This window comes from Elaeis guineensis, chromosome 1, assembly GCF_000442705.2.
Source record: "Elaeis guineensis isolate ETL-2024a chromosome 1, EG11, whole genome shotgun sequence".
NCBI lineage: Eukaryota > Viridiplantae > Streptophyta > Magnoliopsida > Arecales > Arecaceae > Elaeis > Elaeis guineensis.
In genome coordinates, this window is record NC_025993.2 from 119,331,382 (window position 1) to 119,403,470 (window position 72,089).

At 37.3% G+C, this 72,089-nt stretch overlaps 4 protein-coding genes across 9 annotated transcripts; 2 read left to right on the forward strand and 2 right to left on the reverse strand.

Annotated features, from left to right (window-relative positions):
• Positions 1-15,684: 15,684 nt before the first annotated feature.
• LOC105032428 (DNA N(6)-methyladenine demethylase ALKBH1A) lies at positions 15,685-29,246 on the forward strand. Of its 2 annotated transcripts, none has more exons than XM_073261215.1 (8): positions 15,685-15,882; positions 15,981-16,138; positions 18,182-18,540; positions 25,268-25,406; positions 25,577-25,643; positions 25,729-25,850; positions 27,447-27,577; positions 27,832-29,246. In XM_073261215.1, exons 1-8 carry the CDS (start codon positions 15,791-15,793, stop codon positions 28,165-28,167), a joined length of 1,404 nt encoding a protein of 467 aa, XP_073117316.1. In that variant the 5' UTR covers positions 15,685-15,790; the 3' UTR covers positions 28,168-29,246. The 2 variants fall into 2 exon arrangements, with proteins under 2 accessions (XP_073117316.1, XP_073117310.1); XM_073261209.1 differs by having other exon boundaries at positions 15,687-15,888.
• Positions 29,247-31,992: 2,746 nt separating this feature from the next.
• On the reverse strand, positions 31,993-51,552 carry LOC105032430 (uncharacterized). Of its 3 annotated transcripts, none has more exons than XM_073261225.1 (7): positions 51,305-51,552; positions 51,165-51,205; positions 49,076-49,133; positions 37,265-37,358; positions 32,802-32,886; positions 32,660-32,746; positions 31,993-32,272 (listed from the first exon to the last, which is right to left on the reverse strand). In XM_073261225.1, the coding sequence occupies exons 1-7, from the start codon at positions 51,411-51,413 to the stop codon at positions 32,156-32,158; spliced, it is 591 nt and encodes a 196-aa protein (XP_073117326.1). In that variant the 5' UTR covers positions 51,414-51,552; the 3' UTR covers positions 31,993-32,155. The 3 variants fall into 3 exon arrangements, with proteins under 3 accessions (XP_073117326.1, XP_010905180.1, XP_010905181.1); XM_010906878.4 differs by having other exon boundaries at positions 32,660-32,725; positions 51,305-51,547; XM_010906879.4 differs by lacking the exon at positions 32,660-32,746 and having other exon boundaries at positions 51,305-51,547.
• Positions 51,553-53,422: 1,870 nt separating this feature from the next.
• Positions 53,423-57,798, reverse strand: LOC105032431 (ribonucleoside-diphosphate reductase small chain). Of its 3 annotated transcripts, none has more exons than XM_010906880.4 (2): positions 56,607-57,798; positions 53,423-54,376 (listed from the first exon to the last, which is right to left on the reverse strand). In XM_010906880.4, exon 1 carries the CDS (start codon positions 57,673-57,675, stop codon positions 56,650-56,652), a length of 1,026 nt encoding a protein of 341 aa, XP_010905182.1. In that variant the 5' UTR covers positions 57,676-57,798; the 3' UTR covers positions 53,423-54,376; positions 56,607-56,649. The 3 variants fall into 3 exon arrangements, with proteins under 3 accessions (XP_010905182.1, XP_029116851.1, XP_010905184.1); XM_029261018.2 differs by lacking the exon at positions 53,423-54,376 and adding an exon at positions 55,044-55,398; XM_010906882.4 differs by lacking the exon at positions 53,423-54,376 and adding an exon at positions 55,448-55,600.
• A 3,705-nt stretch (positions 57,799-61,503) lies between these two features.
• LOC140856549 (uncharacterized) lies at positions 61,504-62,155 on the forward strand. Its single transcript, XM_073254144.1, has 2 exons — positions 61,504-61,543; positions 61,647-62,155. The coding sequence occupies exons 1-2, from the start codon at positions 61,504-61,506 to the stop codon at positions 62,153-62,155; spliced, it is 549 nt and encodes a 182-aa protein (XP_073110245.1).
• The last annotated feature ends 9,934 nt before the right edge of the window (positions 62,156-72,089 follow it).

The window sequence follows — 72,089 nt, forward strand, 5'->3', positions numbered from 1 at the left end:
TGGAGGTTGGTTTGTGGACTGTCCCTCGGCTAGTGAAGCACCAACTTGAGTTATCATAGATCTTTAACTCTTTGATGGTTAAATCAAAGTAGGACTAAAGCATCAAGCTCTGATACCACTTGTTGCCCAGCTATGCAACCCAAGAGGAGGAGTGAATTAGGTTTTTAAAATTTTAAAGTTAATTTAGAACCATAAGAATTAAGTAATAATAAGCAAGTTATATGTAGTAAGTGATTTAAGCAAAGTGTAGAAATGAGATGCAAGAATGCAAAAAATAAAGAAATTTAGATAGAAAGCAAGTAAGCACATCATAAATAATCAAGGTTTATAGTGGTTCGGTGCCAACCTTGCACCTACATCCACTCTCCAAGCTCCTACTTGAGAATTTAAATCTACTAAAACGTATTCAACAAGAATACAACGTCGGTACCTCCGATTCTAGCTATCCCAAGCTAGAACACTTATTTTTCGAGTACAAGCCAACTCAATACAATCTGATTCAAGGTTCGGATCAACCTATCCAAGTTTTGAAATCTTTTCAAAATTAAAACAAGACAGAAACAGAGTATAAGAGTTAATGAAAAAGAAATACGAGTTTAACTCTTTTAATGAGCAAATAAAACTTTAAGTACACTTTACACAATAAGGAAGAAGCTTTTCTAATTTTTCTCAAGATTGTTGAAGACTTGAATGAGCTCTTGAGGGGTTGGTGAACTTGAAATGAAAGCTTCTTTTGCTTGAAGAAGGCTTTTTACTTAGAGCTGAAATGAATGCTTGAATCTCTTCTGTTTTTTCTCCTTTAAGTGTCTTTATATCTTCAATAGATGCTGGAGAGAAATCTAGACAGATTTAGAGCCGTTGGAGAGCTTTAAATGAGCATTAAATACGATCAAAATGAGCTAAAAAACTAGCCGTTACAGAGATTTTTCGTCACAGAGGTCGACTCATAGGGTCGTCCCCTGCACAGGAGTCGACCTCTGTGGCGCAAAACAGAAAGTGACTGTTCTGTATTTTTGACTTGCTCAGACAACAGAAGTCGATCCTGGGGTCGATCCTAGGATCATCCCCTTTGGGTGTGCCAGTCAAAAATAGCGTGTCCATTCAGTCCCTTTTGACAGGGCTAGGGGTCGACCCTAGGGTCATCTCCTTTGGGTGTGCCAGCCAAAAATAGCATGTCGTTCAGCCCCTTTTGACAGGAATTGACCTAGGGGTCGATCTTTTTCTTTAAACTTGATTTTTTTCTCAAAATATATATCCAAAAAATATGAAATTACCTCCAATTGATCACAAATCTTCTGTTCTTGCTCTTGAGACTTTCGAATCAGAACTTAATAAAATTATGATTTTACTCCTGAAATATAATAAATTTTTTTTCAAACCAAAATTATTAGTAACCCACTCAAATATTTTGTAATCATCAAAATCAATTCATGGAGCAACATCATGATATTGTTGGAAGTCTTATTTATTTGACTATTATAAGGCTAGATATTGCATTCTCAGTTAGTCTTGTTAGTCATTTTATGCAAGCTCCAAGGAAGTCACATCTTGATTCAGTAAAAAGAATCTTAAAATATATAAATTCTACTCTTTATTTAAGCTTACTATTTCAGAAGAATTTCTAGCTTATTTTACATAGGTATATAGATGTTGTTCAGTAGAACAACCCAAGAGGGGGGGTGAATTGGGTTGTGAAAACTTTTTCAAATTTAAGATGATGTATACTGTGTAGAAAGTTAAGTAAACAGGATATGCAATTATTAAATGAGCTGAAACTAGTTACAAAAAGAAAAAAAATCACAACCATATAAACACAGCAAATTTATAATGGTCCGATGCATCTCAAGCACCTACATCCACTCTCCAAAAAATCTCTTAAAAATTTTACTATAATCAACCTGATTACAGCGTGTTTGTTTTCACTGAGCTCACAAACAAATCTATTTGATTTTAGCTCAGGTCAACCAATCAAAATCTTTACAAACTTTATCCCAAAGCCCTCCAAACTAACCCTAGTTTGGTACAAGATTAGCCCTTCAAGTTTCAGCCTCAGCTGAGACTGTTACAACAAATTAGAAATGAAAGCAGAACAACAAAAGAAATCCTTGTGGAAGATCAAATTGTTGTTTTTGAAGCTCGATGGTTGGAGACTTGAATGCTAGCAATGAAAGCTCTTTATCCTCTCTTTAATGCTCTGAAAGAATCAAGAGTTAATTGGTGGCGAGTTGGTGAACACTCTTGATTGTAGTAAATGTAGATTTTTTTTTTCTTTTTGGATGATCAGTTCTCCTTCTCTCTTTCCTTAGCTTTCTTTTTATCTCTTGATGATTCCCTCCAATCTCTAAGTGATTTGGACTTGAAACGAGCTGTTTGTGATCATTGGAGGTGGAAAATAACTGTTGGAAGCTTTTTCTGATCGAAAAATTACATCTGAAAAACTATCCATTGGGACTGTCAGACACCATCAAGTCGACTTGGATTGACCTCGAATTGACTCGAACAGTATTTTTCATCAATCCAGCCTTCTATTCGACTGAGAGAGCTGGCTTGGATCACTTTTTGAGCTAGCTCGATAGCTTCCTCCAAAAAATCTGTGTTCTATATTTCTGAGAGAGCCGACTTAGATCTATCCTCGAGCTGGCTCGGCTTACATTTTTCAAAACTAATCTTTTTGCCGACCTAACAGAGCTGGCTTAGATGTTGCTTCGAGCCGGTTTGATCGTCAGAATTCAAAAATAACCTTTCTGTCACTCTGAGAGAGCCAATTTGGATCTATCTCGAGCTGGCTCGACTACATGCCAAGCCAAATTGTTGAAGGCATACCATGCCAGAGCTGGCTCGATTTCTGACAGAGTCGGTTTGACTCTCTTAAACTGATTTTTCTTATTCTGATTTTTTTCCAAATACTTTCTCTTGACTCAAATGATTCTTAAGTGAATTCAGAATCTTTCAATTGCATCATTTCTCTACAAAAAAAATATTCTTTGCCATCTTTGAAAAATATTAGTATCAAAATATGCTCTAATATCTTGTGATCATCAAAATCATTCTTGGGGGCAACAATCTTCTCCTTTGATAATGACAAAATATTAAGCATATAGTATATATGTATAGTATATAGCATAAATTTAATGGCTTTTTACAGTTTAGTATATACCATATGCACAAATAAATTTAGATTTGAGAAAGTTGTGTCTTTACAAAATTTATATGTGTAAAATTTTTATTTACCATTGAAATTTAAGCCATTTACCATTGAAATTTAAGCTCCTCCTCAATAAATACATCTTATGATATGATTTTCAAGATAAAAATTTTTAATGCTCCACCTTAATATGCTCAATTTTATTTTTCTCTCCCTTTTTGTCAATATCAAAAAGCTTATGTGAAAGTCATCAAAAACAATAAGATGTAAGCATGCCAAGTGTATCATAAGTCTTTTGATAGCTTTTCTTCTTCAAGTTGATTTCTAGGCTAGACTTGCTTCTTTAATTTGATGTAATTCTAATTAAAATTTCTAACATAAGGATAATTTAAGGTAACTATTCTTCTTCTTCATCTGGCACTTCTTCAATTATAGGCTCAGAAGGATAAGATGATGAAGAGGAAGAAGCAGAAGTCTTGCTCTGGGTGCAAGCAAAAGGCCCGGGGTGAAGAGGGAGGAAATCAGTGTCCAGCCTAATCGTGGCATTGAAGAGGGGTCTAATAGAGGATGTAGGGATAGGGAAAAGTCTAGTCTAAGTGGAAGAGGATGTCCGAGTCCATAACTAACCCAACTGCACCTCAAATCCCTAAAACCCTATGATAAAAAGCTCTGTACTGCCATGCTATGATATCATAATCTCCTCTGCCCTTCTAAGAACTTTGGTAACCTCAGTTTTTGCTTGACCGACCTCCTCAGCTGTCTCATACTATATTTTCTTTAATATATCAATATTTTGAGACAAGATACTCATCTACTATATGAGAGAATCAAATTGTCCCTCCGAAGAGACTTTCATCTCCTCAAGACTCTAAAAGATGGACTGTCGAAGATCTGAGGGATCAGTCCTCTGATCCATGATAGGTTGGTGATCCACCACTCTCTCTAAGCTCTCAAGTCTCAAAGTGATCCTCAGCAGCTCACCACATAGCTACTCAAACTGAGCCTGAGTCTGCTCCAAAAGTGTGCTGTGACTCTATAAAATCTAAGACTTGAAGTCAGCTAGCATTCTGCCCATGCGATCCATCATCTAATCCATAACCCCTTTAGCAGAAAAAGTGTGAGACATCGTGGGCGTGTGAGGGGAGGCAAGATGATGCTCACCAACTACAGATGCAGGAGTCGGAGCAAGAAGAGGGGATAAAAGAGGAGCAGCTGGAGCAGGTGATGATGGTCCAGCATCGGGTGCAAGGGATGGTGGTCTAGCATAATCTGAGGGAGAAGACCACTCAATAGAATCAAAATCCTCAGGCTGTTCTCTTTCAACTTCAGGCTGATCACCTTCAACTTCTCTAATCCACTCATCTCCCTTTTTGTGGAACATACGATGGAGAGTGGCATGTTGTAGTAGTCAGAATGTTTGAGCAATTTGTAGTCTTCTCCATCCAACTCAATCCCTGCTTCTCTAAATATTAGTGTGAAGACCATTCCATAAGGGAGACATGCCCGACTCTTAGACTTCCCTACTGCATTTTTCATCTGCTTGATAATGAAAAAAGATAGGTTTATAGCAGTGCCCTCTACCATGTGATACATCATGCCCAAATCCCTCAAAGAAATTCAGTCGAATCTTCCTATCCATGGGAAGAAAATTTACCTGATCATGCTGTGGAGAAGCTTGAGTTCCATGGGCAAGAGGTTGGTGTTTTGAATGTCATACTTCTTTGGAAGATTCCTGCCTAGGAGCCTCTCCATTCCATCAAAATCATTCGGCAATTCAACTGATTGGAGTCCAGAGGAAAGCATTTGCAGAAGGTGCCTTAATCTTCGTTGATCCAAAATAATCTCAGCACCCTTCACTACTGATCCAATAGACTCGGTATCCATCCTCAGATTTTTGAAAAACCCTCGAACAAGGTGGGGATAGTTTGGTACCTCTAGTGAACATATTATCTCCCAACCCTGCTATCAAATCCACATCCCAGAACCCTTGCTCGTTCAAAAATTCAAAATTTATTTTCCTTCCAGTTGTAACAATTCTGGATGCCATAGAAACCCAAGTCAGACCAGAGGTCGAGGAGGAGGGGCTGATCGAGCTGAGCCTCTGCGTGACTTCTTCTTAGAATAGATCTTGCTCGGTGCCGCTATCCGGTGCTTCTTGCCTTGGCTGCACGAGATTTGGGAGCCATGACTCAGAGATCCCAAGCATTAGAGTGTCGAATGAGGAGGAAAGATGGGATTTTTGGAGGGATTAGGGTCAGAATCGAGAAAAACTCAGAGTGGGCAAGCTCAGATGAAGAAGGAATAGAATTTTCGGAAAGGCCGACAGTTTTAAAAACTAGGTTCCGACATGTCGAGCTAGCTCAAATCTCTTTTGAAGTCAGCTCGACAGTCGAGTCAGCTCGGCTGCATAGTTAAGCCAGCTCGACCCATAATTTTAAAAAATTTATAAAAATTTAAAATTAATTTAATAAATTTCTCAAAAAATAAAGATCGAGCTAACTATTACAAGAGCAATAAACATACTGAAGTGAATTTTCATTGAAAATGATCACAAATTCCTAATTCACCCCTAATCACATTAAATCTATCTTCATTTAATAGTTTTATGAAGATATCAACTAATTGATTTTCAATTGATACAAATTCAAGTATAATATCATTATTTTGAATATGATCTCTGATAAAATGATGTCTAATTTTAATATGTCTAGTTCTTGAATATTGAATAGAGTTCTTTGTTAGATTTATAGTACTAATATTATCATATTTTAAAAAAATTATTTTACTCAATGTCATAATCCTTGAGTTGTTGCTTAATCATAGAAATTAAGCAGGTAACTTCTGACTGCAACATCTTCGATCTTAGTCGTGGATAATGCTACCGAATTTTACTTCTTACTAAATTATAAGATTAAGTTTAAACCTAGTAATTGACATGTTTCACTAGTGCTTTTTCTATCAATTTCACATCCCCCGTAATTAGCATCTGAAAATCCAATTAGGTCAATTGAAATTGAAGTTTGTTTAGAGTACCATAAGCCTAAGTTTTGAGTCCCCACTAAGTATTTTAAAATTTTTTTGACAGCTAGCATATAAGATTCTTTAGGGTTAGATTGAAATCTAGCATATAAACAAGCACTAAAAAATATATTAGGCCTACTTGCAGTCAAGTAAAGTAGAGAACCAATCATACCTCTGTAGAGCTTTTCATTCACACTCTTACCACTTTTATCTTTGTTAAGTCTGTATGTGGGACTCATTGGTATGCTGATTTTTTTTGCATTCTCCATACCAAACTTCTTAAGAATTTTTCTAACATACTTGGTTTGGTTGATAAGATTCCTTCTTTTATTTGTTTATTTGAAGTCCAAAGAAGAAGATCAGCTCCCCTATCATACTCATCTCAAATTCATCCTGCATTAACTCAGTAAATTCTTGACAAAGATCCTCATTAGTAGCTCCAAAAATGATGTCATCCACATAAGCTTAAACTACAAGAAGATTATTATCTTTTTTTTTTCAAAAATAATGTTGTGTCTATACCACCTCTGCTGAATTTATTTTCTGACAAAAATTTACTAAGTCTTTCATATCATGCCTTAGGTGCTTGTTTTAATTCATATAAAGCTTTATTCAATTTGAAAACATGATTTGAGAATAAATGATCTTCAAATCCAGAGAGTTGTCATACAAAAATTCTTCAGTGATATAACCATTCAAGAAGGTAACTTTCATATTTATTTGAAATAATTTAAAGTTCATGTAGCAAGCAAAAGCAAGTAACAATCTAATAGCTTCTAATCTTGCTATAGGAGCATATGTTTTATCATAGTCAATCCTTCTTCTTGATTATATCTCTTGGCTACTAACCTAGCTTTATTCCTAACTACATTATCATTTTCATCCAATTTATTTCTAAAAATCTATTTGGTTCCAATAATGGAATGGTCAATAGGTCTACTAATTAGTTTTCATAGATTGTCTCTCAAATTGATTCAGCTCCTCTTGCATAACAAGCATCCAATTTAAGTCATTTTCTGCCTCTTCTATGTATTTGGATTCAATTTGAGAGACAAATGTAAAATAATTAAAAGTATCTTTAAAAGAGCATCTAGTTCTTATCCCTTGTGAAGGATCATCTATGATTAAATCTCTTGGATGATTGTGAGCAAACCTCCGCTCTTTGGGTAGATCATTATGCCTTGGAATTACTTCTTGTTCAGCTTTCTTTTCTTGCTCAGCATTTTTTATTTCTTTATCTTCATCTTGGGTGGATCTTTCTTTCAAATTGAACTTTTTCATTTCATCCTCTAGAATTCTTGCATCATCTTCAAGCATATCTTTCTTTCTCAAAGATAAGTCATTAGTTTCATAAAATTGACATGAATAGTTTCTTCAACAATCAAAGTGCATTTATCGAAGACTTTATATGCTTTGCTAGATGTGGAGTATCTAAGAAAGATATCCTCATCCATCTTAGCATTAAATTTACTTAAATTTTTTTTCATTATTATAAATGAAATATTTACAATCAAAATACGAAAGTAGTTAATATTAGATCTTTTTTCTTTCCAAAGCTCATAGGAGATTTTCTTTAAAATAGGATAATTAAAACTCTATTAAGGATGTCACATGTTGTGTTAACAGCTTCAGCCAAAAATATCTGAAAAGATTTTTTTCACACAACATGGTACGAGACATATCTACTTGAGTTCTATTCTTTTTTTTAACTACACCATTTTGTTGCGGAGTTCTGGATGTCGAAAAGTTATGTTGAATTTTATTTTTATTGTAAAAATTTTAAAAAGTTTGTTTTCAAATTCCGTACCATAGTCACTATGAATATAAACTATAGTTGAATTCTTTTCATTCTAAACTTTTTTTAAAACTTTGAAAAGGTAGAAAAAATTTATCATTGTGTGTCAAAAATAAAACCCATATAAATCTTAAAAAGTCATCTACAATCACAAGTCCATATTTCTTACTACCTAGGTTTATGGTCCTAGCTGGTCCAAATAAGTTCATATGAGTTAATTCAAGTGGCCTAGTAGTTGAAACTATATTTTTAGATTTGAAACTCTCCCTAATTTATTTATCTAATTAGCATGCATCACAAATATGATCATATTCGAAATTCAATTTGGATAAATCTTTAACTAAATCATTAGTAGTCAATTTTGAAAGAGTATTTATGTTAGTATGGCCTAGCCTTCTATGCATAGCCAACTAGTTTTTTTTATCTTAGTGTCTTTAATAATAAGACATTAGCCACTCTTCGTTGCTATCTTATCGAGATCAACCAAGTAGATATTACCACATCTATGTCTAATGAATTTGATACTAGCATCAAAGGAACTAGTAACTATGCATGAAGTTACTTTAAAAATTACTTCAAAATCTTTATCACACAATTGACTTATACTAAGCAGATTATATTTTAAATTATCAACTAACAATATATTATCAATATAGGTAAAAAGAGTAATTTGAATTTTACCAATACCAATGATTATTTCTTTGCCCTTGTTGCCAAAGGTGACTACTCTCCATTCCTTTCTCTCAAGGATGAAGAATTGCTCCTTATCATCGGTCATATGCCTTGAACAGCCACTGTCTAAGTGCCATTTACATTTTGATCTATTGGCTGCAAGGTATTCCTGCATAAAATCAAGTAACTTTCTTAGATACTCAATTTTTTTAGATCCTTTAGTATTAGTAGCTATGGTTTTTTTTGGAATTCAAATTTTTTTAATTATTTTTTCATTGATTTTTTTTTAATTGCACGTAAATGTCTTGTGTCCAATTTTTTCACAACTAAAGCATGTTATGTGAGAGGTGCTATAGGTGGATGATGATGCAGAAAAGAAGTTTTTAAGATATTTTTGTTAATTGTTAGGTTTATATCCTAAGCCAGTCTTATCATAAATTCTTTTTTGACTATTTAACATCATTTATAATTTTTCTGAGTTGCAAGTAAATTTTTCTACCAAAGATTTTAATCTATCAACTTCTTTCTTTAAGGTTTCATTTTTTTCTTTAATTTTTTATTATTTTGAATGTTTTTTTTTCATTTTATCATTCTTAACTTTCAGATTTTTATTTTTTAGGCTTATCTTCTTAAAATCTTTCATTAAGTCATAAAAGACATCCTGAAGCTCATCAAATATAAATTTCAAAGAAGATTCAGATACTACCTCATCATCTAATGCCATAAGGCAAAAGTTTGCTTCATTTTAAGTCTCCTCTTCAGAGCAAGACTTATCACTGTCGCTCCATGCTGCTAACATGACTTTCTTCTTAATTCTTTTAAAAGACTTCTTCAAGGTAGGACAGTTAGCCTTGAAGTGTTCCGACTTTTTGCATTCATAACACAAAGGTGGTTTTTTTCTTTCTCTTTCTCTTTGCTCGACTCATCCTTGATCAAGTTTCTCTTCTTGAACCCATGTCTTCTTCTTTTCATAAACTTCTTGAGTTTTTTTGATTACTAGGGCTATGTCCTCATCGTTATCATCTTCGGTGGATTGACTTTCATCTTATTCAACAGTTGTAGACTTCAAGGCAATTGTCTTCTTTTTCTACTCTCCTTTTCAGCATGCTGCTCCATTACTAACTCGTGTATCATTAATGATCCAATCAGCTCCTTGAAAGGTAATTTGTTTAGGTCTTTGACCTCCTGAATTGCAGTCACTTTGGCTTCCCAAGACCTAGGTAAAGATCTGAGAATCTTTCTTACCAACTCACTGTCAGAATATACTTTATCAAGATTTTTCAGCCCATTAATAATAACTATAAACCTAGTGAATATACTAGTAATAAATTTAGATGGATCTATTTTAAATAATTCATACTGATGCACAAGCATGTTGATCTTTGATTTCTTTACCTAATTTGTCCCTTCATATGTGACTTCAAGTCTGTCCCAAATTTTTTTTGCAGAATTGTATATGAAAATTCAGTTGAACTCATTAGCATCAAGGGCACAATAGAGTACATTCATTGCCTTTGTATTTAGTTGAGCAAGCTTTTTGTCTTGCTCATCCCAATCCTTTTTGGGCTTGGATTTTTCAGTGCCATCTATAAGACTATAGGTGTGCAAGGTCCATTGATTATGACACTCCATATGTCATAATCAAGGATATATATGAATATGTGCATACGTGCTTTCCAATATGTGTAATTAGATCTATTGAAGAGCGGTGGTCTATTTGTGGATTGCCCTTCGACAAGCGAATCTCTCACTCGAGTTATCATGATCTTTTTTTCTTGGTCGTGAGATCAATAATTAGCAAAGAATTAAAGGACTGATATCAATTATTGCCCAGCAGGACAACCCAAGAAAGCGGGTGATTAGGTTATTAAATTTTTTCAAATTTAAGATGATGTATGTTGTACAGAAAGTCAAGTAAACATGATATGCAATGATTAAATGAGCTAAAACTAGATGCAAAAAAGAAAAGAGATTACAACCACATAAATATAGTAAATTTATAGTGGTTCGGTGCACCTCAAGCACCTACATCCACTCCCTAAGAGATCTCTTAAAAATTTTTACTATAATTAACCTAATTACAGTGTATTTATTTTCGCTAAGCTCACAAACAAATTCGATTGATTTTAGCTCAGATCAATCAATTAAAATCTTTACAAACCTTATCCCAAGGCTCCCTAAACTAACCCTAGTTTGGTATAAGATTAATCCTTCAAGTTTCAACCCTAGTTGAAACTATTACAGCAAATTAGAAATGAAAGCAGAACAACAAAAGAAATCCTTATGGAAGGTCGGATTGTTGTCGTTGAAGCTTGATGGTTGGAGACTTAAATACTAGCAAATGAAAGCTCTTTGCCCTTTCTTTAATGCTTTGAAAGAATTAAGAGTTAATTGATGGAGAGTTGGTGAACACTCTTGATTGTAGTGAATGTAGATTTTTTTTCTTTTTGGATGATCAGTTCTCCTTCTCAATTTTCTGGACTTTCCTTTGATCTCTTGATGATTTTCTCCAACCTCTAAATGATTTGGACTTGAAACCAACTATTTGTGACTGTTGGAGGTAGAAAATAGCTGTTGAAAAATTTTTTTGATCAAAAAATGCATCGATAAAACTATCTGTTGAGGCTGTCAGATACCATCGAGTCAGCTCGAATTAACCTCGAGTCGGCTTGAATAATATTTTTCACCAATCCAGCCTTCTGTTCGATTGAGAGAACTAGCTCGGATTACTCTTCGAGCTGGCTAGATAGCTTCCTCCAAAAAATTTATATTTTGTATTTCTGAGAGGGTCAGCTCAATCTGTCCTCGAGCTAGCTCGGCTTATATTTTTCAAAACTAATCTTTCTATCGATCTGACAGAGCTGGCTCGGATGTTGCTTCAAGCTAGCTCCATTGTCTGAATCCAAAAATAGCCTTTCTGTCACCCTAAGAGAGCCAGCTCTGATCCACCTTAAGCCGGCTTGGCTGCATGCCAAATCAAATTATTGAAGATGTACCATGTCAGAGCTGGCTCGATTTTTGATAGAGTTAGCTCGACTCCCTTAAACTAATTTTTTTTATTTTGATTTCCTTCCAAATACTTTCTCTTAACTCAAATGATCCTTAATTGAATTCGGAGTCTTTCAATTGTATCTTTTCTCTACAAAAAAATATTCTTTGCCATCTTTGAAAAATATTAGTATCAAAATATGCTCTAATATTTTATGATCATCAAAATCATTCTTGGGAGCAACAATAGATGCAAAATTTGGTAGTGATTTGGATGATCGAAGATCTACTTTCGAGTATGTTTTCTTTTATATTTTAGCTTGTATTCCTTGATGTAGCAAGAAGTAAGATTCAATTTCTTTATCTACTACTAAAACAGAATATAAAGCATCTATTTTTGTTGCTCAAGAATACATTTGCTAATGACGATGGGTCAAGCACATTTATTCTTATATATATAAACCTATTCTTATCCAAGGTGACACCAAAGTACAGTTAAGGTAGCTACAAATCTGACTTATAATGTAAAAACTAAGCACATTGAGGTTGAACATCATTTTATCCATGAAAAGATGCTTGAAGGTATCACTAAGGTCATAGAAGTGAGAAGCAAAGAGAATATTGCCGATATATTCACCAAGACTCTCTCCAAAGAATTATTTGAGCATTTTTAGGCCAAGTTAGGACTCATCTCCAAAAATATGCTTTAAGATGGAGTGTTAAATTGATTTCTAAAGTATATTATTTGAAAAAAAAATATAGTTTGCTATTTAATATTTAGATAGAAGTCAAAAAATCAAGTATATAATAAAGAGTCATTAGTATAAGAGTCATGTAGAAGTCTAACGGTCATCTTTTGGTGTTCGAAGAGTTACATTAAATAGTTAAGAGTTCTAAAAGTCACTTTTATATATTTTAAGGCTGGATTTTTAGGTTTTCTTATGTAATTATAAATATAGGGATAAGAGGTCAATGCAAAACAGAGTACTTAGAGAGAGTTATTGTAGAGAGCTTTACTTATAATCTTTTTATATAATAGAAGCCTTTTTCTTATCCGCAATTTTGTTCTTCTTCTATTTTTAGTATGATCTTGGGCTAGTGTGGACTCTGTGGTCCACTATTTTGAAAAGGGACCGCATGAAATCCACTTTTCTAACACCCTTCCATTCTCTCTCTCTCTCTCTCTCTATTATCTTTTTAGAGACTGGTCGGTTATATAAAAAGTTTCATATGCTATTTAGCAAGTGAGAATTGATAAGATACATGAGGATTGGTGAAATATGTAGGAGTTAGTTGAGTAATAAATTCCATATCAATGTCAATTTGGAACCTAGAACCTTCTTTAAAGACTAATAGTATACCTATTAATGGAAACTTACATATTTCTTCTATATATTGAAATGATCCCTACAATATATGCATTATGTCAACATCAACACTTTCTCTTTCTCTCTCCTCTCTCTCTTTGCTCATTTTCTATCTCTCTTCTATCCATCTTTAAGTTTTATTTCATACTTTATCGAGAATTTTTGCTTGCAACATAGGGCTGACAAAATATGATCCGACCTGCCAACCCGCTCCGTATTCGACCCGCCATAAACAGATTTGGGTTTAGGCTAAATGGATTCGGATCATAAACGGATCGATCCATTTAACCTGTTTAATAAGTGGGTCGGATATGAGTTTTAGATATCTGATCCGTTTAACCCGTTTAATCCGTTTAATATTTAGGATGAATTGAATCAATAACCCATTTAACCTGTTTAACCTGTTTAACCTATTTCTGACCTATTTAATCCGATCTGTTTAATCTGTTTAATCCATTTAAGATCTGTTTAACCTATTTAAAATCTGTTTAACCTATTTTTGATCCATTAACTGGACCTATTTAACCTGTTTAACCCGTTTAACCTAATTTGATCTATTTAATAAATAGGTTAAACAGGTCGGATCAGGTTACTTGTTTAATAAATAGGTCGGATTCAGGTTTGAATTTTTGATCTGTTTAATAAACAGATCGGGTTTAGGTTGACTATTTTCTGATCCGACCCGTTTATGATCGATCCGACCTGTTTGCCACCTCTATGGCAACTTAAAGCCACCTCTCTTTTTATTATTTTCCTCTCTATCCAGCTGCTATATTGCTACTGCCAGAATCCTTGTCTTCAACTTAGGACCACCACTTTTCTCTCCTCTCACTTGCCTCTTTGATCTTTGAATTAGCTTGTTTAAAAGAACTTAGCTATGATTTTTTTTTGGATACCAAGCTATGAATTTTTCAATTATCGATTTTCTCTTTCCATCTCTCTCCCTCTCTTCCTATATTTTTGTATTATTTTTTTTTATTACTATTATGTATGACCTTATTAAGAAATATTTGTACTTCTTTCTTCTCTTCAAATCAACTCACAAACAATATCAATTAGATCGTTGTCTACAAGAAGATGGTACTTACCATTGCTATATCTTTCTCTCAACCACTTGGTTCTCTATTCTCTTTGGTGCAAATCACCTTTATTGCTGCTAGTAAATCAAATTGAAGAGAAGATAGGAGAAGGAAGAGGTGCAAAAGAAAAGAGAGAGAGAGAGTTGCTGGCTTCATCATAATGTTTCTTATAATGGAAAATCTGATCAAAATGGCAAGAGACAATGAACAGGAATAAATCAAAAGCAAACTTTCTTTCTGATGGCGATAGATACAGCATGAATATCAAATCAAAGTAAAGTAAGAGAAGAGAGAGACAAGAATAGAATGAGTACTGAAATATGTTTATATATAGACATCATGAGACATTGCAATTGCCATAAAGTCCAAATGAATGGTTGGATGTATGGATCAATACCCTTGTATATTGCACTAACTTTGGAATTACATCATGAAATTGTGCAAAATACTTAATGTTCTACAACCTCTCGCAACCACAACTGATCCTGAAAGTGGGTGTGATATATTTCTTTTGTATGGCTTATTCGTTGCTATAAAAAATAATAATTAATAAGATATCATAAAATATAATTGGATGTCACATACTTGTATGATATTTTATACCAGTAATATTACTTTTCGATAATTATTTATAAGATGTAAAAGGATATTATATCATTATTAAATGTTCTATTATTTTTTATAACATTTTGTTGATTGTTATAATGTCATGTTATTATTTATAACATCTTGGCTAAGCATAAATAAAATAGAGTAAAAGATAGCATCTTGAAGGAAAAAATATTTTCGTTAGAAAAAAAATAAAAAAAAATTAAGCTATATTAAATCCCTATGATGTTGGAAACCGATGCAGCCCCTCTATTAATTATGCTACGTGGCTCAATCCAATGAAATGGTGCACTCTATCTTAGTTTTTCTCCACCGAAGATAATGGACAAAGAATCTCTCTCTCTCCCTCCCCTCCCTCTCCCTCTTTCTTTTTTATAGGACTGGGCAAATAACCGAAACTCGGAGAAAACCATCCAATCCGATTCGATAAACATCGGTTTCAGTCGGTTGAAAGACTTGAATTGGATTGAATTGGATTTTGATTCATAAAAAATACGATTAATTATGGTCGGTTTAGTTTCTATATTTTTAATCCATATGAAACTGAACACATCCGGTCGATATAGTATTTTCAATACTTAAGCTGTTTGGAGAATTGAAACTTGACAATTATGATATGTTATATACTGATTTATGGATGTTATAAAATTATTATATCCTAGTTTCTATATAAATTGAATGGTGTATTGGTTTATGATGTTTAAAATTAATATTGGATCAATATTGAAGTCCAAACCGACACGACCCATCCGAACTACTGCAAATCATTAACTTCGGTTTCAAATAATTTATATATGATAAACGGCCACAGCAAATTAAATTTTTTTAATCAATTAGATCAATCAGATCAAATTTTTTTTTCAATTCGATCCAATTCAATTGTGTTCAGCCCTACTTTCTTATCACCCCAACTATCTTAACCTGCATTATAGTATAGTATGGAGGCAATTGGCAGAACATGGTGCCAAACTTAGACATGGAACTCGCCGTTACGGCACCAGCTCCCACTAAGTCATAAACTACTGTTACAAGTGCGATTCGTTTTGGGTCGCCGGGTTGCCGCCTCATAGCTTCAAACCGCTCCAGACGTCGAACGGAAAAGCCAGACGGCGCCATGATGTACGGCGCCGAGCCGGCGGACTCGGAGCGGACCGCATTTCGGCGGGCCGAGAAGCGATACAAACTCTACAAGACTCCCAACCCCAAGTCCAGGTCCCTCCCCCTTCCCCTCCGAAACCCTAATCCCTCTGTCCCCAGGGTTCCCAATTCCTAATCTGATTCCAATTCGGTGCATTTGATTGCAGGAAGAAGCTGACGCACAGCCCCACCGATCTATCGGACGTCGTCGATTTCCAGTCTATCCTCGAATCCTTCGAGCGGAGTGGAGATACCCCCCCAGGGGTTTATAGATTCCAATGCCCTGGTTTCAATCGCCCCGTCTTCTGCTTTGCTGATCGACCCGGTATCGATTAGAGTTCCATCTCGATTTGAGATGTTGTTTCGTTTCTTTTGTTTACCTGATTTTATGGTAGATAACTGGCTACCTCTGTTTTCTCATAGAATTTATCATGCATATATTTCTAATTATGATTGGAAACGTTGGCATTTTTCATAGTTGATTTAGATTTCTGTTCTGGTTTATCTAGTGAATTGGTAAAGCTAGTATTTGTGTTGTTTACTGGATCAAGAGGAGGTGAATGCAGTGACTAAATTCGATTGAATACTTGAGCATATTGATTTGTTCATAGCGCTTGCTCCGTGAAGTGCATGTTAGGAGGCCAAGTTAAAGGAAAAAAGTTGAATCCAGTGATAATATTACTAATGCTGGTCTCCTCACTTTTTCTATAGCGTTGTAGCAAAATTTTAAACAATGCTTATCGCATGTGCATGCACTTTTACCTGTTATTTCTCAAACCAATTTTCTTGATCTGTTATGACGTAATGGGCCTTGAGTTTTCATTGTTATTTCGATCATTGTTTATGATTTGTTTGTCCATGGGATCCAAACATTGCTAACCTTGGCTTTAGTAAATTGCCACTATGTCTAAAACAATGTTACCATTTTCTGGTGCTACAATTACTGCCTAGGTTCCTGAATCATCTTATGAGCTTAAAAACTGCAGTATAAAAGCAATGGGAGCAGATATCTTTTGGGAAAAAGTGGAGCTGTCAACCTGTTATATTGAAAACACTATGTTTCTGTGTAAGTTGACTGGAACATAAAATTAGCTTACCTACAAACCCAAGTTACAACAAAAAAAAGGTGGGAGCTTACCAGATGCAGTTTAATTGGAAAATTAAGGTGGTAAAAATGGGAAGGGTAACACAAAACCACTTAATGTCCAATACCAAGTTGCACAGAAGAAAAATTCATAGCCCATCTTGAAGGAGAAAAAGGAAGTTTTTTAAGGAAAATGATTTCCTGACCAATGAAGAAGAAAACAGCATCTGAATATTTAAATAGGAACAAAGATGGAGTAATTCTTTCCTTAAACTCTAGCTTTGTCAGTAGAGTGTGTATCATCCAACCAAATGGAAGCATATGCCTTAAATAGGGTTTGAGCTTGACCTATGACCACAATAAATGCACTACACCAAGGCTATTAACTTTTGGATGGTCTTAGTAGAAGTTTGTCTTGGAAACTTACAATTATTTTAAAGATAGTGAGAACTTGGTCATTATGGATTTTGTATATTATAACTCATCTTGGCAGGAATGCTAAGGAGACAGTAGATTTTATGACAAAAAGAATTCTTCTAATCTCTTTGCCTGTACCCCTTCTCTTGGTTTGTTTCTACTGCATCTCCCTATTTTCTGCTTCATGCCTCCTGTTTCTTCTATTTTACCCATATATAGAATAAATACAAAGACACATAACAAATGAATTGGCTCATGCATAATGTCTCCTATGGAGAGTGGTCATCCTGTAAGCTTTGCTCATTTTTAACAATAGATTTTGGCCTCAATGGATAAGCAGTTGGCATCTATCCATCTCCCCCCCCACCCCCCCGCCCTCTCCCTTTTTTTAGGATTTAAGGATGGTATCTATCTTTGTGTGTTTTCTCCTGTTGATAATATAAAACCACATGGTCATGAATGTTGTGTCTTCTACGATGAAATATTGACCATTACTGTATGATATTCTCATCAAGCCAGCTGAATATATAAATATTATGCGGCTAAAAGTTCTTTAGGGTGATATCAAAGTACCTTCTCTTACAGAAATTTTAACTCAATGGATGCTGATGAAGGATTTTAAAGCTTATGCCTCACATTTCGCAAAAGGCACGATTTTTTTTTTTTTTATAGTAAATTTTTCCTTTTGATTAGTAGTATGTAATATGTCACCGGCAAGCAGAAGGGGCCTCCTGTTATCTTATGTTCTTCCTTTGCATTGACTGAAGAGTTTGCTCTCTCCTAAATTATATTACCTTTTTGCTCTAATTCCGAACACTGCTTAAAGAGTTTTATTTTTTTTTTTTTTATTTTTTTGCTTTGGTGTAGGATTTTATTTTATTCCAAGTGCATTGACTGTTGAAGAACAATGCCACTGGATCAGAGAGACTTTGACAACCTTTCCTCAGCCTCCAAATAGAACTAGTCTAACTGCCATATATGGTCCTATTGTGGACTTATTTGATGCTGCTCAAAGCCAGAAAAGTTTGATTGAAACACAAAGTTTAGGTGCGGATGCTGAACATGAAACAAGTAATGGTGAAAATAGTCTGCATACCCCTAAGTACATATTTTCTGAAGCAACTGACAATGCTCATATGGGGGAGTCATGCAAACCAATTGCAGCATCAATTCTCTTACGAAAACTCCGCTGGAGCACCCTTGGTTTACAATTTGACTGGTCTAAGGTATCCAAGCAATTCATGCTTTTATTTTATTTTATTTTTGGTTGGTCTGAGAGTACGACCATTGAGATAATCTTTCTTTGTTGCATTTTTAGAGTTCAGATATTTTAGGTACTAATTTTATGGTTGTCTGCTATACAAGCAATTTTACAGCTTCATTTAGAATTATTGGTTATTATGTTTGATTCCAATGGATGATGTACACTGTAGAAGTGAAACCCTATTCTAGAGTCAGGTAAATCATGGGAGTAGTAAATGTAGATTCATAAGTAGAAGATTAGATGTAGTCAGTGTAAAATCAAGATGCAAACTTTTTTTGGACTTTACTTTAAACCCCCCCCCCCCCCCCCCCCCCCGCAAAAAAAAATTTTGTATAACCACTGTTTTCTGCCAGCTTTTATTTGCTGTTGCATTATCTTAGATAACATCTTAAACTTTTTATCAGAAAACAGTAGCAAATTCAACAAATTCCTAGCAAAAATATGTATCCAACATATGCATGGAAATTGGCCATTTTTCCCTATCTCGTGTTCCATGACTGATGAACAATCTTTATCCTATTATCTCATTGTTGCTTAGTCTTATCTTGATCATCAGAAATTTCTCTTAGGTATTTTATTAGACATCAAAATATTCAATTTGGACTTCCTTCATTAATTTGTGCACTTGTATGCTCTCTTCCCATTTCCAATGCTCCAATTTTCTGGTAAGGACAGAAATGATAGTTGTAGCAAATGCTATGCAATGTTACTTTGACAAACAACTCGTCATAAAAAAAATTAAACCTATCATGTATATAGATCCAAGCCGCATCGAGGTAATTTTTAGATTTAAAAGAAAAAGGAGACCTGAGCTTTAAGAAATCCTCTCCATTGTCAAAATAACTTATTTAAATTTAGCTTTAATTGAAAAGATGAAGATGATGAAAGCAGGGAAGTTCTCACAGATGAAAAGGAATAGATACAACTAGTAGCTATATTGCCTACTTTCTAGAAGTAATGAACATAAGTGCATTGCCATCAGTAATGAATCCATGGCAAGGACCAAAAGAACGAGGATCCTACCAAGTGTGCATGTGCGGAACTTTGTGCAAATGTCATAATATACTGCCCATGTGCATGTTTGCAAATATTGAAATGATACATGCCCATATCATTATACACATGCATAAGCTATTTTGTATGCACCACATTTTATTTCACAAATTTTGACTAGCATTCCCCTCAACTCGAGATGATTCACATACCAAACTTTGCTGCGAGAAAGATACATTAACTACAAGTTGTATGGCTAATATGTTGATAGGAAGGGACAGTCTATTGGAGGTTGTGTAAATGCAGAAAGAGTGACACCTGAGATGCTGATTCAAAAATATGACTTGTGATGCTATATGAGGATGAATGAAGTCCTGAGCATAAAGATGTAGCTAATGAGGAAAAGCAACAATGATGCGACAAAGGCTCCATGTGTATAAGCAAGCTAAAATGGTGATAAGAGGGGTTGCAAAGATTATGATTGGTCATTATACAGTGTGGTGCAATAGTGAAGGTGACAAGATTGAAATTGCTCATGGTGTTATTTTGATTCTAATAGATAATTTAAGCAGTATGAATGGCAATTGACTTGTATTGAATATTGTCATGAACAATATAAATACCTGATTAGAGTAGCAACATGTTCATGCCATGAAGTTGACTAGTTGATGAAGTCCACCGGCAACTAAGTTGGCTGGTTGACGGTATTGAGAGGACAATGTATACTGTAAAGTCGCATTCAGATATGTCAGATATCTGCAAAAAGATAATGGTGGTAAATAGCTTAAGATGATTTCACCAAAAAAGGGGGAAAAAAAGCTTAAGACGATGAGTCAAGTGTAAGAAGTACAAGACATGAAGGATGTTGTTATCCATGAAATAGGAGTTCTGGGTCATGAAAATACAATGTTCTAAGTCGGGGGCAGTGTTGTTGATGCAGATCAAATATCTAATGAATGAATGTTAATAGGATGAAAAAAAGTGAGGTCCCATGTATTATTAGCTAAGTGAGGCGATTCAATTGTAGTATTGTGACTAAATATGATTGTCTTGACTGAAAAAAGGTATCCTTTATTGACTTGGGAGTGATATCATATGCAAAAGGCCAGTATAATAGAGATCTGGAGTAGAGGAAGGCCGAAGAACAACACAGAAGATATAATGATGCATCAAAGAAGATAGTTTGTACTCTAGGACATCAAGAAGATTTAAGGATGTAAAATGGCAAGTGAAACACAAAAAATAAGAATATGGTAGCAATAGATAAAATAGTTTCAAGGAGATAGAATTATAGTCTCAAAAAAGTTGATGAAAGAAGCTAATACAGCCTCACAGTGAAAGGAATCAAGTGATGCAGAAATAATAGTTGTGCAAAACATGTACTAAAGGTGAAACTGCCGGTTCAGCACAAATGACAGTAATGTGTTAGACAGAAAAGGACCTAATGTTAAATTTGCTTTAGATGGAATAGATTGACTGACTATTAGTAGGAGAACTTCGTTTCTATGAAACCTGATTTTGGCTTTCACACTTTCATTCAGATGTCACTAGGAACTTAAACTCTTTGACAACAATGGGTGGTCATGATGGTAATGTCTTTAGAAATGAGGAACAACAGAATGAACAACACCAAGAATAATAGAATGTAAATAATACAATAGTTCCACTTAGCAACACTTGCTAAGTATATGGCCCTCGTCTATTAAACTTTTGAAAGTAGAAAGCGAGTACATGGTCCTCCCGGAGTTTGAAATTGGCATATATACCCTTTATGTCATGTTACAATTACTTCTATCAGTTTAACCTTAGGTTAGCTAGGTAAATATTGAACTCAACAACTGACTATTTTGACTATATATACAGTTTTCAGTGTTTGGAGATGCATATTTAGATATGCATCTCATGTGTTGTATCGCATACATGTTACCTGTTTTTGTATTTATGTGTATTTATGTGCACATGCACTTGCACATTAGGATATGCAACTAAGCACTTTCTGGACAAGTATGCAAAAACCCTTGAAGGAATGAAATTGTAAATTAATAGGTGATGTTCCTTTCTTTTGATGAATTCATCTAGTTCCAGGGGCATATTTTCAAATTTCAGACTTTCAGAAGGATATACATGCACTTCTTGGGTTTTGAGAGTTGAATAAGCATGTGTTCACTTTTTAGTATTATATGCAAAAATCCTATTTTTATGATCTTGTAGTCTAGTTAGAGTTAGAGGAAATCTTGGAGCCTTCAGAGTAGATAGCTAAAACAAAGAAGAGCTGGGATGTGCATGGAACTATCATCAAGAGTAACACAAGCAAGAGATTTTAAATTTACTTCAAACATATATTTGTTTGTATTGTTTCTCATCTAGTGCCAAGCTCCTGAGTCTCTGGCTTAAGATATGGATCCACTAAAGATCATGAAAGTGGAGAAAATTTGGGGATCAAGGGAGGATAAATGCCGGTGGAAGACAACTGCTCGTTATTTCCACTGCCATCAGTTGGGTGTGCCTGATTGGCCCCAGTGATCTTGCCATATGAGTCCTAATAAGCCACATTCATCTTGATCCAGAGATTAGAATGTGTGCACTTGCTGTTGCCTATCCCTCTAGTTGTGACATTCTACTCTACCACGCCCCTTCTCTTGAATTGGTAGCCATTGTAGAGTACAGCAATAGCCCTGTAAAAACTTTGCCAACTTGAATTCATCTCTCTCTGCTAATCAACTGTATTTCAATATTACACAAACTAAATTCATGAGTTTAAGTTAAATATTTTAGACTCATTGCTGTCCCATGTGGAATGTTTATGGTGCTGATATACATTCAAGTCCTGTTCATAAACAGATCCTTAAATTTAATGCCAATTTGGATGTTGAGCACATATTTGTTGCCTGTACCATGTCTGGTGTTATTCAGGATAACCTTCCTAACAGTACGTTGAGTAAAAGGCTGGCAATCTCTGCTTAGGGTGACGGGAGGCAGCACCATACTACTTTGGAATGTATTCATAGCAAAATATGAGTGTACCCTTCAAGATATGATTACTGGAGTATCTGATATGCTCCTCTATAGAGGCCCAGATAGCCTCTCATAGATGTGCTGCCTCCATGTTATCTAGATTAGAATCTTGATCATCATCCAAATCTTTGTGAACAAATCTATCAAATTCCGGATGATCAAGTGCATCCCTTTGAGCGTTAGTCACCATCTTAGCCTCCCTCAAACTCTGTTGATGCTCTCTGATCATCATTCAAACCTCTACAAGTACATTCAGATATTTCTTAATATCACTAAAGTCATCCACCAAGTGCAGGTTAGGTGACACCACCTCCTCTATTATTTAGCCAACAACAATTGCATATCTAGTGGTGTCAACGCCTCCCCATTTTTCTATGATGCCACCAAATATCTGAGTCCTTTTCCTTTTTATTATCAAGCTTTATTCGATTAGGAAAACATATACACTCCTTATGATTTTAATAGCAAAGTTTCAAACATAAGTTATGATCTATTTGAAATCTTTGTTCTATTTATTGTTACTTATTTTTTTAAAAAATAAATTTCTAAAATTAATTATCCAATTAAGATTAAGAGTAAGACAAATGTTTGCTACATCAACCATCACTATTGCCTCTAAACTACATGGGGATGTCACTTAACTCTTCCCCTCAACTTTATATTCATTATTTTTTAATTTTAAATAAGTATTTAATTAGTCATTATAATTTAATTTGATTATTTTAGATATTTACTACAATATATAATAAAAATCTAGAAATTAGCTTTAAATTGGCTACATTTGTTCCAACTTTTTACATTTAATATTATTGATTATAATTTTTTAATATTCATTGTTCAAAATTGAATAAAAAACATTAAAAAAATTGAAAAATAATAATTCATGCCTTTAAACTACATGAGGATGTATCTGTATTTTTCTCGACTTTATGTTCATGAACATTTTCAAATTTTAAACAATTATTTAATTAATGATTATAATTTAGTTTTAATATTTTTGATAATTGTTAAAATACATAATAAGTACCAAGAAATTAGCTTTAAGTTGACTACATTTGTTCAAACATTTTTAGATTTAATATTTATTGTAATTTTTAAATAGTTTTTATTTATAGATAAAATTAAAAATCATAGGAATTCTAAAAATTTAATTTGCTTAAGGGCAAGGTTCACGGCTCGGTATTGAAACTCATGTCGGTTGCTCAAAAAAAAAAAAAATCAAGCCAAACCAAATCGAACTGGTACCGTACCGGATCAAACCGTCGGTTATCGTGCAGTTCGGGCCGATACTATACCGAACCAACTGGTTCGGTCTATTCAGACCATTTTTCAAAAAATCACCCTGAATCAAACCGGTTTTCCATTTGTACGGTATGATACAGAATATATTGACTGATTTGAGTTGGTACAGAATATCATACTTAAGACTTTCTAGGCATTTGTACATATATTTCATATGTTTTTTCCAATTTGAGTAATAGCATTTTGGTCAGGATAATTTTAACTAAGTTTTAATTTTGTGTGTAAGCTTGGTTGCTAGTGAACATAGATGAAATACATTCAAAACAATCTGAACATGCTGCATTTTCTCTTACAAAAATTATTTTTTATTATTTTAGTAATTAATTTATCTTGGAAATAAAAATTACAGTTTTTTACCTTCATCCTTACCCTATAGCATATCACAATTTCATGCCAAATAAAAAAATTGGCATGATCTGCTCGGTTTTCCTTTATTTTGGTCAAATTAATGAGGAAAAGTTGTTTTTTATTTTTAAATATTAATTTATGTTGAATATTATAATTTTATAAAAAATAATATATTCAGAAAATAAAAATCGCAGTCTTGTGGCTTGATTCTTACCTTACAATATATTATAATTTCATGTCAAATAAAAAATTGCATGATTTCCCAGTTTTCCTTTTATTTTGGTCAAATTAATGGAAAAAAGGAAACCAAAAAAAAAAAAAAAAAACCTCACTTAACTAAAAGCTTCTCAATGCTGAGTAGCCAAACATGGTTGTTGAAATCCCACATTGTGCAGCTCTCCTTCCCTTCCTCTCTTTCTCTTGTTAGTCAACTTGGCCTTCAGTCCTAGCCATTAGGGTGATGCTGTGATGGGCATCACGACAGCCAATTGTGCCTAAAAAGACATCAGGTGTGGGACTCGATTCCACTTTTCTTTGGAAAAAAAAATCAATTCACAAGGCTGAGAGGGGCTCATTGTGATTTCACCTAGGGATCTGGTTTCTGGAGGCCAAAGATGGGAGTCAAGGGCAGATCCATCTCATGAGGCCCTTGAGCTTGAGGGAAGTATCATGGCTTTGGGTAGCTTGCCACTGATAACACCAGCACCACTATGGGACTAGAGCGAGGGACTCAGGTTCCACCCTTGTCCTAGGTCCTGTTTTCTTGCAAGAACAGAACAAGATGGCCGGGACGCCCCCCTGTCTGAGTTTTAAGTTGTTGCTTTCTTTAAATTGTTCTGATTTGCTGCTCCTAATTTTAAAAAACCTGAAATTCTCTCTGTTTAAAGCAGGAACTTAATTATTTCTCCATTATTTTTTGTTTGGCTGCCAACTTCCTGCAAATAGCATCCTCTTGACATTTATTTACATTTATTTCGTTGCATGGTTACCTTCATTATTTAGATATTTTTTGGTTTTTGCTGGTGGTGCAGCGCAACTATGATGCATCTCTCCCGCACAACAAGATACCAGCTGCACTCTGCCTGCTTGCTAAAAGAATGGCTGTACCTGCCATGTCATCAGGGGAAGAGTTTCTGCCAGAAGCTGCAATAGTAAACTATTTTGGTCCAAGTATGCCAGTAATATAACTGAGATCTAGTGCTTATGCTAACTGCTGTTATCTGCGACTACAGTATATTTTGGTAGTTAGTAAAACACAGAATGCCAATTTTAGTATCAAAATGAAAATAGCATCATCTATGAATTCATGAACTAAAGGTCATTTTCTCTTCAATTTGCAGGTGATATGCTTGGTGGTCACCTTGATGACATGGAAGCAGATTGGAGTAAGCCTATAGTGAGCATAAGGTATTGCCATTTTTAATTTGCTGACATTATTAAGTTTTTAATACCATGCTTCAAGAATAGCTTATTTATATGCCTTCTTTTGTAGCCTGGGCTGCAAAGCTATCTTTCTCCTGGGAGGAAAATCTAGGGAGGATAACCCAATAGCCATGTTCCTGCACAGTGGAGACATTGTGCTTATGGCTGGGCAAGCAAGGGAATGCTTCCATGGTCAGTTAAACTATTGTTTCATTTTTGTTTGCTTCTCTTTCTTTGAATTATTATGAAAGTCTTGTTATTCCAATTGTGCAGCCTCAGGACTTGGATAAACTCTCTAAAAGTATATAAGCTTTGAGTAATGTTTCTACAAAAATGAAATCATGACGGTTGGCATGGATTGTGTTGGTCACTTGGCCAAGCTGTCATGTCAAATAAAGATGTTTGGCAAAAACCATGCTAGAGCTAAGATACTACTGTTTATGACAGTTTAATGGATAGTTCTTGTCTTTTTCTATTCACTTTAGCATGTTATTGAAGTTTTGTGAACCATCTTGTGCTATTATCTGATGATATGAGAAAAATTTCACACCAATTCATATAAACGTTATTTAGCATAGTACATCTTTAACAAGATATAGACTTATTGTGATTTTTTCTCTATACTGAGAGAGACAATTGAAGTGCATCTCACAAAATTGAAGTGTATGTATTATTCCTCACTACCAAGTCCAGAAACTGAGGGCAAAATTGGACTTGAGAGAAGAGGCACCATTCCTGGATGGATGTGGAGTTGCAGAGAATGTGCCAAATTGAAGCGTGTATGGAGGTGCTCGTTCCCATATCATTAGGCTGAAAACAAATTTGGAAAACAAAGGGAGAAGCAGAAATCCTGGATGGACTTGGATTACACTGTATATTGTATTTACTAGTAGCCAAAGTTGAAAAGATTGTTCTCTGTTGTCTCCTCTCTTGCATTCATCTGATGCTGTAGCTTGCACTAATTAATGGCAAAAAAAAAAATTAAGAAGATTGTTTTCTTGGTCGCATCATCTTTTGCAATAATCTATCACTGTAGTTTGCATTTAATAGTAGAAAAATTTTCTATGATTCTTTTTCGATTGTCCCCCTTCTTGCATTAGTTTCGCACATTTAATGAACCTTCAAACTGCAATGGGTTCTCCTATAAATGAAAATTTCTAAAATTCCACCACTAGTAGATATGTTCTTTTAACAGTGTATTGTTGTTTGGCATTTTCATGGCCACATTTCTTGTTGGACAATAGACGTGTAAAGCTGTCAGAACCCTCATACATTGCACCTTGTGCTGCATACCTGCAGCAGCCATAGTCTGAACATCATGACTTTTTTTGGGAGTGGAAACCAGAATTCACTGCATTCCAGGCACTGGCTCAGGCATAGAGAGAACCCATATTGTTTCTTTAGAATACACGTCTGATTGCTAGTTTTGTGCTGGTGTTTGTGGTATTTTTCATGAAATGCTGGATTTCATTCTTAAAAAGATTATAGAGGCAGGGAATCTCTAAAAAGAAAGCATTCCGATATTCCCTCAGGCTCCAGTCATAACTTTATTGCTTTCTGATGAACAACTAAGAAATGTATCTCAACAACCAACCCTATTTTTGCATCTCTTTTCTAAGCTATGTGGTGATATAGACTGGCTTTGGTGCAAAATATGACAGAATAAAATTAGAAACATAAATTCAAAGAGGCTATAGACCATACATTACATTTAATTAAGCGCTGCTTTAATTCATTATTATTTTTTACTCATGTACTAAATGATCTCCTTGGCTTCGATTTTGGCAGGAGTACCACGAATCTTCACAGACGATGAACATGCAGATGTTGCTACTCTCTTGTCACATTTTTCTGGCAAAGATAACTGCTGCTTCATGGATTACATCAGATATTCCAGAATAAATATCAACATCAGACAGGTCAATTAGATTCAGTTGTTGTGATTCCTACATTAGAACGTTCAACTTTTTCCACCATTAGGCAATGTACCAATTTGAGTGTAGATCGAGTAGTTTCGCTTCATGTTGAAAATAGGAAGAAGAAAGTTGTGAAGAAATAGGGATAGGGGAGAAGAAAATATGTCCTTTTTATGTCTTGCCCATGGCTTTCAATTTTGGGATATGAACTTGGAAGAGTTAATTGGAAGAATAATTAGATCATGATCATAAACCAGGAAATAAGAAGAGCCTGGAGCAGAATTCTTATAAGAGTCATACTATGGTCGAAACCGTTGCCGGCAAGCCTGGCAGGTGATCTCCATGCAAGTGGAATTGAACCCTCTGGTGGCCATCTCCTTCATCCTCTCCACCTTCTCCACCTCTTCTCGGGCTCGCTCCCACACCAGCCTAGCTCGTGCAAACTCTTTTTCGGCCAGCTCCAACTCTCTTCTTGTCAGCTCCCTCACTCGCTCAGCATAAGCCTTGTCTACAGCGGCAAGTCGGATCTGTTCTGCACTTTGTTGCTTAAGCGCTTGCGCATTTCTCATGTTGCTCCTAGCCTCTTCGTTTGAGGGTGGCCTCCGCGGTCCAACACACATCGACAGGTTCAGATCAAGCGGTGGTTGATCAGAAGGGTTGGTTGACGCTGGAAACCTTGATGCCTCGCCGGGAACACGAGCTGAAGAGGGTGCAGGGATTAGTAGTTGTAGTTCTCTCACATCATCTTCTTCCATGGAAGAAGAGACTTACAAGGGAATATTGGACAAAGATGCTGAGTGGTTGCAAGGGTTGGTGAAATTGGTCTTTATATACTGTTTTCCCAAATAGCTAATTTACCATCATGCCCATGCTATCAGGGGGTGTCCTTTGCAACCTTAAAAATCTGGCTTCTCTTTGTTGTTCGTGGTGAGTGTCTCTGTTAATTTTGTGCACTTACAAGTTACAATGCATGTGGATTTCAGTTCTATTTGGTCGAGTACACCGGTTGGTTCAAATATTTTTGACACAGCTCCAATCAAGCCTCTGCTCTCTCATCCCTTTCATTTCTGAAATATATTTCAGCTTAATCCAATTCCACATATCTTCTGGGTTGGTGTTTAAATTTGGCTCCAGAATGTGGTTGGTTCTTTCTGGCTTGTAGGACCAGTGCCTTTTGAATCCTTGCTGATTGGATTTACTGGCAGCGAGGGCAGGCTACCTTTTCTTGCTGCCTTTGTTTCCACGTTCCTTGCTTGGGCCTTTATGGGTTGGCAAATGGTAGCGGGTGCAATAATTGCAATGGCACTTGTGTGTGTTGGAGTTGTTTCATAGGATGAGTGTCCTCTATGGGTAGGCCTAGGTTGTCGGCCCCGTACACATAAACCTAACATTTTATTTTGGTGGGATCAACTACTTTGAATCCATTTTTTTTTGCTTCACATACCTTTGGCCACAGCCAAATCTATGGCACCCTTTATGACAGATCTGTGGTGCTGTGCCATGGAATCTTTTTGGGTTTCGTAAGTGATGTCCCAAGGAGAGTAAAAAATATATTTTTACAAGGTGTTCCTCCTTGATAATTTTCTCAAAGTTGGTGTTTGTTTGAACCAAGACACATATTTTAAAATGTATTAAATGGATTCTGTTGGAACAGGTTCCTAGATTTATCACATTTGCATGATGCCTTTGTTTTATGATGCTTTGGCGAGCTCAAAACTAATTATTTACATTAATTTTTTTTGTAATGGCTTAAAGTTTATATTTAAAACTAATCAGGACATAGCATATCGGTTGGTATCATCCTCTCTTTTGAGATTTCCAAGATTATGGTCCTGGACGTGGATAACTCATTAAGTTGGCAAAGGATGCAGGTGTGGCATGGTTTTGTGTCAATATGTTCAGTCTTGCAGCCCTTCTATCACTTTCATACATAACCCTTTAAACCTGGAGGTAAAAGAAATTATTTGTGGTCCCACCAATATTAGATGCATTTTGAAGATCGACAGTAGATTTTCATTAGTATACAAGCATTCCTAATTTTTTGGTTCTATATGGTGTTACCATAAATTGTCTTCTCCTGAAACCTATGTAGATGATGGATGTACCACAAACCAAAAACAATTATAAAGTCTTCTTCTTTTTCTTTTTTTTTTCTTTTTGTTTTTGTGAGAGAGAGAGAGAGAGGAGGATGGGGAGAACCACACCCAAGTTAAAACGGAAGATCAAGCTAAATTGTATCATTCACATGAAATATCTTTTTGTTGATCCAACTCATGGTGCAAAGGAGATCAATAATTTCAGGCAAATCCCAACAGTCCTTGCAGAAGCAGACTTTCAGAGTTCTGTAAAGGAGACTGAAGACAGTGATTGGCGAGAGCACTGAAATCAGTACTCCCAATCACAGTTCAGAGTCTGTCCACAAGAGAATAACTTAGTGCGAAAAAACAGGTGAGTTGACCCTAAGCACTACTGCTTTCCAAAGCATCTCCTACCATGAAATCATCACATCCCACCTGCAAGAAAAGCTGCCAGTTTCCCTGCCTCACCCCTAGCATCTCCTTGCCTGCATCCAATATCTTCATAGGTTGGTGGTTGGTTACCTTTGTTTCATTGGCAATGCTTCTGGATCCAAGGAGACATGAAGCATGTGTTGAGAGAGGTAATGCACCATTTAGCTCAGCCAAAGCTCTTGGCCAAGCCAAAGCATGTGCCTGTGATGTGAATAGGATGGAGAATTTGCACTCTCTTTAGACACTGATTTATATATCATCGTCTCCCACCATCACTGAGGAAGAGGAGCACACACTAGACATCTTTGGTCCCCATTAGCTTAGCCTTAAAAGTGAAGGCTTGGCCATGCTTCAGCCCTGCAGGAATCTGTTAGCCAAAACAGCAGTACACGACCGTTTGGCGTATGTATGATATGAACAGTCTTGATCAATAACCCACCATTGATCGAACATCTTTGCTCGACAATGATGCATCAATGGCAGGTCAATGGAGCTGATCAGCTGTCTGCATCCATCTGATCAAAGATCCCATTTAGATTTTGTGTCATCATGGAGACTGCTGACTGATATAAGGGGGTTGCATGGTGGGAATCATGGTGGAGGACCACGGTTATATTACAGTGGTCCTGAGACAGGGCTCTGTATTTGGCCAAGCTCTGAGGAGAGATCTTTCCTTAATGGATTTGATGTGCTACCTACCCTTCAAGTATAGAAGTAATTATGGAGGTGGAGTGAATGATTCCTTTGCTCATGAGATCCATGGGTTCCTGATAGATGATCTGTCAACCACATGATCAACATGTCGTATTGTAGAATGTTGCCATGGAGACGCATGCAATGGTCTTTGCCATCTGGATCAAGGAAGGAAGCATGGCCAAAGTCCAAAAGATGACAATCTTTATGTACCCTTTTTGCTTTCTTTTTTTTTCTTTTCTTTTCTTTTTCTTTTTTTTTTTTTTTTTTTTTTGAGAGAGAGAGAGAAGATATTTGATAAGTACCTTTTTTTTTTTGGGTGTAATAAAAAAAAAGAAAAAAAAAAGAAAAAGGTAGACTTGCACACCTCGCGGAAAAATGGGGCTGGACGTGCATCGCATCCATGGTAAAAAATCACTTCCTGGCTTGGGTTTAACCTTGGCATAGGAAAATCATGAGAGATTTTAAGGGTTTTTGGTGTGCATCAATTTATATGTTAAATTATTGAATCAAATTTATAACATAATTTCTACCATATGCCAAATTCAGAAGGCCAATAAATATTATCATGGTGGCATCACCATAATTTATAATAATATGATATGATAATTAAAAAACCTGATTCTGTCTACAATGAAAAATAATATTTGGTAGATAGTATAAAAATTTCCTGATTTTTTTTCCTCAAGATCTAATCAGAGAGATTAGCAAATTTGTGAAAAAATTCAGAGATTTGTTGCATCACCATCCTCCCATGCAGGGCCCATGTTTTTAGGGTGAGTGGGTGGGTCTTGTGTGTCTATAGCAGTGTCCTATGGCACAAAACATATGCATTAGCCAGCCAAATCTCCCAACAAAATTCTCTGATGGCGAGTCATATAAGACCCATGACCGTAACAATGACCTTGCTAGATCCTGTAATTATTTTTCATTTCTTGAAAGCCAAATTGGAGAACTATCCTCAATTTTTTTAATCATCTATAACCTCCATGAACATTGTTGTATCCTAAACAAATTAAGCCATTAAGCATCGCTAATGCAGTCAGATGCACTGGCCAATGTTTCTCAGTATAAGCAACTTAATTAACATTCAAAACAATGAAACAATTATCAGAATGAAGCAGCTAAATAATCATAGCCCACAACCATCCAATCAAAGCCTGCAGTCAAAACTTAAATAACCAAACAATTGAATCTGGACAAGAATCAAGAATATAGGGATAAGCTTTAGTCCATGGCTCAGCTAAAAGACAGTGTATACAAAGTGGTAAAAGATTACAGCTATGGAGATAAAAAAACAAATGCATTCAAATCACCAAACAGTTGATTCTTCACACTAACAGTTACAAAAGGCTACAGACAAAACAAACTCGAAGCACTACCCAGATGCCTTGACAGAGCATGTGGTAATTCTCCTAACCACCTCTTGAATTTGATCTGGTGTAAGAACTGCAGCACTACTATCAAAATTAGCACTCTCCAGCTGTTTGTGCAACTGCATCAGGACAGAATTGAAGGAATCCATCACTAAAACCAAACTTGTCTGAGGTACCATAACACAAGCGACAAGTGAGAAAATGGACCAAGCAAACAGAAGAGATGGCCTACAAACGTTCAGAAATGGACCCTTCCATCTTTAAATTTCAAATGCAGCAATGTAAAAATCTGAGCATAGGTCCACTCAAACCTCACATTGCGTGCTTGTGCTTGTGCTTGCGCATGCACGTGCGCACACACGCATTCAGAAATGGACCCTTCCGTCTTTAAATTTCAAATGCAGCAATGTAAAACTCTGGGCATAGGTCCACTCAAACCTCACATTGCGTGCTTGCACATGCACGCGCGCATGTGCGCACACAGAGAGAGATAGAGGGGAACATACATTTTCGAGGATTGCAAATTGCTCATCTGGATTATACTTCTGGATCTGCTTTAACATCTCCAATTGCTGCAATGTATTCATTTTCAACTGGACTCATTACTTAATTACAGATCTTAGATGACAGAACTTATAAATAATCTACCTGCTCTTGCAGTTTTTGCTGAGTGAGCATTTTTTCTGCAAACTCACTTGGCTCAAGCTCAGCCTCATCAATAGCCATCTCTTCCCTGTAATTATTGGTAACATCAGAATCCATGATGGTATGCTTTCAGTCTGTTATCACATGCTTGCACAGGAAAAATGTGAAGTCTAAATATAATGAATTGATCATGGAATCAAAATGGAACCAAATATGCAACAACAAATAGATGGGATAAGGTCAGTATTCTGGTTACAAGAACACTCTAGTGCAGAAAAACCCTTGTGGCAATTGCTTCGGAGAAGCTTAAGGGCACCAAGGTTGTTCCTGTTTTCATTTAGATATTCCAATTGACACCAACTTCCAATCTCAGGAATAATATGAGTGCGCTTGGTTCTTAAGTGAAATTTAATTAGCATTCTTGTAGTAGATAGTAGCAAGGACCAGTAGAGAAATCAAACAAGCAGGCTTTGATAATTAAACACCAACTTGACATCATTAGAGATCCACATTGTGCTCATCTCCTACCTCCTCTCATTCCAGATATCCGCTCAAGATTTGTTTACCACACTCAAGCAGGCTTCAAGGCAGCAGAGATGGAGGAGAATTTTGGGCCCATCAGTTGGGCTAAGCTAAGCTGTTCAGCCCCCTCGGACCTGGTTGGTCAGGCCCATATTGGGCTATGGGCTGAGCTTGGGTTCGGCCTTCGGTTGGGTCCAGCCAAAGTTTGGAAAAAGCTTTTGGGTCTAGGGCCAGCCAAAAGCCCAAGATCTTTTTTGGGCTGAAGCAGGCTATTGGCAAACCCGCACCAGCTCAACCAGTAATACCTCTACTTATTCTACAACCAGAAAAGGGAACAGGAACACATATTGCTCTCATATTTACAATATAAATACATTATGTCAAGGCTGGGGCAAAAGGTAACACAAGAAAGCAGAATAGCACAAATTGAGAATAAAGCAACGAAAGTTGATGCAGCTCCTATAAGTACGTGCAGAAGAGATCTGAGGTCTCAATAAGAGAGGTATTTGGATTATGTCGAAACGTCAGAAATAAGGAACACATAGGACAGCATGGGAGGGTGAGCCTTAGTGCAATGGCAAGACTGCTTTATAGTGACTAGGAGATCAAGAGTTTGAAATATGAAAACAAACTCTCAACATGTGGGGTAAGCATAATACCGCCAACCCACCCCAGATCCTACAATGGCGGGAGCCTTATTCACTGGCCACCTTTTTTATCGGACAGCATGAATGAAGTTGTGGAAAAGATTTTGAAAAAAATAATACTAAAGCTAAATGTGATTTATAATTAGAATGACTGATGATGGATTTGTTAGATGGCTAATGTGGTATTTTAGTATATCTACAGTGTTGCCAGTAGCCAGAGAACAACCTTACCTACATATCCATAACCAAACAGTTATTTCTTGTTTCTTTTCCCTCTCTGGCTTTCTTACTTCTTTTACAGTTGTTTCAAGTAAGGTTCCATATTAAATTTTGTTATCCAACATTTGGAAGCTACATGTAATATCTGTAAATTAAATAAGAAGCATTCATCCTTTTGTTATAATATTGTATTTGTATAGTCAGTTATCTTACAATCATAACAAGGAATAAAGAAAAAGTTATAATAATAACATTTTGCGTGATAGCTGTTAAGCTTTGCCGCTTGACAGAAAACCAACTAGGTTTCTTTCCATGACAGATAGGTCTCAAACACTAGTTTTTTGAAGCAATTGAACCAAAAATTTACTGGATTGTGACAGGTAGGGTAGCTGCAGTTGCATTGCTACGAGCATGAGGGAGTCTTCTTGGTTTTGAAACTTAGAGAAAGTTGAGAAGACATAAATGCTAATTATCAGATTTTAATGAACATTAGAAGCTGTAAGATGAATTTTATTGTTAAAATTTCAGGCTAGGAACTCTGAGAAAAGGCATAGCATGCTTATGAGTCTTCCCCAGGGTTCCTAAGAAGAGGAAGATGAATTTAAGACTTAATATATATTTAATATTTCCCTTTCCCCACATTAATGTATGGATTTCATTGTTGATAGCAGACAGGAATAAGTCCTCATCGGAAAATAACTGAAAAAAAAAATGCAATCAACAAGCAATTGATATGTAAATGGATGGGAACTGCTGATATCAATTCATTCAATTAGTAACTTGGCATGTATGATCAATAACCATGAGGCTTAAAGATGGACAAGTCCGAATCTAAAAAACTAAGAATACCAACTCCATCTGATGTGAGTAGAGATGGCATATAATACTTATGGTCCAGAATAATGGGAAGATTGGAAGAAGATGCTAAAGTCTGAGCTTAGTAGCAGGACACATCTATTTAGTGTGCTGTACCTGCTTGAGAATCTATCACAAAACTAGCCCCGGAGACTCGTTCCCACATCCACTAAAAGTCATTTTATATTCTAGATTTTTGAGACAGAGAGAGAGAGAGATTTGCTTCCCCATGCCCCCACACATACCCAAATCTGCTCCTGCAACTGAATATCATTAATCAAATGACCGAAGGGCAGAGAAATGGTAACCGAGTTGAAGGTGTGGGAAAAGATTTTTCCGCTGTATGAGGGGTGGGCCCATCTGGACTTACTAACTTTCAGGCCCAACCTGACCAGACAGGCCAAAAACCCTGCCAAGGACCGTCTAAAATTGGGCAAGCAGGTCAGGCTGGGTGGACAGCCAGAGATTTGCTTAGGTCTAATTAAAATGGCATATCAAGGTGTTTCTTTAAAAAAAATAATATGTTTTGACTTTGCTTGGTTCAGAGAAAACATAACCATTAAGAAACATGAGTTAGCTCGCAGTATCTTGTCCATCATATACAAATTTCCATGGGATCTGATCTCTTATAAGATAAGTAACCCATGCATTTCCTAAAGATCTTATTTCCTGAAGTACTTATCTCACAACTTGCTTTCAGATTCGATTACCACTTTAGCAAATATGATTTTTCCCATATACTGATAGATTATAATTTTTACCCTTCTTCTTAACCATCTTGCATGTGACACTTCCAATTGCCAACCGATTTGGATTTGAACAGAAGTAATCTTGGTATCTCTTTTGGAAATATATGCACAGGACATTCATTAGTTCGCATTTTTGTGAGGAGTTCCATAGTTTTGCTCCTGCCATGATGAATCCCATCTTTTGGTTTTGGTATGCTAATATATCTCTTGGACTTTCATACTCCCAAGATTCATAGAGTTCCCATACAACAAAAAGGAATCGAATAATAATTAATACCAAGTCAAAAAAGCAAGATGATGAAGAGTAAGTTCAAGTTTTGGCATAGAATGGTAGATCCTACTATTCAATATAATTAAGAAATAATTATGATTGCTGAAAAGTTAATCTTAAATTGTCATTTTATATATCTACATGCTAACTTTCAGTTTTAGAGACAATGCATTACTTACAAAACTTGATTACCTATAAGGTGACAACTTCTCAAAATATCTCAAGATGATATAGCATTCTTAAGCATTCAAACTTTATTATACAAAAAAAGTTCCCAACTATAATAACTTTGAACATAACAAAAAAGCATAATCCATTTAGACCATAAGGTTCCTTTTAGAACCTTTTAACAAGTTCTTGCATACAACCCTAATAAGTTATTCTCGATGAAACAAAATTTGAAATAGGCTAATAATATCTCCCAAATCACACAAATCTTGACTACATAGTTAGATATCTCATTGGATATAAAATTTCATATTTTGTTTCTCAAAACCAATTAAATTCTTTTTTATTCAATAGAGAGTGGCTGCCGGTCACCATCAAACCTGATCTGGAATTCACAAACCACATCGAGATTTAGGTTACTTGCTCCAATGTAGAATGGGCTGGCCATTTGCATACATAAGAAAACACAAATCAGAGTTTAAAGAGACAACATTAAATGTATGGAATAAGATTAAATGTTTCTGGTTATTCTTCGAGCAATTAATAGATGAAAATACTGAATATTTATTTATTTTTTCATTAAATTTTCCATGCGTGGAATAAAATTATGTTAATAGTTGCTCATGTAAAATTTATCCTATATTAATGATTCTCTAATATTAGAAAAAAAATTTATTTTCATATCCATATCCTTTGACTTTCCACTGGCAAAATTCATCCTTGTAGATTGTACAAAATTCGAGACTCCTAACATTAATTGTGAGGATAAGAAAAATAGCAGGCAAGGAATAACCATTTTTCAGTACCACAAGGTAAAAGAATTTCTATCATAATATTTAATAGAAGTTTACTCATTTTTTTTATTTTTCCTTTTGCATTTTTCCCTAGTTATATTAACAACTTCAGCAAGAAAAATGACTAGTGAAAAAAAAATAAATTGCTTTAATAACACAACATGTGGAATAATAAAATATATAATAAGAGGAAATGGTATTAATTGCAAGTCCAAGGGCCAGGTTAGGAAGACACACTTACTTCGCAACAAACCGGTAAAACTGGATCATCAATTCCATGTCATTCTCATAAACTGTGTTTACCTTTCCCAAGCAAGCAATCCCATATCTTGGATCTGCGGCAGGCTAAAATGGTAAAGATTTCAACCTTGTGTCAAATAAGACATTACCAACAAGGCAACAACATTAGTGGAGGGGAAGGAAAGAGTGGGAAGGGGAATATAGCCACTTAAAGTAAAAAGATAGACCTAACAATAAAGGATAAAAAGTTCGTGCTTTCTTCTCGTGTGTTACATAAGTACTACAGCCAAACATAAAGAGATGATATAGACCATTCAACTACTATAGCAATAATGAATAAGTACCAAGTGCTAGAAAGTGTGCGTTATTCCATGAAGCTACTGATTAGGGAAGCAAGAAAAATCATTACATTTACAATGTCAATAAGCCACAAGTTCTTTTTATGCATGTAAAACCCTGGCATATCCACAGACATTAAAGGTAAATATAACCATATCTATCAGTCACATCTCATAGAATCCTCCCCCCATCCCAAAATTGACCCATCAACTAAACTAATCTTGGACTACAAATGTGCCAATAGATGCTAAATATTAAGATGTGAAGGAATAAATTTGCGAGGACATGTCGAAACCTCATCCATATGCACTGGCATTTTTGCAGCATGGCCAAGCAATGATTGTAAATCAATGTAGGCCTGAATATATTAACAATCGATCTCCAATATATCCTGATGCTCATGAACGGTCTGATTGTGTACTACTTGGATAACAGTCCATTTATCACAATTGGACCTCTTCATGGGCCATGCAGCCTAACCAGCCTGCTCAAGTGCAAAGCCTTTCGGGCAGGCCAAGGCCTGGATTTTGAGCCCAACAGGCAGGGCCAGGCTTGAAAAATGAGCCAATTCAAACAGGTTGGACTCAGGTTTAAGTATTGAAGCTTGGCCAGCCTAAATTACAAATAATATATCAACCCTAGGCCGGTCCGCCACCTCTTTTAAGTCCTGGATTAAGAAGAGTTCCATTCTCCCCTCCTCTTCGATCGTCCTCTTTTTCTTGTCCAATCACCACTAATGGCCACCTCTCTCCTCCTCCTCCTCCTCTTCTTCTTCTCCCATCAAAGCCATCACAGCTGCCCATCTCTGGTCAATTTTGCCCATCTTTGATGGAGCTGCAGCTCGTGCCATCATAGCGAGGACCGTGAGTGTCTAACATCCACCGACCATCAGAGTAGTCACAACAGAGACTTCTCTATTCAATTCCTTTCCCAACTACAAAGAATATGTACAAGAGAGTGTTATCTGGTTAGCTACAGCTATAGATAGCATAGAAGAAGGATTCGAGAGCAACAGAGGAGGGGCTTGGATTACCTTCAGAGGAAGGTATGCAGATTGAGGAGCTCTTTTGGGATTGAGGTGGTTGGTGAGTTTGGGCTGGTTTAAGGGGATGGTTAAGAGATAGAGATGGAGTGGCAAGGAAAGCTATGAGCTTCTTGGTGGGGAAGTGGTGGGTTGGTGATGGTGGTGCATGGTCCTCATCTATATTTTGTTAAGGTGGTCCGGATAAGGAGATGCCGGGGGAAGCAAAGGGATAGGGATGGGAGGTGGGGTTGAGAGGGAGGGCAGAGATGGACCCTTTCTGATTTCTCCCTCTTTCCTCCCACATCAACCCAAACCACCTCTCCTTTCCACCATTGTTAAGATGGACAACCGTGAACCATATGAATTCAACGACCATTGACTATTGAGCCCCAGATCCCACGTTCACATAAGCATCCACGTCAAGGTGCTGGATAGCATCATCAATATAAATTCCTTCACCCTAACTATCTTCTTGGGCCTGGCCTTCAACCCCTCCACAACAGTTTCACCTTTGGTGATTGCACTGCTAGGAACTAGGTGGAGAAGGACCTAGTCTCCTTCCACATTTTCACCTCCACCTCCACCTCCACCTCCTTCCTCTACTCTTGCCTCCTCACCCTCCGCCTTAAGCTTTTTTTTTTTCCAAGTTCAAAGAAAAAGTAGTTAAAGAAGTCCAAGACCTGGCTCGAACCCTAAGTCTGAGTAAATTCTTGGCTCAAGCCTAGGAATAGGCCCAAAGGTTGAGCCAAGCCAGGCCCAAGCTTGATTAATATTAGTTATTCAGTTATATCTTGGCCGGCCTGCTCTGTGAACAGGTCTAATCACAATAAAGAGCAATAATGAAGCCCATGATAGGAAGATGGTAGAAAAGCTGGACAACTTCCACAAATATATGAGCCACCAAAGAATACAACCTTAGATGCTAAAAATGGAAAAACAATAATATTTCTTATGTTCACAAGATAATGTGATGCAAAATCCAGTGGTTGAAAATCAATATGTTAGACCACCTGCATTCAAGGTTCAATCTCTTGTGCAGGGGCAAAGAAAAAGGCAAGAGAGATGGGAGCTCAAGTGTATTGCAAAATGCTTAAGAGATAGGGGCAAAAGAAAGAAGTATGAGTGGTAGGATCTAGAGGGTATCAAAAAATGCTAAAAAATAGAGTGAAGTAGAAGACTTATCAATAATGGCTAACTAGGCATTTTTGCCTGGGCACTTAGGCAAGCCAATCACCTACATGTCTCATGCTTTCCCAAATTTCAAGCAGAACGAACATCTAAATGCATGGGTTGAGGCCTAGGCAGCCTCCAAGGCACCTATGGGCCACCCATATACCTCGAGGCTACCTTTGCCTTAGTGCATGTGTCAGTCATATATTTGTAAAAGGGCATTCGAATATAATTCTCTCTTCAAGTAAACAAGTAAATCTTGAAGAAAGAAACAGGTGGAGTACATTTATCATAAATGGGTTGGAATTTTCTAACCAGTTCATTTAGTATGGAGATCATAGCAATAGTCTCAATGTCCTTCCTCATCTGTGAAGAAACAGCTATTCATTCAAATACAATAATATGTTAACCCTTCTTCATTCATGTGACAAGAGGAAGTAATTGGGGCAAGAAAACATTGAGACAAAGGGGAAGGGAGGAAACAATGAAAAAGGGCAACATTTAACAAGCAAAAAAGGCAATAGGCAAGCCTTAGCAGAAACCAATGGACCTAGTGTCCTTCAATCTCCTTCTTTTCTTTTTCTTCCTCTCCACTTCCCTATTTTCTTTTCAACCCCCCTAGCCCCCTCCGTCCAACCAAACCCCTTCTCCAGCCTTCCTACCTTGTTCTTCTCTATGCATGTGCCTTCTATGCTCCTCCTTTTCCTCCTCTAGTCCAAGAAGCGCAATGCTTCCTTCCCTTCTATAGATGAAGTCCTTTAGAGAACTATAGATTCTAAACCTATCCTTTCTTGGCAATTCCTTCACTAAAATTATTAAAAAAAAAAAAATCTTAAGCACCTATCCCCGGTCCCCTCTTTCCTCATCTCCTGTTCCAAACTTTGTGAATCTAAACTGAATCCAAGAACTCAATTTGCAGTGTTATTAGATATTTAAATCATAAAAAATAAATTAACAATGACAGGGGAAAAAGCTTATCTTTTATTGTTGTCCTAAGTCCTTTTTTTCTGGTGAGACACTATTAGGACTTCTAGGTTTTTTTTCATGGTTTTAACTTGTAACTTTGTCTACTTTCATGCTGAATCTGTGTATCAAGCTTTAATTATGTTATCTGCTTATAGTTCTGGTTTTAGCTGTGGATAAGAGAATCCAGTTGTTCAATATCAGATAATAATATGAAAATAAATGTGTTGACTATGTTAAGCACTTTTTAAGTTCCTAACACCTTATCAAATTCCTACACAAAAAAGTTCAGCTTGTGGGTTATAATTTGAAAACAATTTGTGATGCCCACCTAGCATATCTTGTTCTCATGTCTGGTCCTAAAAAAATAACTGTTTGAGTTTTACAATTATGATTTGAAATTTCGAATATGATTGCTTATATTGTTGGATTCAATAAATATCAATTGAAATTTAATCACTTACAAGTTTGAAGTATTGACATCAAGGTTTGTAATCTCAGACCATACCGTTTGCTATGAGCATATTGTATTGGTAGGGTACCAAAACTCAGTACGCCACTTGTATCAAGTGTCCTTGATTGACATGATTAAGAGCTATTCAATAATTTAATATATTTTCTGTCTTAAACTTTCATCTTTTCTTGTATAAATCATAATTTTAGTTGGATATACTTCTCTTGTCCCTACAAGTATAAGATGTTGGTATATAGCTTTCGACCTACCAGTAATACTATATTAGAATAAAAGCCTTATTAGTCAAATAATCCATATGAATAGTATGTGTTATGCAAATGGAGACAAGGACTTTGTATCATGTAAGTTAGGAAAAATCAGAATAGAAAGAACATCGCATCACAAGTACTAATAATGCAAGGATTAGTGTGATTGGTTCGCTAAAGCTGCACCATCCATTAAGCAATGGATAAGAGCAAAGTTCGCCATCTCGGTACTAAACCCAATACCGATATCAGACCCAGTATCAGTACCATCCTATGTTGGTACGCAGTTCTGTATGGTACGACAGTGTCGGTTCGGTATGGCATACTAATATGATAGCGATATAGTCCAATATATCCTATATTAGATGGTACAGACGGTACGACAAACCTCGAACAAGAGATTATCTTGATAGTGCTGTAAAGAGGCAAGCCAATATGTTAGCTCAATTAGCAAAGGAGACAAAGAATAAGCAATGAGATTTCAAAATGGTTCCAATACAACAGGTAATCACCAGCATTGGTTCATCTTAAAAGCCATATGCAAGCTTGATGATAACTGTGCTTTGAACTCAAATTCGCCAGGTGTTTTGCATTATTGATTGTTAAATTCAGCTTGTCATATGCGTGATATATTCACAAGCCCAAAGGTACATAGTTTTTCTACATGAGAGAAACGATATCTGCAGCATGCATATAATTACAAGCATAATACAATGCTATGTTTTATGAGACATACTCAACCACCTTATAACTGAGGAAACATTGCGGCTTTATTTCTTGAACTACTGTCAAGATAATCTCTTACCTCTAGCCTAATGGATGGTGAAACTTCAGAAAGCCAATTATATTTCCTCCAATCCACATCAAATGATATTTCTAAGAATATTCTTCCTCATAGCTCACATAATTTAGAGTTATTGTCTCCATTTGCATATCATCCAAACTCCAAAACAGGAACATTTGATTTACTAGGCTCCCATTTGCATGTACTATTAGTTAAAGTTTTGGAGTTGGATAAGGAAATATCATACTTTTAGAGGCTTGATTATACATAAGAAACAAGAAAATCAAGAGAAAAAACATATTAACATCAGACAGACTTTTGAATCATAAAGAAACTAGAGAAAGAGGAGGAAGACAAGGTCCTATATAAGAAATTACATTCAACTTTGTGGCAAAATTATGAGATATTTTAAATGTAATCCTATACTTTATCCTCTAATGTTTTTTTAATAGAACTAAATATGTTGGAAGTAGGGTATACCCTTAAAAACCATTTGGTATATTTGATACATTATTTGGAGATATTTCATGGGTATCTCTCCTACATACAATCAACCAGTAAAAGAGTTGTGTCACATGTAGGCCCTTAAGCCAGAAAAAACCCTACCAGTGTCACTAACTCACTATTAAGCAAAATGACCAAGTGGACAATGCTTATTCAACTGAGAAAATTGGATCATTCTGGACATTTGGAAATTATTCACAGCCATGGGTGAGGTAGGGCATCACCCTCATATGATTGTCTCTATATGCAGTATTATTAACAGATTAGAGTGATTATTTTCTAATAATCATTAAAGTGAATGACTTTGCACTGGCACAATAGGTCTTGATATGGCATATAAATCACCTCCCTATCATTGGTTGACATGTGGCAAGCAATTTTATAGATTTGAATTCTGGACAGTTGCACCTTTGCTATCAAGAGAAATCCAGAAACGGAAGGATTATTATGGCAAATTTAATCCAAAATAAAGAAAGGAATTGATTGCTCATAAAGGGAAAGTTATGTCTCAATCCTTGATTTTTACAACGGATACTTCCTTCACACCTATATAAATAGGGCCAAGGGACTCCAAAAAGGACAGACTTTGATGGGAAAAGGCTCCCACAACTCCAAGCTTTCATGATCCACAGATCATCGGAAATCCAAAAAGACTGACAAAGCTGAGAAGAAAATCTGAGAAGGCTGACAAGGTCGAGAAGGAAGGCGAGGAGAAAATTCGAGAAGACTGACAAGGCCGAAGAGAAAATCCAAAGAGGCGGACAAGGCCGAGAAAGAAGGCCAAGGAGGAAATCCGAGAAGGTTGAGAAGACCGAGAAAGAAGGCCAAGGAGAAAATCCAACAAGACTGAGGAGAAAATCCGAGAAGGCTGACAAAGCCAAGAAGAAAAGCCGAGGAAGAAATCCAAAGAGACTGACAAAATCGAGAAGGAAATTCAAGAAGACTGACAAAGCTGAGAAGGAAGGCCGACAAAGCCGAGAAGGAAGGCCGAGGAGAAAATCCGAAGAGATTGACAAATCGAGAAGGCTGACAAGGTCGAAAAGGAAGGCCAAAGAGGAAATCCGAGAAGACTGAAAAGGTTGAGAAAGGCAAGTCTAAGAAGACTGAGAAGGCTAAGAAAGCTGAGTAAGTCGATCTCAACAGAAAGCCAAGTAAGTCGACCTCATCAAATTCTAAAAAGATCCAAATGAGCCGACCAGAACAGAATAACATTGTATACTATAATGCTTTATTATATTCTCTTTATTCTTGTTCTTTCAAAGTCCGATCTGACTTAAACATCGGAGGGCCCGATCGAGCCAATTCGGCGAACCTTTTCATTCTTTTGACGTGCAGATCTATGACTCCAAGGCAGATCGTATTTCACCACCATAGATCAAACAACACCCTCCAGATGGTCTTAATCGGGTCAGATTTTGGCAGCAACAATTTGGCGCGTCAGGTAGGGGGGTTGAACCTTCAACCCTCCAACTTTCGATATATGTTTCATTCTCTTTATCTTCCTATTACGAAAATAGCATTCAATATAAAGCAACAAAAGATCCATTCGGGACCACATCAACCTACAACGAACGTCGAGCTACAACAACTGAAGTCAATCTCGACCAACTGAGAAAAACCTCTATGAATCGCTATTCGACTTGGTCGGAAAAGAACCGACTTATGACAAATACGAGCTCCGACTCGAATGATTCGACTTGATTGGCTGAACACCGACCTAATGAAAGATACGAGGTCCGACTCAGGATGATTCAATTTGGTCGAATGAGACTCGACCTAATGAAAAGTATGAGCTCCGGCTCTGACTCTAGCCAATCGATTACAAAGAGGCTAACGCTTCGGGGACCCTATATGGCCGCATGGCGAGCCAAAAACAACGACGACATTGACTTGACAAGATTTACTGCCGAGGTTCCACTTATAATCGACTTCGGATATTTTGACTTTCGATCTACTTCAGATATTTTGACTTTGGATATTTCGACTTCCGATCTACTTCGGATATTCTTCAAATACTTCGATTTTGGATCTATTCTAGGTATTTCGGATATTTCGACTTTTTATCGACTTCTTTCTTTGTTCAAAACAATGAAATTGTTTCGAACTCGGAAGTGGAGGCCATATGATATGGCATATAAATCACCTCCCTATCATTGGTTGACACGTGGCAAGTAATTTTATAGATTTGAATTCTGGACAGTTACACCTTTGCTATTAAGAGAAATCCAGAAATATAAGGATTATTATGGTAGATTTAATCCAAAATAAAGAAAAAAATTTATTGCTCATAAGGAAAAAATTATGTCTCAATCCTTGATTTTTACAACGGATCCTTCCTCCACACCGATATAAATAGGGTCAAAGGACTCCAAAAGGGACAGACTTTGAAGGAGAAAGACTCCCACAGCTCAAAGCTTTCATGGTCCACAGATCATCGAAAATCCAAGAAGGCTAACAAAGCCAGAAGAAAATTCGAAAAGGCTGATAAGGCCGAAAAAGAAGACCGAGGAGAAAATCTAAGAAGGTCAAATAGGAAATCTGAGAAGACCGACAAGATTGAGAAGAAAATTTGAAAAAATCCGAAAATGCTAACAAAACCGAGAATAAAGGCCAAAGAAAAAATCCGAGAAGGCTGACAAGGCCGAAAAGGAAGGCTGAGAAGAAAATCCAAGAAGACTGACAAGATCGAGAAGGAAGATCGAGAAAAAAATCCGAGAAGGCTAACAAGGTCGAAGAGAAAGACCGAGGAGAAAATCTGAGAAGACTGACAAGACCGAGAAGAAAGACCGAGGAGAAAATCCAAAAAGGCTGACAATGCCAAGAAGGAAGGCCGAAAAAAAATCCGAGAAGGCTGACAAGGTCGAAAAGGAAGATCGAGGAGAAAATTCGAGAAGGCCGAAGAGGCTAAAAAGGCTGAGGAAGGCAAGTCCAAGAAGACTAAGAAAGCCAAGAAAGCCGAGTAAGTCGATTTCAATTTTAAAGCCAAGTAAGTCGATCTCATCAAATTCTGAAAAGATCCAAATGAGCCGACCAGAACAAGATAACTTGTATATTATAATGCTTTATTATATTCTCTTTATTCATGTTCTTCCAGAGTCCGATCTGATTTGAGCATCGGAGAGCCCAGTCGAAGCCAATCCGATGAGCTTTTTCATTCTTTTGACGTGCAGATCTGTGACTCCAAAGCAAATCGTATTTCACCACCGTGGATCAAGCAATGCCCTTCAAATGGTCCTAATCGGGTCTGATTTTGGCAGCAACAAGTCTATTTCATACTAAATGGCCAATGATACAAGATCACTGCTTGGAAACCACAATCAGAGTTGGAGATGTTGATCTTGTTTGTACAGCATGCAAATAGTTAGCCATTATGATTTTGGTTCCATAAATTTAAGGCCAAACCCTTGTATCAAAAATGATGCCCTAGATTTTATCCTTGATAGGGAGCATATTGATTCATTGCACCTTGTCAATTTTAGGGATAAGGAAAGTTCCAACAAGGAATCCACTTATGGCATTTTATTCATATTAGAACAAAGAGAGATCAAACATAGAGTCCTGGGATAAAACAATGTTTTAATCAAATTGGTTCCACATTATCATTATTATTTACTTTGAATATAACAAAGTGTTATTCAAAATTGGTTTTGCATGCCCATTGGTTGTCTATCATACCTGTCACATAATCCAATGTTCTATAGGCCATGAAATCACTAGGCTACATGTTTTATAGTGCTAATACTTTTCCAATGATAAATCAAGGATAAAGGAAGGTCGAAGGACTGAATTGCAAGAATAGTGATGGTGCATGAAGAAAGACATTTCCATCCACTCTATTTATCAAGAATGAGCACAATTATACATCTTTATCCATTGAGAGACTAGTCAACCTTGCTTCATTGTTGCTATGCATATACATTGAAATAGGACATGTCAGATTATAAATCCAAAATAACCTCAAGGTCCTATACCAAGGTTTCTAGAACTAGTACTGGGACCCATACCAGCCAACGACCAGCATAGAATGGTACGGATCTAGATTGTACCATGCCAGGGGCTTTTTGGCCTCTTTAATTTTTTTTTAGATTTTAAGCTGAAGCTAGCATAGGGTTTGCCAACTTCAAATCAAAATTGAAAAATAAGAGAAAAAGATAGAGGGCAGGGACCAATTCGAAACAAAGGAGAGGCTTAGAGAGAGAGAGGGAGAAGAGGAAGGAGGAGGGAGGACCGGCATTCGATCAAAAGCCATGATGGTCCACCTCTCAAGACAATCGAGTTCCCTCAGAACGAGGGTTACAGAGAGAGGGAGAGGGAGGGGAGGGGAGAGGAGGGAGGCAGTTAGTGTACCTGGGATGGTCGTCGGTCAGCAAGATGAGTTAGGACAAGACACATAAGGGTGGTGAGAGTGTGATCAAATGAAAGAGGGAAAGGAAAAAATGAAGAAGCAAAGCCCCAAACCAAATTTATAGCATGAACAGTGCCAATAACTGATCAGATCGGTTCGATACGCTTCGAATCAGCCTATCTGGCATAGTTCAACATTCCCTATCCTATGCTTTGTATGTCACTTTGACCTTTTCTCGAATCTCTCTCAATCCATCACCAAACTTAGGTTCAATTCATTCGAGTGCATTTAATCCAGCTCTTGGCAAAGAAATATTAAATTAGTTAGGCTAACCCATTTTAGTTTATTCATTCATTAGACCAGTCCAAACCCTAACCTATGTGACTAGCTCATGCCTAGAGCTTACTAAACAAGTCCAACATGTGGGCCTAGGCGGCCTACCAGGGTTGCCAAGCAAACCATAGGGCATCCTACGTAGCCGACAACTCTTGGGTGCCTAGAGTTAGTAGCCACCTAAGGTTTCCTAGGTAGCACATTCCACCCTCTAGTTAAGGGGTTGGGACCAGGAAATCTAGGGCATAGTGAAAGAACGACAACTCGGGTAGGGGTGCCAAGGAACTGGCACTGAAACCCTAGAGCTTACCCAACACATGCGTGCGCGCCCACACACGCACAAGAGAGAGAAAGAGAAGAAAGGAAGGAAGAGAGAGAGAGCCAAGGACCAGACCATGGAGTGATTCTTGAAGAGCTTGTCGGGTGTGAAAACGCTATGTGGTGCCTAAAGATGTCTTCTTCCATCTTCTTGTATTCTCTAATCATGCTTGCAGGTATTAATCTATTTTTCTATGCATGTAATCTATATTTTATCAGTGATTTATTGAAAAAGAGTGATCTCATTCCTATTCTCCCATTGCATGACGATGTTGTACCGCATTATTGTCTATCAAAAAATAATGGTGAATGAAGCAAATATATTCCTCTCGATTGCAATGCAGTATAGAATACAGTCAAGGTTCAAGGACTATGCCAATAAGACAAAATGTTTAAAACCAACTCTATCTAATAAAAAATGAAGGCATTCTCAAATACATTAAAATATAAGTATATAGAAGAATCTCATATGACTATCAGATTATCCACTGTCAGATTACTCGAGCTATATTGATGAGGATGCTAAGGAACAAAGAGGTCATATTAACAAAGATGTTCATAACAAAAGATGTTGAACTGGCTATATGGTGTAACTGTAGACTAAAAATAGGTACATTTGAAGAAGTTTAGCAAGAGTAATCACAACGGATATAGTAAATTAAGCTACAAAGATTTAGTAAATTATATCCATCAAGATGACACAAAAAGGCTTGTCAATTATGCTTATGTACATCAACTTTAGTGGTCTGCTAAACCCATCTGTTGGTAAAAAATGGTTAGTTTCTAGTGTCTATATGTTTTTCCTTCTTGATCCGTACCCTTTCACCCTAATGACAAAAGCTAATACATTTTGTCAAGTTCCTATTTTAGCGATGTTGTTCTCAAGAAACCTGTCTAATTTGGTACAGAAAATACAGCAAGGAAAATGAGGGGAATTGTCTGCAGTGCAGAAAATGTTAGCATTTTCAGTGTTCTAATGAAACAACTAGCTAATTGGTATCACTATGAAAGTTAGAACTACAAGTGACAGCAAACAAGTATTTTAGGAAAACATAGGCAAGAAAGTTGATTCAGGTATTGATGTCATGAACAGGACTCCTCCATTATTTTATCCTTACCATATCATTAGAGCACATTTTGAATGCAGTACTGCTGCTTAAAGAAATTATCTAAATTAGCAAATTTGTATTGATAACAAGCCTTATTAAGTGTAAAGTGAGTGGAACTACAAACAAAAAGCAACATAAAATAATTTAACCCACAGCAGATCATCCAAGAACATAATGGTTTTATTACTAAAACACCAACCTACCAATTCCCATTTCAAGAAGTATTTCCTCTTGGATGGCTGTAGTTACAGCTACTGCCTCCTGCAAACAATAAATATCTAAGTCATAACTTTTGTTCCACTTTGGAAACTTAAGAATTCATAGTTTATATTTAAAAATTAAAAAAAAAAAGAGAGAGAGGACACTCTAAGCTTTCTTTTGAACCTTTTTTAAGAGTAATATATATAAACCATTCCAATGATCCTTAACATGCTCTCAATTCATAATGCATTTGATGTTTAATCCATTCATACAGAAATAAAAATATGTGTTTGTGTTAAGTTGTCAATTATATTGCTGATTTATCTTCCAAGGTTTCAATGCCAATGAAAATTTTCAAGGTACGACTAGATTTCTTTCTTTTTTTTCTAATATTTAATAGCCTGTTCAATATGCGAGTCTGATAAAGATTCCATGTTAACTTTAAATAACTTCTATCATGACTCTAAAGGTTTCAAGTCTATATTTTTATCATTCACCATATTAGTTTTAAGCAAAGGTTCGATGGATTACTACATGATTTCATAAGCTTTTAAGGAAGAAGTGATTGGTTTTCATCTTTATCTCTCATCCATATTTTATATAACAAGCGTATAGCCAGGCAAAGAAAATGAATAGAAGATGCCCATATCTCTCTCCCCCCCTCCAAATAGTTGTCATCTAAATTACATTGCAAACTTTTCCTATTATCATTCTAGTCCATGTGCACACAGTGTCTTCTCTTCTCTTCTCTTCTCTTCTTTGAGAATTTCAATTAAGAAGAATACTGATATGGATCAATTTATCTCTCGTGTTACATGTAATTAATAGATCTGGTGTTAATTTATAGAGGACAAGCTTTAATCTCACATTGATGTTTATTATGCAACATTATTGTATAACTCTTTGTAAGCAGTCCATATTAATTTAAAAGAATTATTCCATTTCTGCTTTCTTTGTTCCTGCAATAAGTTAATATGAAGGTTTCAAGATTTACTTTTCTCCACAACCACTAGATTTAAGTAAATATTTCATATTCTACTGTGTAATTTATTCCATCATAAAAGTAATTAATTTATCTCTCTCTCTCTCTCTCTCTCATCCCTCATTATGGTATGTATGATTTTTTTCTTTTTTTTCAGGTGAAAGTGTCAATGATCATTTCTTAATGACTAAAATTAATTGTATCGATGTTTAACTTTGTTCATATTATTATTTGACTTTTCATTGCAACTTGCTTCATGCATGTAGTATCTCATTCTGTTTGTTCTGCAAGCATCTTCTTCGCTTTTAAGCAAATTTCTTGCTCCCTTTCATCTTCCTCTACCTATTCTTAAGCTTGGGTTAGCTAAAATCATGTCATGTGATCCATTGCAACATGCATAACAGCAAGCATATGATCAAACATTCGTAACTGTAAGCTTTGTAAGAAAAGTAATTCAATGGGGTTTTATTTTTTACTACATTATTTACCTTTGTTTCAAGGGAAGAAACACAAAAAGGTTTTATGGAAAAGTGTTAGTTTTCCAACAGGAATACAAAGATGATTGAAAATCACTTAAGACAAGTTTAATTTGCATTAGATTTAATAAGTTTTTTTAGTTCGTCAGTGTTTAATGTATAAAAAACCTGTAAATTAGACTCTCGCTTACTCTATTATCTCTATCGGAATCCTCTTTATACATGTATGATTGATACATGTACTGCTGGGTGATATTAAATGAACAAAAATACAAATTTAACTATCAGTTGCTGATACATGTAATGAACATAATTCCACGGCAATGGCTGAATGATAGTTGATGTATCCTCATTAACATAGTTCCAACTTAACCATTAATCCCCCAAAACCTATCTATCTACTGAAACCACTGATCGAGCAGGTAATAGGCAACTGAAATCCACGGTCTGTCGGAGTAATTAATGAAACAAGGGAGTAAAAGAAAAATTAGGAAAAATGCCAATTGTTAGGGTTATCAATAAAAAAACCAAAGAAAGATTTCAAAGTGACAGAAGGTAGTACTCAAGAACTCACATTTAGCATAAATGTATAAAGAAATCAACTGACCATTTCTTTTTTTAAAAAAAAAATACCTGCTTGTCCTTTACGGCATCGGCTATCCGTTTCTTGACATCTGAAGATCCAAAGACGCATCAAAACGGGAAACCAGAAAGGAAAACGCACACAAGAGACAAATGAAGAGAAGGGCAAACGGGAGAAGGGGGGAGCGGACCAGGTTGGGAGGTGAGGACGGAGAAGCGAGCGAAGAGGTGGAGGAGCTGGTCTCTGGAGAGCATTTCCGAGCTCTGAAGGGCCCTCGGAGGAGCGGAAGCGCTCGCCATGGCTCAGAGAAGAGAGGAGAGAGAATGGAGGCCGAGGATGATAACAGCCAATCGAAGTGGCTTATAACAGCAGCACAAAGGAAAAGGGGATGTCGCTAGAGCTTGGTGGGCGTACCGTTGTCGCCGTCTCGCCGATATCCTCCAAATGAACGGACCATATCAGGAATAACGGCCGTCATTTATCCAGTCCAACTCGTTCGGCAATCAAAAATTAGCCGTTACAACGGCCACTACAATTCATCGTAACGGAACATTACGATACTATTCATTTAAATCACTATTTAGCGAATAAACGTTAGCTTTTAAATAGATATGTAGGTCACAGGTGACATAAATCCATCTGTTCCACTATTTTTTTTTTATGTCTATGTTTATTTATATCACGAAACAACTTGCAATATATGTCTACCTTATCGATACCTTACAAATAAATTCTAGATATCTATATATACAGTTGACCTATACACTTTATGGATCTTGATCGACATATGAATCTATTTAAATTTACTAGATTTGGATTATTAAATTATAAGAAAATATAATATTATGCTATTAAAACTTTTCGCTTTAATACTTGTTTGATGCTTAGGTTAGAGACCATAAAACATGTAAATTTCGGTCTCTAATCATTCTTTATTTGTTTAACTTTGTTTTAGAACTATAAATTAGTATAGCAAGTAACTAAATTATTTTTATATTATTTTAATTTTTTGATCAAATTTTTATTATTTTAGTTAAATTTTGTAAATAAATTAAATAGTTAAACGGATTGTAAATCCATTTGATCCACTAAATAATTATTAATTGTGTCAGACATATCGCGTCGTGTCAATCCATATATATTCGTATCGTATTCATTTTCACATATCGATCCATTTAATTAAACGGATCATATTTGAATTGAGCTAATCTGTGTTATACCTTCGGATCAACACTGTCCATTTACGATCTGCGAACACGAATTGCCAGTCCTAATTTTTTATTAATATAGATCATATAATGATTTAAAATTTAAATTTAGATAATCTATCTTTAATTTTCAAAGAGTTAACATAAAGTATGTATTCCATCTCATACATTACATACATATACATATACATATACAATACATATACATACATACATATATACATATATGTGTGTGTGTGTGTTTGTGTGTGTGTGTATATGTGTGTGTGTGTGTATGTATGTATGTATGTATATATAGATACATACATACATACATACAACACATATATATATATATATATATATATATATATATATATATATATATATATATATATATATGTATGTATGTATGTACATATGTACGTATGTATAAGAAAGAGAGATGGATTATGCTACTCTCGACATTAGAGGTTCTCTACTGCTCTCAAATTCAAAATCAGTAATAGGCAAACAAAAGAAAATTTTGATTTATACCACTAAAAATACCTTATTATTCTTATTATACAAAAACAAAGAATTTGAGTCTCAATAAACCTTTATTTCTAACAAGTCAAATTAGAGAAAGTCCATGAGTTATTTGTTCACTTCCACCCTCCAATAAGAAAAGTTACATGCATCTCACTTCCATAAATATTTTAATCATAAAAATATAATATTTCTCTAATAAAAAAGGTCACAACCACTAGTATATTTTATCAGGTGATTTGGACTTGTAAGACTAGTTGAAATAATAATGAATATCTTTCATACTTGAACACCCATCATGTATAATATTGTAAAGTCTCACATTAGCTATAGGAACCTTAATATAAACGTTGAATTAGAGAGCCAAATAGTCATAAAAGGTATTTAGTGATCTAAAAGTGGGATTCTTTTGACTAGGTGTGCCTTAATGTGTGGTCCTAGTGACTAGTCTTTGGGACCATGCCTCGAAGAACAATGTCATGGATCCCAAGTATTTGTTCTGATAGCCAGGTGATAGGATATGATATCCAAGCATGCCATCTGTATGGAAGCTAAAAGAAGGCATCAAAGCATGTGTAGAGGAGAAATAAGCATTCTAAGGACAACCAGTTGGCATTTCTCTACCCAAGTGAGGGACCCAAAGTTCCAACCTTGGTGATGGCACAAGCCACCATATTTCTTTAAAAAGAATTAAAAACAGAAATCCTAAAACAACCCAAGGATATTACAGACCCGTGATATAATTTGTACTAGTTACTGCTGATCTACGGCTGGTAGTATCACATCAGAAAATCCTTCAGCATACTGGGTGTGCTATTCATATTCCGCATGCCAAATTCTAGTGCTCATGTGAATACATGTAAAACTGGTGCAACTTTCAAAATTATAAAGATTGGAGAGATTATTTCCAAACAATAATGGAGAAACGGACAGAAGTAGCAAGTCGAGATAGAGGTGCAAACGAGCCGAAGAAAGCCAAGTATCAGGCTGCTTGGCTAGGCTTAATATATACCAGGATTGCTCAAGCTCAAGCAGAGATAGCTAGTGTTGCTCAAGCTCAACTTGTACAAGCTCTTATCCAGGCTTTATTGAGCCAAACCAAGCTTCCCAAATTTCAGCAACCAGCTCATTTTAACGCACAATCCATTTATGAGCTAATATCTCAAAACTGTTTGAGCCCAGCTTGCTTTCTGAGCAAAACCTGAATGAGCTACTGTTAAGCCAATCAAGTGTTGCTCATAAAACACTTGGATTGTTTGCAGCTGTAGATGGAGAGTGCAGATACACAAGTCCCATTTGGAGTAACATACAATTCTCCTTGTAAATCCACTTTAATCATAGGCAACAGTAAACAGCAGACTAGCATCGAGAATAGCACTACGGACATCATGAAACATTTGGATTGTTTGCAGCTGTAGATGGAGGGTGCAGATATACAAGTCCCATTTAAAGTGACATACAATTCTCCTTGAAAATCCACTTTAATCTTATGCAACAGTAAACAGCAGACTAGTTTCAAGAATAGCACAATGGACATAAGCATGCTTCTGCACAAGCAACAAGAGAAAGAAGAGATTCATTAATAGCACAATATTCTAAAGTAACAGTCATGTATATTGCATTCCAAATAATGTGGGAAGGGCATGTAAGCAATAGATGCTTGAAGCTTCTATCTTGGACAAGCACACATTCAGCTGATTTTATTCTCACATGGAATAAAATTCCCAGCAGCTAGTTAAAAGGACTCACGCTGGTTGAAATTTTACAGAACAAATACATGGATGCTTAACCATCACCCAACACAATGATGCAAGTTTAAAAACAGGCAATTTGAGTTTGCTTCTTCTCAAAATATAAGGAAATATTAGTTTTATATTCATAAGGAAAAGTATTGCACAATCTCTGTAATTATATTATAGCAAGACAGATGGTGATTAGCAAGTTACTTATCGTATGAAGTTATATATTATATTCACTAAGCAAAGAACTGCATAAAAGCAACAAATCAACCAAAAGGGAATGATTTTTCCTTCAAATTCTTCAGAACTGCAGACCTATTTCTTAAGCTAAACTTATGATGAAATTAACTCATAAATTAATTGCACATTAATTCCTTTGAAGTTTGAACAGATGAGTGCACTGCCTGGAAAAAAATAAATGTGCTCTCTAATTTTACCAATGAACATGCAAATTCTTATATTAGCATCAGTTCATTACAGACTACCACTCTGTGGCATTTCTTTTTGGTAGAATCTGTGGCATATCTTCAGTGTCCAGATGTGAGAACCCAGCCAAAAAAGACACCATAAAATGTGGTCAATCTCAATTGCTGGTTTCTTTGAGATGCCAATTAGAAATATAATATCCTACTAAAATATACTCTGTGCTCACATTACATAATGGGATATTTTGCCCTCTTAACAAACAGGCACAGATGTGAACTGACACTTGCTGCAATGGTCACAACCCTCTGCTTAATTAAAGGTTCCGAGTCTTGGGCAGTGTACTCTCATGTATTTGACTCTGCATGATTGTACTACGGACGGAACTCCCATTCCCAACGCCCTCTCTCGGGAAAAAAAAAAAAGAAAGAAAGAAAAGACAAATAGAGAGGATTTATTCCACTGACATGATGAAGCTATTAAATATGAGAATAAACATGAAACTCCATGCAAACAGCTATACACTAATTTCATATAACTCAAAGCAAATACACATCAATGCGTTATGAATATGCTGTTGTTGTTGATCGACTGATGGTGAGCATAAATCTGAAACAAAAACAAAGAAAATTAAAATGTACCAGATATGGACGGCAAAATCTTCATGCTATATCCCTCAGCAAGATTTATGTTATTCAAGAGGCATCCTAATAATCCACAACTAAAGAAACAAAAACTATTTGAAAAAATAATCCACATGAAACTGCAGCAAAATTTTCTTACGAGAACTCAAGAGAAGTACATGACACCAGAAAATACAAATTGCCTACATGAAAAAATAAAATTTGAAGAGAAAGTTTCCAGAGCATGTAATTGTAATGAAGATTGTCCAGCTGAGCTACTGAGAGAAAATGCCATGCGGCCCCTGACTCGTAAGAGTAAGCAAATTCATTGCCAATTTGTGAAAGACATTAAAGAGAAAGTGTAAAATCGAATGTTTTTGCTCCCACAGCATATACAAACTGTGGCATCATGACAAAAAAAAAATCAAAACAAAGCCACCAGACAATCAATCAAATCAACCTTCAATCATATAATCTGCTCATGATTCATATTCATTGCCAAGTGCACTAAAAGTTGGTTCACTGCTCTAGGAGAAGAAAAGGATGACTTTAATTCCGTACCAGGCACTGCTATACTCAATTTTAACCCACCAAAAGTCGATAATGTGGTGTGCAAACGAAAGGCTAACATGACAAGACCAAGAACATACCAACCACACCAACCAAAGTGATGCTATAGTTCCAGTACCATTCTCCAAAAACCACTTACTTTTCTCTAGCATAGACCCAGGAATATCCTTCATAATGACCCCTCCCCCTCAGACAGCCCATGATTAGCCATCAACAACATGCACCCATTATGACAAAACTAGAATAAAACCCTCCATCTCTTAGAGGCATTATTTCAAACATCAAACACCTCATGAGAATCAGTAGCATTCCATACTATACAAGCACAAATCAAAAGACAATCCATAGCTTTCTAAAAGATCATTTATAGTATATTAGATATCTTACAACCATAAATAATCTTCCAACCAAAGCAAACTCACCTGCAAGAAAGCAACATAGAAATTGTTACAGAGAAAGAATCATTCAGAAATCCTCATCCAGCTTGAACACATGGTTCCCTCCATGGCCGTTCCCATTCAAGCTTGACATCACTGCCGCCTTCTGGTAGTCCCCGACCCTCTTCTCGAAAAAGTTCGTCTTCCCCTGGAGCGATATCAACTCCATCCAATCGAACGGATTGGCTGCCCCGTACAACTTCCCGCACCCCAACGCCCCCAAGAGCCGATCCGCCACGAACTCGATGTATTCGCTCATCAAATCCCCATTCATCCCCACCAGCGCCACCGGCAACGCATCGCAGACGAACTCCCTCTCGATGTCGACAGCGTCGGCGATGATTGACTTGATGCGATCCTCAGGGAGCTTGTGGTTGAGGAGGGAGTAGAGGAGGCAGGCGAAGTCGCAGTGGAGGCCCTCGTCGCGGGAGATGAGCTCGTTGGAGAAGGTCAGCCCCGGCATGAGGCCGCGCTTCTTGAGCCAGAAGATGGAACAGAAGGAGCCGGAGAAGAAGATCCCCTCAACAGCAGAGAAGGCCACGAGGCGCTCCGCGAAGGAGTCCGAGGACTCAATCCACTGGAGCGCCCACTGGGCCTTCTTCGCCACCGCCGGGACCGTCTCGACAGCACGAAAAAGGCGGTCTTTTTCGTCAGGGTCTTTGATGTAGGATTCCAGCAAAAGAGAATACATCTCGGAGTGGATGTTTTCGATGGCTATCTGGAAGCCGTAGAAGGCGCGAGCCTCGGCAATCTGGACGTCGGACATGAAGCGGGCGGCGAGGTTCTCGAGGACGATGCCGTCGGAGGCGGCGAAGAAAGCAAGGACGTGGGAGATGAAGTGGCGCTCGTCGGGGGTGAGGGTGTGGAGCCAGTGGGGGAGGTCGGCGGAGAGGTCGACCTCCTCGGCGGTCCAGAAGGAGGCGACGGCCTTCTTGTACATCTCCCACACCTGGGGGTACCGGATGGGGAACATCGAGAAGCGGTCGGGGGTCGGGGCGAGGAGCGGCTCCTCCAGCTCCTCGACGGCGCCGGCGCCGGCGGGCATCGACGGCATGGCCGGGAAGGAGATTCTGGAGAGAAGAAGAAACCCTAGAGATGGGGGTGTTTGGGAGTTAGAGAAAGGGGATATCGGATAGAGCTTTGGAGGTGGATGGGAATAGAGGGGGGGATTTTTATAGGGAGATTTCGGGGGTGGGGAGGGCGGGGAGTTCTAAATTTGGGGACGAAGATTGCCGGGGAAGGAGAAGGGGTGGGTCCACCGGGAGGTGAATTGAGGTCATTGTTACCCCGTGGATTAAAATTTAAAAGTTCCGGTTTCTGAACTCAGAATTCTGGAGCGACGATTGGGTCGGATAGCGGAGTCCTTCGGATGCGGGGATAGCGGATGTGACGGCCGTTATCTGCCCACTTGGGCCTCTAAATTGATTTTTGGAGAATTAAAAGAAAAGGCATAGAAAATGGTTTAATGGACCACATATTACGTAGCAGAGGTGGTTTTTACCTATCACTGGTTATATAGGAATATATATTATTTTTTATATTATAAGAATTTAGCAGTATTATTTGTCTTACTACTGATGCAAAAATTAAATCATGGCTATTACTAATATATATAACAGCTCCTATCAAAATATATACAAAATATTACCTAAAGTATCTAATTTTTGTTTGTTTGACAAGCCAAAGCATTGTAACAGCCGTTATGATAACGGCATGATGCCGTTAGTGGAGCATTTTGGCCCTAGCTTGTACGCGTTTCGATGGTGAGGAGAGGGATCGCGGGGAATTTGAAGGGATTAGTTTTATTTTGGGGGGAAGATAATTTTAATTTTGGCGGGAGGTTTCGTTGGGTAATTCGCGCGTGAAGTTGGCGCGGGAATCTTGAAGGCTGTGTGGGGGGCTGATCGCGAGTTACGTGGATGCATCAGTAGGGCAGGTGGGTCCTGGTGGATTTCGTTATTTGACTCGTGCGGTTATAGACTAATAGGTGTAAAATGATGGAGGAAAAGCTTTGACTCGGGAAGAGATGGAATTAGTAGCTTGATTCCTACCTAAATAAACCAAGCTTGAATGAATAATGTAATTCGAAATTAGAAAGTATTTGGTTGAAGATAGTTGCGTTTGAAATAAAAAATAAGAATATATGACTTTCATTTAACTATTTGATTTGGAAGAATATCATTCTGAATTTGATTTGGAATGAATAAAAAAGCTTTATTATTTGAAACCCAATTCCGACTCTCCAATTCAAATCTATATTCCAATTGATTTTGATTCTACCCCAGTCCAATCAAGCTTCGCTCAACGAGCTCAGAAGATGTTTGGTTGGAAGGAGTTTGCATCTGGAATGGAAATGGATGATTTCCATTCCAACCATTTGGTAGAAAAGAGTCACATTTCGATTTTGATTTTAAGATAGAATGAAAATAGCCCAATTATTTAAAACTCAATCCGTACTTTCTTAAGGATTCAAATTTTTATTCTTATTTCGATTCGAATTCTAGTCACGAACTAAATACTTCGGAGGATTTGATCATTCCAATTTCAATCCATTCTAATTTTCATTCCAATTTCGATTTAATTAATTACATGGATTGGAATCGAAATCGAAATGGCCAAATCTCCTGAAGTGGGTTCATGATCGAATTCGAATGAATATTTAAATCCTTAAGGGGAGATAGGAATTGAATTTTAGGTACATTGGGTCATTTCCATACCATCCCAAAATCGAAATAGGATATTGCACCCCAAATCGAAATTGAAATAGGATTTTTTTCAATCAAAGATTGGAATGGGAGTCATCCATTCCCATTTCGATTCTATACCTTATTCCCTCTAACCAAATGCCCCCTTATATATCCTATCAAATATTTGATTTGCAATTGAAATTGAAATCATAATCAAATTCAAAATGATTGGAATGAAAATAGGAATACCATATCCCCGAAACATTTGATATATAACCAGAATCAGAATTTGAATGAAGATTTAAATCCATAAAAAAGATAAGTATTGGATTTTAAGAGGATTCAGACATTCCATTCATCCCGTAATCGAAATTGGAATGGGACTCTCATCAAACGATTTGAATAGGAGTCGCCTGTTCCCATTCCAAACCCCAATTCTCTCAAACCAAGCACCCTTTATATTATATAAATGATTGATCCTGCATTTAATGCATTAATTATTATGTTTTTTATTCTTTTAATCATTAAATTCTTAATTTAGGTTTGAACCAAGCTTGAAATCAAGCTTCATTACAACATTTAATTTAAGTTTGAACCGATCTTCATTCAAGATTGAATTGATTTGATTTAGGACTATCAAGTTGATTGATTAGGCTCGTATTTGGCTCATTCAAACGTAAGCTTGAATTGAGCTTAAAATAATATAAAAAAATCAAGCTTTTTTCAAGGGTTCAAACTTGAATTAGTTTTAAATTAAGCTTTATCAGACCCATGTCAATTTAAACTCACTTTGATTACAACTCTAATGTTTACACCACATCCTAACCTACAATGTATATTGAAAAGGCAAGTTGGATTGGAGCCATGTGAGCAGTGAATGGGTTAAAGAAAATAATTAGAAACTCAGCTAATTAAACTACCACATAATGCATAACACGTCGAATGGCATCTAAAGAGTATAGGCCAAATTAGGTTGAGGGACCGCTCGAAGGGCAAATCAAGTTTTAAAATATGGAAAGCATAGGCCAAGCGAAGGAGGCCTATCCTTCTTACCAAAAAAAAAAGGCGGCCTATCCGAAGGCTAAAGTTGGAACTTGAGGCTAATTAGGTCTTGTAACTTCTATAACTTAACCTTTGACCTATTACTTAATCAGATCTAACATGAAAATATGCAATTATCTAGTACTTAATAACGAATTGCATAAATATTAAATGTAGCTCAAAGAACAAACATTTCACCAACCCGAAGTTATTACTTCCTTTGTTTTATCTTCCAATTACTTTCATTTATACTGCTTTTTAGTTATTCTTAGTCCATAAATCATACATAGTTTCATAGCCACCGCTCCCTTATTTGAGAAGGTGGCACTCTAGTAGTGAAAGTCTTGAAAGTCAAGATCATAGGATCCATAATCATTTGCATCTCTTTCTAGTTTAGATACTGGGGGCAACTCCATGGCAGTCATCCGACCTTGTGACAAGCTTGGGGTCCCCTCTCTATCCTGTCTCAGGAGAAGAAGATGCGAGCAAGCTCTCTAGCATGCTCGATGAGACACATATAGCTAGCTGCTAAGATGTTGCCATGAATAAGAAACAAAATTAAGCCATCGAGCTTGGTAAGAAGTCCAACTCATAGCATTGTTGAAGAACCTTGGATTTCCTAGATTGGTCAACTAGAAAAGACTTTAGACTCAACCAGGAGTCAATTCTCTCAGTAAGCAAACTAGCTCTACCCTTGCTAGGGAACATGGATTCGAGATCCAAATTTCTCAAGCAGGGCTGATGCATTCATCAAATAGTCTATGATAGAAGATTGTCTCATAATTTAGGTTCCATATGGACAAGGGCCAACAAATTTATTAGAAGCATCACAAGCAACATGGGGGACTTGGTGTTCAGTCTCTTATCGCAAGGCGAGAGATCCTGATGGCTCGATATATGGCTAAATTTTTTCTAAACCCGAGGAGCCTATGGAGTATGGTGATGAGGACCAGATACAATCTTGGACTATGAGCGAGGAGATTCGGCCTAGCTAAAGCGCATCTTTTGTGTGGCGGGAGATCTGTGCACGTGCTCCAAAGGTCATTGCTCAATGTGATGGTTGATAGGTGATGGTCAATCTGTATGGCTCTTGTATGATCAATGGATTGATGATTGTCATTTAGCTAGTGGCCGACATTCATTGTCATGAGGTGATGGACGTCATGATGGTGAGTGACCTCTTCGATGCAGATGGTGGTCGATGGAATCTAGCGATGGTGGCTTGGCTCTTTAGGGAGCAGTGGAGGAACGAATATTGACCCTTCCTGTGCTGATCCATAGCAATTCGGACATGCAGGTTTGGAGGCACTCTTGCTCCTCAAGAGTGGTGATGACGGATCTTTATCTTTTATATTAGAAGGGACCGTCCAGGTAAAGGATGCAAGGTGGATTTGGAGGATGGAGGTGAATCCACAAATGAGCCTATTTTTGAGGAAGGTGGCTTGGGATTGGCTTTCGACGAGATCTATGTTGAGAGCCCGTGGTATGAAGATCCAACCAACCTATTTATGTTGTGAATTGGAGGAACAGATGATAGAGCACATTCTATTATTGTGCTTGAAGGTCAGACAAGTTTGGCATCTCACCGATTTGCACCAGTACTTTCTCCAGACGGCAGCTCTGACTGAGGCATTCTTGGAGTATCTTTGTAGGAGTGCAGAAGGAGCTATCTCTGATGTGGTGGCTTGTTATGCTGCTTATATAGCTTATCATATTTGGCCTACAAGGAATGGCCTGCTATTTGCATTTAGAAGAAGCTCAATAAAGTTTATCTTAGAGGCTATGTGTAACACCCTGAGCCAGTAAAGCAGTAATTTAGGAAAATTATAATTATTTTTAGTATACATGAAGGTGTGAAAAAGTATTTTTGTTTATGCAATATTTGAGCATGAAATGAATTATATTTTGAAGAATAATTAAGGTGGTATATGTGTGGATGGTAATTTTGAAGTATAAATTGACTATTTATAAAAATTTTTGAATCCTAGGGGATTGAGTCGGTTAAGTTTAGTGAAAAGTCGACTAAACTGTAGAAAACAGAAAGAATATCAAAAAAATTGTTGCAAAGTATAGGTTGGTCAACTCAGTTTTGGCTGAGTCGACTAAGTTCTAGACTGGGTCAGCTCAGTCTCAAACTGAGTCGACTAAGCTGTAGAAAATTCGAGAGGCGGATTCAGCAGAGATATTTTAAGTTAGAATTTTAAAAGTATTTTTAAGTGAATGATTCAACAACCATTTAATATAAAGAAAGGGGTGGAAAAATAAGTGTTTTGTTGGTTATTTCATGAACTTAACATCTAGCAACTTAAATGTTAGTTTATTTCTCAAAACAAGCTTAGTCACCAACTCTAGTTTACTACTTAATTTATCCCTTAATTCCAAACGTGGAGAGGAGAGGAGCTGAGAATGAGAATGGGAACTCCTCAGTCAAGTTGCAGAGAGTATTCAGCTGAGGATCAAGATTTTAATAAAAATCATTTTGGAAGAAGAAGCTTGCTATTAGGAGGAAAGAAAGCAACCTGGTTGGATAACAGTAGCAAATCAGTTATTGAAGGTAGGAACTTTGATCTCTAAATTAGTTCCTAACTGAATTTGAAAAGGTTCTTACTAGAATTTGATGTTTGGATAATATAAATCATGAAACTCTAAACTTAAAGCTGAAACCAATGAGTTGCTACCTATTTTCATTAAAACCAATTTGAATTATTGCATTGAAGGAGTTAGAAATTGTGTTAACTAAACCTAAAATGGATCATGAAAGAGAAATATGAATTGAATGTATGAGAATATCTCTGAATTTTCAGCAAATAGGCTGAAATGAAGTTGGTTAAAATTGTAATGAACTATGAAATGAAACATGTATTAAATTGCCAAAACCTTGGGGTTTGTATCGTGATTTGGCAAACCTTAAGTGATGTCAAACAGATTAAGATAAAGTTTCAAGATAGAAAAGCTAGAAACCAAGCATAGAACACAAGCATATATTTATGTATCATGTTAAATCTCAATTAATACATATGTGCCAACTGTTATGAGAAGGGAAAGGGCCCAAAAGGAGGGGCTTTGGGATCAGTGAAGCACCGGAGTGTGCGGTAGCTAACTTGAGGTGAGTGAACTTCATCTAACAATGGCATTTTTATCATGTTTTGCTATGAAAAAAAAAGACTAAATTGAAAGCAATCTGATTTTCCTATCGTTTTACAGCTTAGATCTGAATATGTAGGTAAGCATGTATTTAGACTTTCTATCGATAAGTTTTTTATGAAAAATATGAATATATGTGTCATTGACCTGGATAGTATAATACTTGGCATGAAATTTATTTTGAATCGATTTATTTGTATATATGTATTAATGAACAGATGCTATACTATGCCGTGGGGGACTAATTAGTGAACTCAGCTTATGGCAATGAGCCTGTGGCGAGATTATAGGCCTGTAATGATAAACCTATGGTGATATCAAAAGCCTAAGGCAGAAGAGCATGCCTGTGGCGAAATAATCAAATGATGAGTTATGCATCTATGGCCAATGAGTGAGCCTATGGTGACATAATAATATACCTGTGGTAATAAACTTGTGGTGCAATTATGCGCCTGTGGCCAATAAGTAAGCCTGTGCTGACATAATAATATACCTGTGATAATAAATCTGTGGTGACAATTATATACCTGTGGCCAATGAGTGAGCCTATGGTGACATAATAATATACCTACGGTGATGAATGTGCGGTGAGACTAATTGAGAGATGTGATAGCTTAACAGTAAAATATGCCATGGGGGCTCGACGGTATCATGAAGTAGTTGATAGTAACTAGTTATTTATATTTGAAATGATCTTTTCATTGGCTTGATCTTTTATATGGCTTAATCTGTTACATGGCTGGATTTTTGGCATGGTATAATTCCTCATGTGGTTTCCGTTTTATTTATGATTGGCATACAAATATTTCAAAAGCATATCAGTTATACGTATGATGCAAGTATCGTGAGTATCAGTTATATTGTTTCCTCTATTTTAATGATTGATTCTTCTGTTTCTCCATTGTTAGATAGATACACACTTACTAAGACTTTAGTCTCATTATGTGGTTTCTTTTATTTTCTGGACAGACTGAAAAATCATAACTCAGCATAGTGATCGTTAGTATCGGCCATTTGGATTGTCTATGCTAGCTTGTAGAGAGCTTACTTGTGGTTATATTTTGGAATGTACTATATATTTTGAACTATATAAATCAGTAAAAGCTAGATGTATTATATTGTTGATTTATATGTATTAAGCATAGTTGATGAATAAAATTAAGAATTTGATTTTCAAAAGATGTCAAGTAAATTGAGATACTTGAACTAGCAAGTTTGAGTAATTAATTTAGTTATATATATATATATATATATAATATATATAATAAAATAAAAAAAAAAAATATATATATATATATATATATATATATGAGAAGATAATCAGAAAAGTAATTGTCTTTGCCCTTATTCTTAAGGGTGGAGTGTAGCACGTTCGTCCGATTTTAAGAGTGGGGTGTTACACTGTGGGGGTATTTGATGCAATCTCCAAGCCCTCAAAGACTTGAGACTTCCACCTAGCTTACGTAGCAACTTGATGGATGTTAATTGTGTGGGAGCCCCCTCCTCCGAGGTACATGAAGGTCAATTTTGATAGCAGTATTTGGGACAGACAAGGTGGGACGAGATTTGTGATCCATGGACCTAACTCCAGGATGGTAGCGGCTGGGAAAATACATCTTTTTCATACCTATGGTATCTGAGGTAGAACTTCGTGCTACTTGGGCTGGAATTTTGTATGCCAGGCAAATCTTGGGGACTGACCATCTCATCATTGAAAGTGACTCAGTTACAGTGGTGATCTAGATTCAGGACTGTACTCTTGGAGGTCCTGCTCACCCCCTATTGAAGGATATTTTTGTATAATTATTCAGCTATCATGAGTGGGTGGCCAGGTATGTCTATAGGGAAGCGAATACTACAGTCGATTAGGTGGCATCTTATGTTGCAGAGTACTCAGAAGAGTCCTTGTAGATTGAGGTAAGAATATTTTATTTTCTGATTCTTTGGACTGTATTCACAAAAGGATTATTTGGATGTATCATTTTTACCAAAAAAAAAAAATGATCATTGTGCCAAGGCCATTTGTTAAATAGCATGAGCCATCCACGATCTTGATGGTAAAACAGGTTAAGAGATTGTCTCCATGCCCTGGAATGCACCCATATATCTCACAATTAATGTGGCTAACAATAGTGCCAGTGTGGTAAGTTGGTTGATTAATAGCTACAACATGGAAGTTCTACGATTTTAAAGAGCCTGACCTCTAGAAGTTGATGACTTATAAAAAGAAGTCAGGTATTGAAAGGGTCTAAAGATCAAGATGAGAAAGAGGCAACTTTGCAAGTGAATCTACGATCGATGGGTCTGAGTAAGCATAATGCTACTGATGTTTCGATAATTAAATATTAAGCCAATTCTTGAGACGATGATGAATTTCGGCGACCCACGACCATGGATGTATGCAAGAAGAAGCCATGCTAGTGGAGGAGTACTCGCATCGGCAAAAATTTCTGCACCAGAGATTGGATGTGCCTGGCGGTAATGAATAGGGGGCAATAGCTCAATTAGGCCACTGGAGGGCATCAACTCCAATGCTACTGCCACTTCTCTATTAGCAACCATGTATACTAAATACATATATGTCCAGCGACAACCTCAGACCAGCATTGACAGGAATTCATCCTATCGAGGTAAATTTGTGTGTTATGAATGTTTTCTGTTGAATGATCTACAGGCGGAGATTCCTATGAAGAGGATAAATGGATAAGAGTCTAATGAATAGTAAAATCTTTTGGCCAGCATGCGGGTCATGTTACTCATATATCATGTCTGGTCACCTATAAAGCTTGTGACTCCTACAATTTTCACCTAGAGAATTGGAAAGGCATATTGAATGTGCCTTAAATAGGATGATAATGAAGTCTCCACAAATATGAAAAGCCTATCAATTGGATCAAGATCAAGACTATAGAAATATTTATTGATTCAGATATTGATTTGATGGGTTGATTGCCATAGATGTGGTAATAGAAACATCCGATCAACATCTAACCATCAGCCGATGAGATGTGGGGAGTATCATTAAGACCACATTTTAACCTACAGTGTAAATTCAAAAGGCCAATTAGATGGGGACCCCGTGGATAGGCCAAATTGGCTGAAGGAAATAATTGGAGACTTAGTTAAACTATCACATGAAGTCTGATAGGTGCCATATGGCAGCTAAAAAGCATCGGCCAAATCAAGTTGAGGGATCGCTCCAAGTGCAGATCAAGTTTTAGAAGACACAAAGTATAGGTTGGGTGAAGGTGGCCTATCCAAAAAAAAAAAAGCCGAGTCCAGAACTTGCAACCAATCAGGTTTTACGTCTTGCGCAGCTTAAGCCTTCGCCCACGCTAAAGGACTATGATATAGATCGAGAATGTGAAAGTTACCAAGGAAATAGAATTTGGAAAGTAGAACAAATGATCGAAAACTAACTGCTCAAACCATTAGGAGAATTGGAAGGATGGATAGTGACAGATGCCAACATGGAAAGCAAGTAATTGCCTAATGGTTAATAACAAATTATACAAATATCAGGATGTGACTCAAAGAACAGACTATCGGGGAAAACCAACTTGCCTCCATTTGCCGATCAATCTCCAAAATAGTCCGATCGATATTCGACTCTGACCTACCAAATAAACGGACGATCCTGAAAGCGACTACCGACTATATGTCGGCTGAACAGGTCAACACTACTTTCAACCGACCAACCGAACTTTCTTTACCGATTCAGATCGGTAAGCGGCCGATGTTTGGATTCTATAGATAACGAACTACTTTGACCGTCGGTATTTCAGAGTTACTAACCGACAACCAACCCTCGACGCATAGTCAGCCGACTCATTCAAATATATCATCACCATCACAGACGGTTACTCCACTGATATCGCGACGTAATCCATAGAGATTAATAACTCACTACAAGATTACTGTCCTGTGATTCTATGCTGCTAAATGCGGGACCATATCTGACAGTTACGACGATCTACTCTATAAAAAGGGGGTAAGGCAACAAGTTTCGGTAAGCTAATTTTGATACGCTGAGCTCTGTCTCCATTCTCATTTTATTGTTGCCCAGACTCTTTCTCTGACTTAAGCATCGGAGGATCCCCATCGGAGATAACTCTGATCAGTGCGGACTTCATTTTGTAGGTGCTCGTTCCCGGCGAACAGGGGACGAGGGGATTGACAGCAACAGATTGGTGCGCCAGGTAGGGGGTGACAGCGGCAAGAAGAAAACTCGCAATGATGAGAATTAGAGTTCAACGATCAACGGCGATCGACTCGACGAGACACTCTTCCCACCGGGAAGAGGCCCCTCCCTTGCCTTTGGTAGCAGAGTTCAGTTCTCCACGCCCCTTGGTTACCACGGACGCTCAGATTGCTACGATCGTACAACAAATGAACATCCTCGCGAAGGCAGTCAAAATCCTCCAACAACAGCAAACCCAGCCACCACAACCACCGGTGGAGCAACTGATGGCGCATTCAGCGCCTTCCAGACATAGCCGCCATCATCCGTGACGATCTTCGTCTCCTCCACCAGAGCGGCGATCTTGACTCTCTCAACGGGATGAGCAGTGGCACTCGCGGTACTCTCGATGCGCCACCCACCATTTATGGTGCCCCTCTCCTTCCCAGTTAGATCGAGCAAGGAAGGAGAAGCGATTGTGAACACCGTCTGCCTCTAATTCATCAGGAGGATCAACCCCTGGAGTCTCCCACCACCGGCGGTTTGAAGACTACGAATGTAAGTACGAGAAAATCAACCACCGACTCGTCCAGCTCCAGACAGACGGTCAGAAAATGTCAAATGACTTTGATTTTCATACCGTCCAGCCTCTCTCTCGACTTATTTTGATCGAACCGATCCTGACTCGGTTCAAGATGCCGCATGTGGAGCTCTATGACAATTCCATCGATCCAATCGATCACCTCAAGAGCCACAAGGCTCTCATGACAATCTATGGAGCAACCGATGCCCTCTTGTGCATCGGTTTCTCGACTACACTTCGGAAAGCTGCTCAGATTTGGTATCTGGGCTTCAGTCGGGAAGTATCAACTCCTTCGAGTAACTGAAACATTCCTTCGTGGCCCATTCAGCACCAGCCGGAGGCCGTCACGAACCTCGGATAGTCTTTTTTCGATCAAACAAGGAGAGACCGAAACACTCTAAGATTTCATGGCTCGATTCAACGCGGTCACGCTTGAGGTCAGGGATCTCAACGAAAATATGACCATATCGATCATGAAAAGAGATCTGAGGGGATCCCGATTCACGTACTCACTGGATAAAATCCTCCCTCGAATGTATGCTGAACTCTTAGAACGTGCGTACAAATACATGCGTGTGGACGAAGGAGCTTTTGACAAATGCTAGACAGAAGGCAAGGGTCAGAAGAAGAAGAAATAGAAGAAAGAAGAAGCTCCGACTGAATCAAGTCAGCCACCTATCGATGAACGAACTTCGCCTCGACGACGGAGTCCGAGGTCGAACTACAACAGGTATGACTCCTACACTCCTCTCTCTGGTCTTCGTGCATAGATTCTTATGGAGATCGAAGGAGTAGAATACCTACGACACCCTCCACTGATGAGAGCACCGTCGAGGGGCCGCGATCGGAAGAAGTACTATCGGTTCCATCATGATTATGGTCACGATACCGAACAATACATCCAGCTCAGAGATGAGATAGAGATCCTGATTTGATGAGGCTATCTTGAAAAATATCAGAAGGACCCATCGACTCAACCTCCTGTCGATCGACGACTCTAGTCGACTGAGGAAGCTGTGAATAACCAACCGACTGCGAGAGTCATCAACATGATCTCCAGACGGCTGGATTGGGGGGCATGATCTCCAAAATGAAATAACTCCCTTGGAAGATGATGTTCGAGGAATTCAAACTCCTCACTACGATGCTGTTGTTGTTTCGACAATTAGCTAATAAGACTTCTTTCCGAATGCAACCACTCGGAGAATCAACTGCTTCGGTGTCGACTATATTTTGGTCTTCTTGCAAAAATTGACATCCTGACTGCGATTTTAAAGCGACACCGAATATACTTCGACTTTCACTGTAAAAGCCAGAAGATCGATAATCTCGATATCAAATATACTTTGGCTTTCACTGTAAAAGTCAGAGGATCGACTATCTCGACACCAACGACATACTGGTTCTCTCAAAGAACCGATCTATCACCTTCAACTGGAGGCCAGCACCGGCGACACAGATCCTCTCTACAAAAGCCGCACTGCCTCCATAGTCAGCTCTCCATTGAAGCAGCTGGCTAATTTGTCGACTTAGTAGCAACTAAGAAAGACAATATCAAGACGACCAAGGTCGGATTAAAATTATACCAACATGGCCACGGTCAGACGAGGGATATTCAGCTTGCCACCGTTTATCAGATAACGTGACGTATAAGCCCGATCAAGGTTCGGACATGGATATTCGACTTGCCATCGTTATCTTAACCAAATACGTCAGACACCGCTCGACTAGCAAATTCCATAAAGTCTACGAAATAGTCGGATCAACAACCTACATCTAGAGATTATTCTACATACAACACGACGTATAAGTCCGATCAAGGTCCGGGCCATAGGTATTCAACTTGCCATCGTTATCCTAGCTAAATACATCAGGAATTACACGACTAGCAGATTTCAAAGTCTGCGAAATAGTCGGATCTACAATCTACTTTTAGAAACGGATCAACAAGCAAACGCTACAAATTCGATGACACAGGAAAGTATTTCAGAAAAAAACTTTCATCATCAAAAAGAGGAGTTACAAAATTGGATCGGAGTCCGATCATACCAAAAAAAACCAAAGGCACCACCTAATCTTCATTCCACTGAAGAACTGGCAGGTCCGTCTTGGATCGGCATCTCTGATAAATTTCACCTTCTAGCTTGGGAGCTACGCATCGGGTCAGACCACGAAGATGGTTGGCTGATCATGCAGCCTAGCCAACTACATCAGCAATCTGATCCACTTTTACATGGAGAATACAGTTAACGACCGCACCCTTTTGGTTGGAGCCCGATCGAAAATTGGAGTTAGAAAAGAATTTCAGAGTATGACCAACGACCGAACCATCCTCGATGAAATCCGGGCAGCGGCCGCACCCTCCTCGAAAGAGGAGCTAGGGGCGGGCTTCAGATTTTGTCCACCGACGAAAATAACTTTGATCATGCAGCTGAGATAAGGATGTGGGATACACAGAAATGGATCGTCGACCCCACCATCGGCATCAGGAGTAAAAAACTGACATCGACCTGAAGCACGATGCCACTTTCAAAATCGACTAACGATCGGATCCCACAATGAAAAAATCTTCGAGTCCGATAGAGAGCCGTCGGTCGAAACCCACAACTGATCATCCCCTGTGACAACCTCACTCATCGAAAATACTCAAAGAATCTGGACTGAAGAAAGCGACAAGAGACGATTTTCACTCAAAAGCTACTCTCTAACAGAGCCCTCTTTCCAGAAAAGACAAAATGAGGGATGAGTACCTGGTTGACAGAGCTCTTTTATATAGAGAATGCCCGATGGATTGGATGAGAGCGGCCAGACCGAAGCCATGCCAGATGAGATGCATGGCAACATCTGAGCCCATCATCGGCCTGACGGTTCGATGCACTTGTACTAGATTGAACCACGTCACTTTCATCCATGTGAACAACTTCGACCCAATGACTCTCCAACATGTGGCGGGAATCTACAAGCCAGAGTTGAATCGCACGACGTCGGTTCGTCTTCCCGATATAACGACTGGGATTGGCTCACCTTCCGCAAACAATGTCTAATACCAGATCTCTCTGCTGATACGACAGTTCAAAGACGACTAAAGAAATGATTGATCGTATTTTAAAGAATGTGTGATAAAATCGAGACTCGATATAACGAATAACCACTCCTTTCGTCTAAAGTGACCGACCATGTAGCTATGCATGCGATGACACACCATTTGGACTCAAAAGTGGGGGGGCAACTATTGGGGAAAACCGACTGGCCTCCATTTATCGACCAATCTTCAGAACAGTCCAACGACACCCGACTCTGACCCATCAAATAAACGGATGATCCTGAAAATGACTACCGACTATATGTCGGCTGAGCAGGTCGATACTACTTTTAAAACCAATCGAACCCCCTTTACCGACCCAGATCGATAAGCTGTCAATGTTCGGATTCTACAGACAACAGACTACTTCGACCGTCGGTATTTCAGAGTTACTAACCGACAACCGACCCCCGATGCATAATCGACCGACTCATTCAAATATATCATAATCGTCACAGATGGTTACTCTACTGATATCGCAGCGTAATCCATGGGGATTAATAACCCACTATGAGATTACCGTTCTGTGATTCTACGCTGCTAAATGCGGGATCATATCCGACAGTTACGACGATCTACTCTATAAAAAGGAGATAAGACAACAAGTTTCGGTAAGCCAATTTTGATACGTTGAGCTCTGTCTCCATTCTCATTCTATTGTTGTCCAGTTCCTTCTCTGACTTAAGCGTCAGAGGGTCCCTGCCGGAGATAACTCTAGTCAGTGCGGACTTCATTTTGTAGGTGCTCGTTC

What these genes read in the sequence shown, in the direction of transcription:
- LOC105032431 (XM_010906880.4), bottom strand. Translation starts at nt 57,675, where the DNA reads ATGCCGTCGATGCCCGCCGGCGCCGGCGCCGTCGAGGAGCTGGAGGAG.
- LOC140856549 (XM_073254144.1), top strand. Translation starts at nt 61,504, where the DNA reads ATGGACGTCATGATGGTGAGTGACCTCTTCGATGCAGATG. An exon ending in TGACCTCTTCGATGCAGATG is followed by an intron (nt 61,544 to 61,646) that starts GTGGTCGATGGA and finishes TCGGACATGCAG; the next exon opens with GTTTGGAGGCACTCTTGCTC.
- LOC105032430 (XM_073261225.1), bottom strand. Translation starts at nt 51,413, where the DNA reads ATGGCGAGCGCTTCCGCTCCTCCGAGGGCCCTTCAGAGCTCGGAAATG. An exon ending in TTTTACCGGTTTGTTGCGAA is followed by an intron (nt 32,887 to 37,264) that starts GTAAGTGTGTCT and finishes CAATAATTACAG; the next exon opens with GGAAGAGATGGCTATTGATG. An exon ending in AATTTGCAATCCTCGAAAAT is followed by an intron (nt 32,273 to 32,659) that starts GTATGTTCCCCT and finishes GTCCTGATGCAG; the next exon opens with TTGCACAAACAGCTGGAGAG.
- LOC105032428 (XM_073261209.1), top strand. Translation starts at nt 15,791, where the DNA reads ATGATGTACGGCGCCGAGCCGGCGGACTCGGAGCGGACCGCATTTCGG. An exon ending in ACTCCCAACCCCAAGTCCAG is followed by an intron (nt 15,889 to 15,980) that starts GTCCCTCCCCCT and finishes ATTTGATTGCAG; the next exon opens with GAAGAAGCTGACGCACAGCC. An exon ending in AAGCCTATAGTGAGCATAAG is followed by an intron (nt 25,644 to 25,728) that starts GTATTGCCATTT and finishes CTTCTTTTGTAG; the next exon opens with CCTGGGCTGCAAAGCTATCT.